The sequence below is a fragment of the Lygodium microphyllum genome, chromosome 29 (genome assembly GCF_053477565.2).
Source record: "Lygodium microphyllum isolate KBCC chromosome 29, Lygodium_microphyllum_v1.1.10, whole genome shotgun sequence".
NCBI lineage: Eukaryota > Viridiplantae > Streptophyta > Polypodiopsida > Schizaeales > Lygodiaceae > Lygodium > Lygodium microphyllum.
In genome coordinates, this window is record NC_141163.1 from 57,727,116 (window position 1) to 57,799,204 (window position 72,089).

The following is a 72,089-nucleotide window of genomic DNA, read 5'->3' on the forward strand; positions in this document are numbered from 1 at the left end:
GGATACAGGGGTCGTGGGGTACACTGACTCCGATTATGCAGGACATGCAAATAGTAGGAAGTCCACTTCTGGCTATGTATTCACCTATGCTGGAGGGGCTGTCTCTTGGATGTCCAGGGGTCAGAAGTGTACGGCTTTGTCTAGCACTGAGGCCGAGTATGTTGTAGCCACTGAGGCTTGCAAGGAGGCCATATGGTTAGGCCGTCTGACCTTGGGATTGATGCTATACCTACATTGCATTCGGATTCTATGAGTGCCATTCAGTTGGCTAAGAATCCGGTCTTCCATGCGAAGACGAAACACATTGAGGTGAGGTATCACTTCATACGTGGTGTTGTGGAGGACAAGCTTGTTGACCTTGTCAAGATCTCCACTGACAAGAATCCTGCAGATCTGCTCACGAAAAGCCTCACTACTGAGCGCTTTGCCTTCCTCAGGAGATTGATGGGGGCATTGGATGAGATGTTGCCTTTCCTCATCCCTTGTACCTATGTACATTTGTACTGTCTTTTCCTTTTTCTTTTCTCTCTCACTAGGGCAGATTCACCTTTAAGTGGGAGGTTGTTGGGGGTAAAGGTGCCTCTGTCGTGCCGCCCCGTGTATTACTACACTAACAATACCCGCCACTACACACTGCAGGTGGCGGGCGCCCGTCACGTCACTTTATTCTTTATTCTTTTAGTGATAGTTTGAATAAATGAAGGCCCGGTCACACATTGTGACCGTTGGAGTTCCCATTTCTTGTCTCTCTCTTTCTTGCTCTTGCTCTCCTGCCATAGCTCGCGTGCAAGCTTCGATCCTTCTCACCTTTCAAGTGAGGTGTGTGGGGAGCTTGTGGAGGGAGAGGCATGCATAGGCCATGTGGTGGCTACCATCATTCTCCCCCCCCCCCCCCCCCCCATCGTTAATCTTCCATTACCCCTCCCTCTTCCACGTAAGCTTCTAACTTAGAAGCATAGAAGCTTCCACAAGGGGCTTCCTTAAGCCCTATTTTTACATGCCCTCCCCAGTTTTAAAAATTGGGCTCGTAAAGCTCCAATTCCTACGCAAGGGAGAAGGTATCGACCTACAGGCAGCCTCGGAGAGCGAGAATAAAGGCTAGAAGGAATCTATGAAGTCCATAAACACACTATGTCTACGATGGCTCCAAAGTCCAAGTCGCAAGGCGTGCCGCACGCATGGAAGATTCGAGCCCAAGTTTACACATGGACATCCCCACGGATCCACAAACCTAGGTTCTTGAAAGCTAATTCCGTGTTGGGCATGTTTAAAAGCTTTAAGAGTTTTGGTTATGGTTGCCACAACACCTTCTCTATGTATTTTTCTCACTTTGAGCTATAGCGATAGAATCTAACAAAGCCCTCTTGGTGGAGTTAGCCTACTATGAGATCTTTAAAATCCCTATGAAAGCCCCTTCAATAAAGCTCACCATAGGAAGTATTAATGGCATATTTTTAAAGTAGAAAAATTTGCACCAAATGTAGAAAAACCTTCAATGTCAGGAGGCATTTCTATCATAACTTTTGATTCTTTGATTGCTATGAAAGACACATATCACCAGGATATTACTTTTCATTCTGACTGGCAAGAAGATACCTCCGAAAATTGCGCGCAGTGAAAACGGCCCCCCCCTCCACGAAATCACGCCGTGCTGTCCTCTTTCTTAAGCTTAATTAGGAAGATTGGAAACACATCACCAAAGAGCGCTAAAGCAATCAAGCTAGGCAAGATTACTTCAAGTCTACAACTTCATTAGACTTAGATAATTTTCTTTAAGCCATTGTATCTATCAAAAGCCCCTATATTAAGCTAATATCATGGGAAAGATTACTTCAAGTCTACAAATTCATCAAACTTAGATGATTTTCTTTAAGCCCTTGTGTCTATCAAAAGTCCATGGAATGTCTACAAGCCAATGGACTCTACTAAGGCAACATGCTAGAATTAAGGGAGGGCTAGTATGCAATGTAAATGAATCAACACAACCTAGCCTTAAAGGGGGGGTGTTGAACCAAGAATAGATTGGCTAGGCATAGGCACTAGCAATTGTCAACATTCACTCAACTTGGGTAGGCATTAAGGATACACACCTTATCAACCTAGCCCACCCAAGTTCTCTCTCCTAATTCTACACCTATATTTGAGTTGTATGATAGGAGAGCATTCACCTTCTACATCTACTTTTGGACACAATTGGATATATTAAGACTTTGACTAGGTTTTTTAGTCTACATGAACATTCCAGTCCATTTGAAGAAGCTAGTGCCCATGTTCATCCTTGATTGAGTAGCTAGATTATACAAGGAAAATGATCTAGACTGTGAGGCGTCTCCTCCAAAAATAGACCTGGAGGAGTCCTCTTAGTAGTCGACCAAAATTCATATCCATGCACATCACCATCCAGTCTCCCCATAGGAAAATTTATAGGGAAGCTATGAATATAAATTGCTTATTCATCTTACGAGCGTAGTTGCATGTTGCCATTTTGGTGCATTTCCAAAGTAATGAGCCTAAACGCATATTGCTTAGGGTAAAATATGAAATTGTTAAGTGCATCCTTGATTGGCCATGAAAGAACAAGTGTATCTTGCATTTAGTCAATAACTTCCTTGTTATGACTCGCATGAGATAATTTATAAATGTCCGTTGCATTGCATGAAAATGAAACCATGGACACTGCATGTTGCATGCAAGGACACTTGTAGAATGGATTAAGGTTGCATGGTACATATTCGTCTTGCATGAATGTCATTAACGATGTTGTATCTAAGGGTTGCATGTTACATATTTGTCATGCGTAAATTTCATTTCATCGAAGTTGCATGTAGAAAAAGGTTGCATATCATATCAAAGCATGAAATTCAATGGCATTAAACGAAAGGATGTAGGCATAGTTCCTTGATATAAATCCTCGTAGGTTTCATGCAAGTTATTCTCCAAATTATCATTCATCATGACTTTAGCAAGAAAGGAAAAGGGTGATTGCAAACCTTATAGAACATGGAGGTAACAAATCGCCTACTTGCACGAAATGTGATATCTAGCAACTACTTACACCATTAGAACAAGTTTAACATCTCTAAGAAGAACCATTTCTTGTCGCAAAACAAGTAGACCGATTTGATTAAACCCCTTGTAATGTTATAACCCTCAAGGGGTTCATAAAATCATAATTTAGTTGATACGATAAGCACCTCAAGTGCTAGCTAGGGTTTAGCACGTTAGAAAATTTGCCTAGTATCGAACTTGGTCGCCAAGTCGAGACCCTTAAACCCAAAGGTCCTACCCACATTCATTGAATGTTTGGGATTAATTTGGACGTCCATGCAAACATCAATCTAGGGTTTCTACCTTAAGGATCGATCGACCTAATGCTAAAACTCAGATTGAGTTTGGAAACCCTAGGAGCGAACGTCGTCGGCCTAGTACAAATAAGGTTGGGTTGGGTAAGAAGACACCCCAAACCCTACATCTTGACTAAGCATACTCCTTGTTAAGAAATGCCGTTGATGGGTGAAATGATCCCATGAGTTAGATGCGACACTTATGCAATAAGTTGCAACGTCACATGGCTTTGTGGTTTAACCACAGGATAATTTTGCCACTCCTTGGAATAAGGTTGGCAGGTTCTAGCGCAAGTCTAACTTGTAAGAGGATGACTAGACATCCTGTTACATCACCTTTCTTGGGCTAATTTGCCAAGTTAAGGGAAGTTATGTATTTGCCTAGTAAGCAAAGGATCAAGCAAGTTAGAGCGACGAGGTTGCCAGGATTCATTGTCTTAACTTAAGAAACCTAAGGTGTTGGTTAATTTGGGTTGATAGGGTATGACCCTAACCCAAGGATAAAAGGGTAAACAAACAGACCCTTGGGGATCTTGCCAAGTTGCAATTGATCCCGGATCGAATGCTCGATGCATTCGGAAAGAAGGATTCACTCCTTAGTAGGTGGCCAATTAAACGACCACTGGATTGATTGTGTTTGTATAGTTTAGGAGCACTGTTTGCATTGTTTGCTCAAGGAACAAAAGATGGAAAGATAATTAATGCTTCAGGTTGAAGGCCTGAAGGGAGAGACAGCATCAGTTACCCTCGACTGTCTGCTTGACCCTAACCAAGGGGGTTGTTAGCCGCGCCAAGGACGTGGACCGAACCCATTGCGTGAGGTCTCTCCGTTAGGCACTACTTGGAGTAGGAGGACACTTGGGTGCCAGGGGGGCTCTGGTTGTAAATCCCTTGCATTCCGGGCCCTGCACAAGAGGCCAATATGACTCGGGATTGGATCTCAAGTCCCGTATACTAGTCTACAGGCGGAATCTTGGATTAGTAATCCCTGTGGATTGCTGGATAGCCTTTGGGCAGATTATGGATTTCCTTCGGGTAGATTATGGATTGGCCTATGGGCTGGATTATATGGATGTATTCCAAAGATAAATAAGATAACCTGTTGAAAAGGAACTTGTTTGACACTGTTTTTCTATGTCAAGTGCTAAGATTACGTGAAGAAACCGGTGTCTAACTGGTTAATTAAGGAAGTTGTTTTATGCGTGTCCAACTAAATGTGGTAGGTAATTAGAAAACTAAAGCAACCCTGAGGAAAGTGCGGTGGATGTGGCCATGGGTCCGTCCTACAGATGGGTGGTCCCGGTTGGCCGAGAACTTTTCTCAAATGAAATCGACAGCAGGGAACTCTTCTCGAAGGAAATGAACGGCAAGGGCGTTGACCTAGAGTCTAGGTTACTAGAATCCCGATTTATGCTGTTTTAGGGGAACGGAATGGGACTATGCCTTATGAGCGGAGAGGTCGAGCTTTGCATCCCTCTTGTTTCCCATTCTCCTTGAACCAAGTGCAGCATGAATCCGCTTCGACCCTAACGATTCTGCGTAAAGTAGTTCGCATGGGGTTCGATGCTAGTCATCTCTAGGAATTTGACCACTAGAGGAATCCATGATTCAGGTCGGCGGTCCTAAGTGGGAACGACCGGAATACGTCTGCTACGTGGCAGACTTGGAAAGACCTAGATTGCAAACCCCGTAACATTCCATGGGAGTGCTGGGCGGAGCTTTCTAGACCCTCTTCTTGATGGGCTGCTAAGACGTGTCCTGCAAGCGAACAGGTGGACACGTTACAAAAAGACGCTCACAATTTTTTGTTTTGCACTTGAATAAGGAGGTTGAAGATTAGTCAAAAAATTCAACAAATCATTCAGCTTTGAAAGCTCTTCTTGAGGATTATAGAGATTTTTTTGAAGTACTTACTTCATTGCCTCCTAAGATAGCAGTAGATTACTGTATTGATTTGGAGCCCAACTCAAAGCCAATTAATAAGCCACCTTACTGATTATCCAAGCGTGAGTGTGAAGAAGTAGCTAAGCAAATCAATGAGCTTCTTGAAATGGGAACCTAGTTTTTCACCTTATGCATCTCTAGTCTTGTTAGTGAAGAAGAAATATGGATCCTTTAGGATGTGTATTGACTATAGGGATCTAAACAAGATCACAATGAAGAACATGTACCTAATATCCATAATTGATGATCTACTTGATGAGCTCAAGGGGGCTAGATTCTTTACAAAGATTGACTTGAGGTTAGGGTATCATCAAATCCATATCCGAGAGGGTGATGAAATCAAGATTACCTTTAGGACTAATTGAGGGCTATATCATTTTCTAGTGATGCCATTTGGGCTTGTAATGCTCAGCTACCTTCTAGTGTTTGATGAGCAAGATTTTACAGCCTTTTTCTTTGTCCTGGTCTTCTTTGATGACATTTTGATTTACATCAAGACTCTTTAGGATCATTTATCACATATGAAGAAGGTTTTTGATGTATTGAGGCATTACATACTCTTTGCTAAGGAGAAGAAATGCTCTTTCATGCAAGATGAGATGGCGTACTTGGGACATATTGTCAATGAAAAAGGGATTAGGGCTGACCTTAAGAAGGTGGAGTGTGTTAAAGATTGGCCAACACCTACTACCACTACTTTGCTCAGAGGGATTCTTGGTCTATCCTCATTTTATCGCCAATTTATTAAGCATTATGCGGCCATTGCAGCTCCTTTGATTGACATATTGAAGAAGGGAGCTTTCTTTTAGGATGCACTTGTAGATAGTAGCTTCAACTAGTTAAAGAAACACCTTACATCTACTTCTATTCACTCAAATTTTTCGAAGGAGTTCACCATATGGTGTGATACTAGTGGCCGAGACATAGGGGTTATTTTATTATAGGAGCATGGAGTGATTGCCCTTGACAATCTCACAAGCTTACAGATAAAGAAATGGCTATGAATGTCTATGACCAAGAGATGTTGGCTATCTTACGTGCGATAAAGAAATGGCACCATTATCTGTATGTTAGCCGATTTAGAGTTCAAAGTGATCACAATGTCTTTAAGTATTCCCTTACTCAGTCCACCAATCTTACCTCTAAGCAGCATAGGTTGGTAGCTATACTACAAGATTATTATATTGGCATCACTCATACGAGGGGCAAAGACAATGTAGTGGTGGTTGATTCTCTTTCTCGTATGTGGGCATGTAAAGTTCCCATGACTAAGCTACATAGTGATTGGATTGAAGAATTACATGAAGCCTATCTTTTGGATGAAGAGCTCAGCTATGTTCTTCAGAAATTATAGCAAGGTCTTGTGAAGGAAAACTCACATTATCATCTAAAAAATGGCATAATCTGGTTAAATGGCAATATTGTTATTCCTTCTACTTCTTCTTTCATATGGAAATTATGGAGGAGTTGCATTCTGTGCCTTTAGCTGGACACCTTGGAATTTTTAAAACCTATGATAAGATCAACAAAAGCTTTTATTGGAAAGGACTGTGGAAAGACGTTAAAGATTTTGTCATGAAGTGCATGCCTTGTCAGCAAAATAAGGACATCACCCATAAGTGAGGTGGTTTGTTGCAGCCATTACCTATTCCTACGGGCAAATGGACACACATTATCATGGAATACATTACTGGCTTGCCTATATACCAAAAATGGATGAAATAGTATATATGTGATGTTGGATAGACTAACCAAGGTAGCCCGTTTCATTCCAACCAAGACTCGATTTACTGCTTCACAGGTGGCTCGTCAGTCTATGGAGTAGACTTTTAGATTACATGGATTACTGTAGGTGATTGTTCATGACAGAGATTCAAAGTTCATAAGTAACTTTTGGCATGCGGTATTTTCATCCATGGACACTAAATTGGCTCATTCTATAGGCTATCATCCACAAATTGATGGATAGACAGAAATGGTAAATAAGTGGTTAGAGACTTATCTTCGCCATTTCTATCATGATGTGCAGATTTCATGGGATTCTTGGTTGCACTTGGTTGAGTTTGCCCATAATAACTCCACTCATGCTAGTATTGGAGTTTCACCCTTTGAAGCTATGTATGGTTATAAGGTGCCCTTAACCATAGTCATTTTCAATGAGAAAATCAATCCTTGTAGGAAAGAAGAATTGAAAAGAATGCAAACCCTTCTTCAGCAGTGTAAGATGAATTTTAAGAAGACCCAAGTTCAGAGGATGATATATGCATATAAGAAGAGGCGACCATTAGAGTTTCAAGAATGAGATTTAGTTTTGCTGAAAGTGCTTAAGTCTCATTGTTCTACCTTGAAGGATAGATCCAGTAACAAGCTTGCTCACAGGTTTTATGGACCCTATAGGACCTTGAAGCACATTGGAGACTTGGCATATAGATTGGAACTACCCTCATCCACTAAGATTTATAATGTATTCCATGTTAGTCAGCCCAAGCCTTTCTATGGTACTCCTATTGATACAATTGATGAGTTGCCACACCTATAGATGATGAAGGTCTTATTTGATACATCTCCAAGGAGGTTGTCATAGGATAGCGTGATAAGAAGCTTTGCTCTTGCTCTATTATTGAATATTTGATTAGATGGAGAGGTTTGCCACTTGAAGAAGCTTCTTGGAGGCCCAATCTATATTAGATGAGTTTCCTTACCTACGGGACACATTGGTGGAGGTTGAAGCATAATTATTGTGGAGCCAGTTATTGAGCAGACACAATCATAAGAGCAGTCTGTTTTAGAATAGTTTCTATTTTGTCAAAATTGTAGAATTATACCACTTACATAGCATCAAAGTAGTCTTGAAGAGCTACATTTTGACACATGGCATGCTTTGTTTGGACACTTCTATCAGAAGTTATGGTAGATTTGGTTCAACAGGGTTTGTTTTTACAACAAACTGTCTTCTTCATTTTAAGTTTCTTTCTTGAAGACTTTAATGCTCCAAACTCTTTTGAAGAACTCATGATCATGTATATAGTTGAGGCTTACTTTCATTTTTTCATTTTCAATCTTTCATTCTTTTCCCTACTTTGTATAACTGAAAATAGAGTAGTATTTTGTTTTATATATCCTTTCCAATTTTTGTAAGTTTGTTTTTCAGGACAAACACCTTTGGGACGGGATGGATTGTAAGAAGCTAGGAAGAAGATATGTTTAGTGTAGAAATAGTAATAATACCTTGTCACACTAACATAGATATAAAAGGGAGAGATGTAAATTTTCATATCTTTTTGGAACATTAATACATTATTGTCTCTTACCTCACCTCCTTGTTTATAGCTTTTATGGCTTCTTTTCTTTTTCTATCTTTCTCTTTCCTATTTTAGTCTTTCTCTCTTCTCGTCGCTCTCTTTCTCTCTCTCTGTCTCTCTCCAGTCCTCTCCTTGACATATTAATCCTCATGGAAATGAGAAATTGGAAAGAATACATGCCCTTCTTCAACAATGTAAGATGAATCTTAGAAAAGCTCAAGATTAGATGAATGTGTATGCTGATGAGAAGAGGTGACCTTTAGAGTTCTAGGAGGGAGGGTTAGTTCTCTTGAAAATACCCAAGTTTTGATATTCTACTCCAAAAGGCGACTCTAGCAACAAACTTGCTCACAGGTTCTATGGGCCCTACAAGATCTTGAAGCGTATTGGAGACTGCATATCAATTAGAACTTCTCTCTTCCACTAAGATTCATAATGTCTTTCATCCTAGTCAGCTCAAACCCTTTTATGGTACTTAGGTAGAAATAGTTGATGACCTACCTCTTATGTATGAAGAATGACTTATTCATTATATTCTTGAGGAGGTCATAGATCAGCATGAAAAGAAGCTTCATTCTTACTCCATGATCAAGTATTTGATTGATTGGAATAGTTTACCACTTGAGGAAGCTTCTTGGAGGCTGGATTTCATCTTGGATGAGTTTTTGTACCTATGGGATGCATTGTTGGCTGACATAGTCATATGGGAGCCAATTGCACTCTAAACAAGGTCTGGACAACAATTTATTTTAGAACAGATTTTGCTTTGCCTAATTTTCAAAACTCAACTACCTATATAGAGTCAAAGTACTCTTCAATAGCTAGGTTTTGATATGTGACATGCTCTATTTGGATACTTTCATTTAAAGTTATGGTAGTTTTCTTCCGCGTGTCCTGTTTTATATAACGAGTTGTCTACTCTTTACAGAAGTTATTTCTTGAAGATTTGAAGGCTCCGATTCTTTTTGAAGACATTAAAATTATGTATCTCACAAAGGGTTTCCTTAATGTCTTCCTTTAGACAACTAACTCTTCACTATTTGATTTCCATCACATCTTTTGTATAACTAAAATCAGAGTAGTACTTTTTTTCGTTTGTCCTTCTTTTCCATTCTAACTTTGTTTTTGTGGGCAAGGATGGATTGTAAAAAGCTAGAAATACATGTGTTAGTGAGAGAGGCTTATTAATAATACATTGTCACATTGATATAGGTATAAAAGGTGCGAGACATGTAATTTTTGAGATCTTTGATGATAATACAATTATTGTCTCTCATCTCACCTCCTTGTTCATAAATTTCATGGCTTCTCTCTCTTTCTCGTATTTCTCTCTCCTCGCTACTCTTTCTCTCTCCTTTATTCTCTCCCTTCTACTCTTATTTCTCTCACCTCTCAGTCCTCTCCTTGATATTATAATTAACTTGTAATTAATATTTTTTCACATTATTCTCTCTCCTTCAAAAGTAAAGAGGACGCTCTCTCTCTCTCTCTCTCTCTCTCTCACACACACACTCTCTCTCTAAGTTAATACTTATTCCTTTTTTCTCGATAGTTCTTCGTAGGTGGGAAGGAGGAGGGTCCCTCTCTCTCTCTCTCTCTCTCTCTCTCTCTCTCTGTGTATGTTTGTGTGTGTGCGATACTATACTATTATTATAATTAAATATTGTTATGTAAATTATACTTGACATATAAATAATACATATGATTGTAAATATAATAATAATAATATACATGATGTAACTATATATTAATTTAATAATATAAGTATTAATTATAATTATTAATATAATTGTAATATGCATATTATAATTACAAGTACTTAAATGTACTTGATTATGTATATAATAACTAATATGTATAATGCTATAATAATATAATAAATTAATTATTAATATATTAATTAATTATCAATAAAAGATAATATTTGTATTTCAATTAACATATTGTACATATATAATTACGTATATATATGATCATTTATTGAGAGAGAGAGAAAGGAGAAGAAAAAGAAGAAGAATTAATTCTCAATATAGGTTATGAGGTGTAAAATTTACATAATGTTTTAGGCTCAATGTGAATAGAGATCACCATTGAATGTGTTTGTTTTTGAGAGATTTTGAGAAATGATCATAAGGGCTATTTGGTGAGTGCCACATCCACATATATCGCATTTTTGTGCATTCAACATTGTATTAGTCTAAGTTGCCAAAGCATTTGAAGTTTGGATTATGTTCCTTATATCGACTTTCTGCGAACCCTCTCGTAACACGAAATATATTTTCAAACCATGGGAGAACATTGGCATGAAGCGATGGGAGAATAAGGCACCTAAGACTATAGAGTAAGGGTGCATTTTATTATTTGATACCTAAGACTATAGTGTAAGGGTGCATTTTATTATTTGATACATGTTGCAATGAGGAAACCAATGTTTGATCTAATGGAAGCCTGCTAGGCCTACACTCGGAAAGGTTTAAGCCCTAGGGAGTTCTTACGCTTCTGAAGGTCCAAGCTTGGCAAGTTCTGCAGAACTTTTACAGTCTGGGATTGATCTGCCGCACGTTACAGGTGTGACATGGGGACCAGCTCTAGCAAGAAGACTCCCGCGTATGCAGAACCTCACGAAGGTGAGCATCGCCTGCACCAGCTCGTCCTCTAGTTAGGAGCTTCGAAGCAAAATGGTCTCAGGCAAAGGTGCGCAGAAGGTAAACCATTTTCTCACGCCGAAAGCTTTGCTGGTTTGGCTCTTCTCATTTTTCTACTTCTCATCATTTGTTTTCTCCGCGTTTGTTTTTATCACAGCACGTTAACTCTCCATCTCCTCCATCTTCGTCTTCTCCCAATCCTGGCACTAGCAAGGAACTTCTCCAACTTGAACATCTCGAGTCCTCTTCGCCAGGTACAGTTTTCATTTCGTTGCTTTTCGGCTGGGATCATGCTTTCTTCCAAATCTTCAGCAGATAGATTTCTGGTATGTTGCGGAATTTTTTGTAGCAGCAAGCCTTCTCACAATTTGCAGTTCGAAAAATGCTGATGTTCATCGATGCAAAAGCTCTCCTTTAACTTCACCAGTACAGCCTCCTAGCGGTATTTTAATGCTTCTCTGTCACATTTTCCCTTCTTGGCTGCATCAGCAAATGTAATTTATCTTACAAATCTAGATACATTGCTTCACTTTCAAATCTATGGGTTGATTTCATTAGTTATTTTGAATCTATAGGTAAATGTTGTTAGTTCAATCATTGTCGTTTTTCTCGGTTCTTGCTCGGAAGCTCAATAATACTGCAATTTATAGTATCATCCCGAGCTCACAGTTTCATAGTTTGTGTTTGTATCACAAGTGCATGCTACGCAATCATCTCACCTAAAATGCCAATGAATTGGTGCCAAATACTTTATGCCTTGGATTGAACGACAAATGAGCTTGCAACTTTTTACAGCTGGGCACAAGAAGTCAAAAGGTTATTAGTTTACATTTGCAATTGTAGGGTTTTCATTGGATGGAGTGGGTTTGGAATCCTTTGAGTAGAGATATAGGGAAGGATTGGACATGTTTACTCAGTTTGAACTTGTGCCTAGGTTTACACTTGTGATATCAAGGACATTTTTCCTTGCAAAGCCAACTCATAATGTTAAAGGTGGCATTCTTTACAAATAAAGTGCGAGAGAGGAAAAATCCATCTATCTTCATGGTTGTTAAGTAGTACATTTTTGTCACGATCCCACAAAGAAGCTGAGAGCCATATCCACCACGTACAAGGCATAGGGACATTGATGCTATTGCTCAGGTAGTTGAGCATTTCTTTTATTTCTTTTGAAATGCTACGTATCAGATCATAAGACAAAATAGAAATAATATTTTTCGCTTGATGTTTGTTCCTACAAATTATAATGCATATTTCCATTGGCAAGGCATCATTTGAGATTATCGAAGGGGGAAATAAAGTTTTGCCCATTTTGCATACTAAGGGCAGTATCTTTAAGGCAAGCATGTTTGCAGAGATTTTGCATACTAAGGGCAGTATCTTTAAGGCAAGCATGTTTGCAGAGAATTTAGATGATGTCTACAAGTGTGTTAAGTGAGCTCTCCACAAGATTCGAGTGAAACAAAAGAAAGCAGCGGATTGTCACCTTAGGGCCATAGAGCTTGTAGAGGGTGATTGGGTTCTTTTGTAGTTTGAAAGGTTAGGTTAAGGAAAAGAAAAAATGAGGAAAGTTTGTTCCCTAAGTTAAGATGTTCCTTTTGTTGAGCTAAAGTTGCATTGGGTTCTTTAAAACAGCCCCAATCTTAATTAATGAATTTTGCCAACCTTTATTAAAAGAAATGCAGTCCTAAAGAGTTTGTGTTTCACATGCAAACCCTAATTTGGGAGGCCCAAAACTTTCTATAAATAGATAGGTTGTCTCCATTTAGCCCAATCTCGATTTTGTAGATTGTTGGTGCTAGAAGCTTTGTTGTCCACACCCTGTTTGCAAAGCAGATCTTAGTTGGATCTGCCCACCATTATTGTCCACCAATTGGTATGTGCTGTCCAGCCTTCTCTCACCATTTCTCTCTTTCCAGCCATTCTCTTACTATTATACATCAAGGCGATTACTGCCTACTGCTGTGCCAGGTGCCTCCAGCCCCAGACGGCTCGTGTTTACTGCTGTTTGCCCCTATGCAATCTGCGTTTACGGTAGAGCAGTCTGTGTTTGGTGTTGATGTTACCTGCCAATTCAGCATTTTGCTGTTTTTGGCTCCCCACCAGTGTTGCCGTGTCATCACCACATTTTTGTTTTGCTGATTCAGCCATAAGTCAGCCCGAATCCAATCATACTTGAGTTGCATTTGCTGTTGACAGACACTTTTGAGGTTGGTTGTTGCATTTTGGGATTCATCTGGAGTATGACACACTCTCTAGCTCATTATCTTTGCCTTGGTCCCTAAGACATAGAAGTTTGAGGTTTGATATTCATCATTGCATAGTGCGTTTGTTGCGTTGAGCATCATATTTTATTCAGATTTATTCATTTCATTATTCATAGTCTTCATTGTCTTTGAGTTACCCTAACCCTAACTGTGTTTTATTATCAATTTGTGCTTTGTCGTATGATTGTATTTGGGTTTCTATGTCAAGGCATTTCTTTACACCTTTTTAGGTGTAGCAAAAGATCAATGAGGTGACAGGTTGAGGCATTCTAATCGTTGGAAGGTTCACAATGCATTTCATTGGACTGTAATGAAAGCTTTCCGTGGGGATGTGCTTGTGAATGCTATTGATGAGGGTTATCCAAAAGTTGAGAAAAAAAAAGAGTTAAAAGTGAAGTTTCCTGTCATTATCTAATGGTGTTTTGGAGCCAACCTTTGTTGTAGCTTTATCAAGCTCAAAGTGCAGATTTGGAGCATTGTGTTTGGAGCCAGCCTTTTTTGTAGCTTCATCAAGCTTAGAGTGTAGATTCAGAGCATTGTGTGTTGCTCAAAAGGGGATGGCACTTCCACTCCTTTTGGTCAGATATGTTGAAATATTTAGTTATTGCTTGGTGTACTTTATGTTCATCCAAGGTATTATATGTTTATACCATATATGCTTTGGGGTCTATTATGATTAGTATTCTAGATATTGTGTATGTTGTTTTTGGGAAGAATAGCAACTAGTGATGGAGGAGAGAGAAACAATAAAATAGACAGTGTCAATGTGCAAGCTAAATGAGAGTGTATTTGCTTCCATAATTGAAAGATAGGTAAAAGTACGACTAAGGTTTAGGTTGAAGGTTGACCTAACTCCACTTTCACCAACTAACTAGAGTTAGATTTATTTACTCTAGAGCCTAGTATCACTACTTTAATGTCCTAAGACACTAGGTGTACACACCTTACATTGACACTTTAATAAGTGTCCACACCACACAATTTACATTGGGCATTGCCTAGAATTGACAGATTCTAATATCCCTTGCAGTGCCAAAATGATGAAGTACAAGGAAGATCAATCGCCCAAGGGTAGTAAGTTTAAGGACTTTCAAAAAGCCTCAAACTTCTCACGTGATAATGCTTTGGTAAAAATGTTTGAAACATTGTTTTGTGTAGGAACATACATCAAGCTGATCTCTTTTGCATAACATCTTTCTTTGACATAATGATAGTGAAGCTCAAAATTTCGTGCTATTGCAATAGCACTCTAGCTTTAAAAAAATTTCGGTATAGGACCCTTCAATGAGATCTGTAGATCAGCCAATAATTTGCGCAACCATACACATTCAATTGTTACTGTGAAAGTTGTCATGTACTTAGTCTCACAAGACGAGGTAGCCACTGTAGGTTGTTTCTTGCTAAGCCATGAAATGCATGAAGGGCCTAGGAAGAAATAGTATCCACTAGTAGACTACCAAGTGTTTGAGTTACTAGCCCAATTTGAATTGTTGAAGCTTGTAGTTGCAAGTCTTCTCCCCAGAGTAATGCATATGTCCGAGTATCTTGTAAATAGCAAAAGATCCACTTAACAGCTTGCCAATGTGCTTTACGTGGGCTATGCATAAACCTGCTCACTTGAGATATTGCAAATTGCATGTCAGGGCGTGTTGCAAAGATAAATAAGATAGGCAACAACCTAGCTGTAAATTGCGGCATCAGACATCTCACTATCATCATGCACAGAAAGCTTCAACCCTAGCTCCATTGGAGTGCTCATAGGTTTACAATCTTGTATGTTGAACCTATGCAAAAGCTTGTGTTGTGAGTGTGACATGATGATACCATGCTGATTTTGTGTGAATCGAATCCCCAAATAATAGTGTAAGTAGCCCATTTTTGACATAGCAAAAGCATGTTTCAAATTAGTCTTAAAATTTGCAAATTTATCCTCCCTAGGTCTAGTGAGAAGCATATCATCCTTATAAAGAATGATAACGAGCAAGTCCCTCCCCCTTCATTCTTAATATAGAGAGCGAGAGTAGTTGGGATATTTTTGAACTAAATGCTGGCCAAAGAATCATCAATTTTGAATACCATGTAGCTAGTTTCAATACATAAAGAGCCTTATGCAATTTGCAAACGAAGTGCTCTTTCCCTTCCACCCCAAATCCTAGAGTTTGTGAGATATAGACATCCTCATGAAGGTTACCATTTAAGAATGTTGACATTATGTTCAATTGATGCACTTTCCAACCATAATGTGTAGCCATAGGCTATAGCAATAACACATCTTGTTGTACTCATGTAGGATGTAGGAGCAAATGTCTCCTCATAATCTATGCCTTTCTTTTGGGCATACCCTTTTGCTACCAAACGTGCCTTATACCTGTTAATGGTGCCATCAACCTTAGGACAAGATTTAAAGAGGCATTTTAAACAACTCATCATTTTAGTGGTTACTTGAAAGCTTTTACAATGAAACAATAAAAATGCATAAAGAGAAGTTGTTACCTCCATTACACAAAAGGTTTTTGTCTTGGGATGCCATTAGGCCCAATGGTCTACCGCATCTTTTGATGCCCTAATCACATGCATGTTTTAACTTCTTTCTTCAAGAAATGTAGGGAATATCTGGATGCATGGATGGGATTCACTTATCATATGTACTTTTAAAATCTTACTTCAATATCATTTTTAGATTTCTTTCATTTGTTAGGTTAAGATGTTGATTGCCATTGTTAGAGAAACACGAAATTTTGAGACGTTTTACTCTTGCTGGCAACATTTGATTAGGTTACTAATCAAATGTGTAACGTTGTTTAGCACATGTGATGCATATGGCAGTTATTGCCAAAGACCATGAGGATACAGTGGAGGTGTAAAAGGGAAAAGTTATGATAAGTTATGCTAGTTGGACTTTGGTGGTCAATTGATGTTAGTTTTGACCCTAGGACAATTGTTTGGCTGATAAGTGTCAGTGGTGACAATCTAAGGGTCAATAGAGGTTGGGGACCACTCCAAATTATAAATGGCCTAGCCAATTTAAATATGGATGGGCACATTTAAATTTGGGCAAGGTCAAATGGATTGAAATTAATTATAAAAATTATTTAAATTTAAATATTAATGTAATGGCTGGATAATACTGAAAATTGGGTTTAGAAGATTGCCACTTGGCGAAAATACCCATACAAACTGAGAAAACGTTTTTGGGGCTTGGTCTCAGCCATTTAGATCAGTTTTCAGCTGGAGGAGAGGAGAGAAAAGGTTGTTGGTTTATTTTCTCAGCAGGAAACAATAGATTATAATAGGTGATAGCCATCTAGAGCCATCAAAAGGCAGGTTACAGTAGAAGGTCCATCAGGGGTTGATATCATCATCAGTTGGCTGTTGACAACAATTCTAGTGCTCTTGGGTTGTAGGCGATTGCTTTTCTTGTTGGTTGATATAGGTAGCATGTAGATTGGAGGGTTTCTCCATGAAAAATCTTTGAATTTTCTCTTTGTGGCATTCTCTCATCTACTTCGGTCAATTCTTAGAAGATCTTAGCTTATCTCAGCCATTTGGAGTAGATCTTGGTTAGATTTGGTGGACAACTGAGGAAATTCTGCCGTAAACCCTAAATTTCTATAGAAATTAGGTTTTAACAACTACCTTAAGACCCGTGTCATGAGTAGAAGCTATTGTACATTGAATTCAGCACTTGAAAATTGTGGAATTATTAGGGAATTTAGATGCTAGCCCATCCATTGTAAATTTGAATAGCATTTGGCGAGTTGGGGTCCAATTAAAGCAAGTCTTGGGTGAAAGTCATGGTGCAATTGGCCCATTTTTGGTGCTAATTGTAGCTACAGCAAGGGGCTTTTGGATCAGCCAAGGAGATTGTGGAATCTCAAATTGTATTCCAATTCATTAGTCAATAAAGTTAAAGAAATACTAAAAGGGGCGCTAGTTTTGGGGCCAACAAGGTGTCTACTGTCCAAGAATTTTAAGGTAAATTGTGAATTCTTAGCTTATGTTTATTTATTGATTGCTGTAATTAAGTGCTTGATCAAGAAAATACGACCCTATTCGAAAAGGAAGGTTGGTTTCATGGTTGTATTGTCGGGATACCACTTAATCCCTTGGTTTGTTGTGTCGGAGGCATCTAATTGCAAGCCAAAACTTTATGTTAGTGTTGATTTTTATGCTCAGTTGAGAAATTACAGCAAGATGTCTTCATATAGTGAGATGGAATCAAGTGGTCATGATGCCGCTCAATATGAATATTCACATAGGAATGAAGGAAATGCAATGCTTGATCTTGGACAAGGCTTAGACCACAGACAACAAGCTGAAAATGTTTCTGTTGGATAAGATGTAGGGCCTTTTAAGGCATAATGAGGTTGTTGACCAACATAGTGAAGAGGAATTTGATGACTAGTTCAAGAATTGGATGAGGACAATAGCAAACCTCTTTGCTGAATTGGCAAAGTATCCTTAGTTCACTTGATTTTTGAATGCTTCAAAGAAGGAAAGCAAGGGCAAAAAGAAGAAGTCATATTCTACACCTTTGCAGCAGCAAGGTGCATTGAAGGTAATGCCAAAGCTTTCTCTTGAAGCTCCCAAAGAGGCCAATGAAGCAAAATAGTTGGTACCTATGGGGCAAGGAATGCAAATGCAAGGCCAACATGGCAGCGCCAATCCACTGGATTTTGGACAATTGGGCATGCGTGCTATGATGGGGCAACTAAGATACTTTGGTGGTAGCACGATTTTTCATGCTATGGTTGTATAGGACCGCATACGGGAATGTATGACACAAATCTGTGTGGTATGTAACAACCAATGCATGGTGTGCAAGGCCCAATGTATTTAGGTATGGATGGAAATGTGCAAAACCCTATATATGGCAATGTTGGCTTGATGCCTGGAGCACAAACTAGCATGTTTGGTAATGCATCTGTACCTTTGAATGTTTACGGGGCTCAAAATGAGTGCTGGTCATGTAAATGCTATGTTTGGTGTTGGTTTTGATGTAAACTCAGCAAATGCATCCTTTTTGCAGCAGCCAATGTATGACAACTTGACACCCAAAGGGACAACAAAAGACTATGATGAGGGTGGAAGAGAGTGATATTTGAGTTCTTAGGTGGTGCAGAAGATATGTTGAAAGCTTTGACTTTCATTTAGGAGTTTGATATAGCCTATTTAGGGGGAAACTTCATTGAATCCTCAAAGATTTGAAAGGCAGCCACTTTCTTGAAGGGGAATGCATTGCAGTGGTGGTTCACACTCTTGATGCAAGGTAGAGCATTGCCAACATGGATACAATTTAAGCAAATATTTGAATCAAAGTGATTGACAAGTATCTTTAAGGTGGACATCATGACAGTTTGGAACAAGCTGGATGCTAAGGAGTGCAAAAATTTGGAGCAATACAATAAGAAGTTTTGGGATACATTGCTACCTGATACTTCTTATCGCTCCGTATCCCTTCATAAGCAAGTAAAAAAATATGTTTGTGGGTTGGCTAAAGGAAGTAGGGATTTTTGCATAAAATCCACCGTATCTAGTGTGAAGATATGCTAGGGTTTGCACTGAAGAAACATAGCATGTAGGACCGAGACTGAAACACAAAACTCAAACAGAGACAAGTAAAACTCAAACCCTAAACGCAAAATGCAAAAACTCAAAACTTAGATATAGAGACAAGCACAGAGAGAATAAACTCTGAAGTGAATGAATGTAAGAGTGTACAGAATGTCAAAGGGTAGAGTAATGTAGTGTCGGAGAGCGACGTTTACTAGAGACGAATCCCAAATGCAGTGACTACCAATCGGAGTGCAAGAAGTATCAAACACCCATCACCAAAGCATTAGGGAACTGAGGCGACAATAGGAGAGGTGCTTGCTGATGTCGATGGCCTGTTGGATAGCAAAAACGCAGGTATTGCGGTAGTCGCCTGGCGGGAGAGATGGCAGTAGCTTGTCACTTGGCACCAAATATTGAAAATGAAAGCTAATTAAGTGCTATGATGACGCAGTAAATGGAGATCTGTTAATAGCAATGTGATGGTTGAAAATAGATTGCCTAGTGTTGGATAGTCATGGGCTATAGTCGGTGATGGTTGGATAGCAAGTGGTTGATGGCTGAAATCTGCACAGTAGAGTGAGAAGCTTGTATAAAAGAATAAGGCTGAATGGTAGGTAGCATGTCTATTTATAGATATTGAAGGGTGTCCAAAAAATTTAGGGTTTTGGGGGACCACTAAAACTCTCTCGAACTGCTCATCAAATTTATGTTTTTCATTAATTAAGTGTGTTTTGGGCTGTTTTAGCTCAGCACCCTCTCTTAGGTCTAAATCTGAGCCTAAAAGGGAAGACCGACAATGTTTAGTCCAAGGCATCTCATCTAAAGCAGCCAGGGTATCGGACAAAGGGTGCACATCGGTTTCTTAATGGCCTAATAAGACTACAAAGGCGATGGTTATCTTACCAAGGGGAGTCAAAGTAGTCACCCAAAGAGGACAGGGCATCGGACAAAGGATGCTCATCGGTTTCCCAGTGGCCTACCAAGCCCTACAAGGGTAGATGGAACCATATTGGACTCTTTTTTTTTTTTTTTGGGTGTTAGAAAGTTAATTTTGGGAGTGGCAGCCGATTAAGTAACAATGATCGAGAAAATGGAAGTAGGGATGCTACACCCAACAAAACAATACAAGCTTACTCAACCGCTCGAGAATGTTGATGACAAGGGAAGGGTGATGAAGTATCATGGGAAGAAGGATGATGGTGTAATCCGTCGGTGGAAACAACTTAAGATTCGTCGAGTGATGCTTTGTACAATGAGATGTATAGTATGCTACATGCTAAAGAATGCTCATGTAGCAAGTGCCACTTGGATAGCGTCCCTTGTGGGAAAATTGTTCATTTGCCCAAGTGCCCTAATACAAAGATGATGAAATCATGCAAGGTATAGGGGAAGGTACAAAAGGGGAGCAAAGGCCGATGCCAAAGACAAGTGTTGAAATCTGTAGAATATTAAGAAAAATAGGAACCCCCTCTCAACTTGAATGTCGATGCTGAAGAAGGAAGAGAAGCCTGAGGATGTTGGTCTTCATGTGGTGCCAAGAACCATGTGGATGAAGATGATGAAGTAACCTATTGAAAGAGCAAGGATAGAAGACACTGCAACAATAGCATCAAGAGTAATGCTGCATGATTCGCCTCAGGAGGGGAAGCCTCCATGTTGGTAGAAGAGTAAAACTCCAAGTAAATGGGACCATGAAAGGAACATGTATCTCCTCTCTCTAGCTCAAGAAGAATTGGTGCAAGCTTGCATGTTAGCCCTACGTTGAAATACAAAACCTTGTAAAAGAGAGAAAAAAATTGCAAACATAGAGGTGAGTAGCGAGGTGCTCCCAAAAAAAAAATTGAAAATAAAATAAAAAAAAGCAAAGCTAAGTGCAATGTAATGAGTATGTAAGTATGCAATAGAAGTCTAAAAAGGAAAAGGCCACGTGTGTGGCAATTATCATGTATTGTGAGGTGGAAAAGTGATCCAAGAAGGTGTAGTGGGTGCCCTAGGAATGGATGTATAGAGTACAATAGGTAAGTCACTAGAAGACCGATCAACCAATCCTTCAGGAGTAGTGAAGATAGGCTGTTGAGGTTGTGTGTGTGCCACATATCTAGTAGCTGCTAGGATAGATGGAACATATGGTGCAATAGTGGAAGGTGTAGCCCCACTAGATTGGCCAATTGGAGTGGAGCAATTGCAACAGGTTGTGGTGGTTTTCTAGGAGGAAGATATTGGGCCTTAGTACAATACTCCTTGTCTATATGGCCCGACCTCTAGCAACGTATGAAAAATCTATTTTTCTTAGGAATTTGCTGTCAAAGGAGTCGTGTTTCTTTGGTTCCGTTGGGACTAAGTGTTGTCACCTTTGTTCTGGCTTGTCTTTGCATCTTGTGAGCTCTTACTATTGTTGCCTTTCCCTCTTGAAGAAGAGGCAACCAATCCTCATCGCCCCTCTGAATGGATGTGTGGAGAATTTCTTGTGGACTTGGATGTGTAGCCTTGTTTAATGCATGAACTGGCACTCAAACTTGTACAAGGTCAGCAATATAGGTAGTGAGATAATGTGCTCGATAAAAGGGAAGTATTTGTTGGGCACCTTGTTCAAGAAAAACGTAACTTGATCGTCATTTGACTATGGGGAGCAAGTAGTGGTAAACTTGGCTAGTAAACACTGATATTCGGCCAGCTTGACTTTTAGATTATCCTTTTTCTCAATGGAAAACTCCTGAAGCTTGAGATTGAGATGTTGAGTGTGATCTTGAGTTGCATAGTGGTTAATGAGATGACTCCAATGCTCGGATGTGAGGAGAAAATGCTGTAATGGAGCTTGGAATTCAGGAAGCAACCCTTGCATTAACTCAACATTGATTGTGGCATTGCAGGCTCTCCATTGATGGATCTAATCAGGGTGAGCTAATGAAGGGTTCCACCTACCAACGATAAGGTCCCAAAGTCCTTGAGATTCAAGTATTTGCTGTATGAAGTTCGACAAAGCGGTTAAATTCAACCCGTTAAAATGTGTCTTATCTGTGAAGGTATTTTTGGTTGTTGCAACAGGAGTGGTAGTACTAGGAGATGGAGATGTGTAATGGAGGTAGGATGGATAGAAAAGTGGAGTTTACACTTGAGAAGTAATCTCAGAGTGCCTACCATGCATATGAGAAGTGTGCATAGCAGATCTAAATGTGGACAAGGGCGGTGGACTGGGTATGGACATGGTAATCGCATGAGGGACATAGGGTCAAGGGATAGAGAAACATGGAGCAGAGGATGGAAATTCGTGCGTAGGAGTGACCCAAGGGATATGTGACGACAGTCCATGAGTAGAGGATGAATATCCTTGCGTCTGAAAGGTCGTGTGGGGGGTTTGTGAGTGTTCGGGGGATGCCCATCACAATTGTCCCACAGTGAAAAGATGTGGTAAAGTGGGGGCATATGGAAGGTATAGTGTTAAAGGTGGCATTCCCCCTAACGATGCACCAAGAGGTGGAGGGAATGGAGGGTAAGTAGATTGTGGGATGGAGAGTGAGAAAGTGTTAGGAGTGGAGATGAAAGATCTAACCCCTAGTGTGCTTTGAGCAGAAGTGAAATGTAATCCAAGATTTTGGAATGAAGATGCGAGTATATAAAAATGTGGAGAAGATCATAGTGAAATGGGAGGGAATTGAGAAGTGTGGTTTACTTGCTCAAATGAAACGGAGGGTAGAGATATACTTGATGAAGGGTATCTGCTTTGAGAGCCTCCTCTATAAGGTTAACATACTGAAATTCATTGAGATCATGCACAACAAAAAAAGAAACAGGAGAGGGTTTTGTCTCATATGACTCAAAGGATTATATGAATGTGACACAAGGTTTGGCGAAGATAAAGGAGATGGATTGTCACATGTTGTTGGTTGTAAAGTCCCTTCATCTCTGTATATATAGTCATACGGGTGTGAACACACCCTTATTGTACCCTAACGTATAAATACATTCTTTTATTCTTTGTGTACCATCACAATCTGGTACACCTATCTTTGTGTTCACTCTCTCTAACTCTCAACTTTGTTGCTTGCGCCTCTATCTCGCACTCCATTGCGCACTCTCCCCCCTTCAAATTGGTATTAGAGCTGCAACTAAGGTGTGCACACTTCCTGGAGCTTGTGCGAGACATCGCCAATGCTTTGCTCGCGAGAAATCAGCAAGTCATCATCTTTGTTGGTCAGATGGGAGCACGCGCAAGACAGGCGACAGTGCTTCAAGCTCGTTTTTGCTCAGACAGGTCACGCACAGCCTTTGCAGTCCAATATAGGTTAGGTTGTCATTGTTTTGACACACGTGTGTTGCTAGGATAGATAGTTGATAGTTCCCAGCCAGACGACAACACGTGCAAGCGACAACTGATTCTGGTTAGCGCAACAGTTTTTGGCACTTCAAGCAGGTCAGCGACAGCAGGTGACAGCTCACGAGGATAGGCATACGCAGATTCATCAGGCAACAGGCACGCGGGACGGGTGGTTGGTCAACGGCTGGTGTTTCGTCACATTATCAGCAATTTTTGTCAAATTTTCATTAATTTTTTGCAAGCATGCCCCTTGCTCACTGACAGGTGTTTGCGTGCTCAAGCACAGTGCTCAGATTTGTGCAGATTTATGCCCAGAAATTTGGGGCTTTTCCAGATTTAGTGCTGTTCATGCATAATTGAGGCATTTGTGTTAGAAATTGCAGACATTGTGTGCGTTTAAATTGGGGATTTCGCCAAATTTAGTGAATTTTTGCTCATTTGAGTAAAATTTCTCAACATTGGACCCATAAAATTTGGGGCTTTTGCTGTATTGGTGAAATTTTGTTCAGCTGAGTCAGATTGGCTGACATTCGTGCACACTTGGACTCGAAAATTTTGGGCCTTTTGCAAAATTTTGTGAAATTTTGCTAAATTTGTCTGTTTTACGCTCTCGTGAACATGTATGAATGCAATTGGGGCAGATTTGATAGTGAAATTTTGGGGCTTTTGCTGAAATCTGTGGATTTTGGCAAAGTTGATGCAGGAAATGTACTTTGGGAATATTGCTGAAGAAATCTTGTTGCCATAAGTTGAGTGATTTGAGCATTTTCTATCTCCCGCTTGTGCGATTTTGGAGAAATTGCAGAGATTTCTTGGTGTCTTGTGTATCAGAAGTTGATACGAACACATATGTATGCAGTACACATGTTGGGCAGCTCCCATTGAGTTGATGTATTGCTGATAATTCATGTTGCAGCAGTCTTAGTGATCCTTTGCAGATCTGGGATTGTTGCAGATGTATTTTTGGTGATATTGCTGAAGTGGGGGTTACCTGGCAATGATGTATGCATTTAATGTATGCTGAAATTGCAGTCATATTGCTGAAAGTCATTCGTTCTATTGCTGTACATGTACTTAGACTCAATCTTGCTATTATTTGCTGAAATCATAAATTGCAGCATTGAATTTTTGGTGTATTGCTGAAAAATGGCTGCAAATGCTTCTAGCAGTAGTGACACTAAATCCCTCTTTGAAATCAAGAGGTTTGAAAGCATTGGCTTTGACTTGTGGAATGATAGGATGCAAGGCATTTTGTTTCTCAAGGACTGTGAAGATGCTCTCTTGGAGACTAAGTCGGCAGCTATGACAGATGTGGATTGGGCTAGACTTAACAAGAAGGCCATTGCATACATTAAGATGGCAGTGTCTGATGATGTACTTACAGACATCAAGCGTCTTGATACAGTTATGCTATATGGAAAAAGCTTAAGGACACTTATGAAAATACAACTCCTGTGAATCAAGTGCATCTTATGTGTAAACTTGTGAACAGGGAGTTGGATGAGTCTAAGCCAACATCTGAGCATTTGAGTGCTTTCATAGGGGTTTTGAGTTAGTTGCAGGACTCTGGTTTGGCGGCTTTCGATGATAAATTGAAATCTATTTTCTTATTGATGACTTTGCGTGACAGCTGTGAATCTTTGGTTGTGTCACTTAGCAACAACCCCGCTTTAACTTTTGATGGTGTTAAGAGGCTCAATTCTTAATGAAGAAATCAGAAGAAAGTTTGGTGGTAAAAGCAATGGCTCAGCTTACCATGTAAAAGGTAGGTCTGAAAAGAGGGATAATGCAACCAGTAAAGGCAAAAGGAGAAGCAAAAGTAACGACAAACAACAGGATGTCACATGCTATCAGTGTGGGTGTAAAGGGCATAAAAAGCCCGATTGCCGGTACTTCAAGAAAGAGCAAGAAAGAAACAGCAAGGTAAATAAAGGAAGGATGATAAGAAAGATGATAACAACTCTTCCTTAAAAAAAGTTGCAAAGGCAAATGTTGCATCTAGTGTGGTTATTGAAGAGCTTCCTGACACTGAAGAGGTACTTGTTGGAGCCTAATGGCTGATGTAAATGTTATGGCAGTTAGCAGGTGATATGCATATCACTAAAAAGGATGTAATCGATGCTTTGCTTTCAGCTCATGATGGGCTATCACAATCATGGATAGTGGACAGCGGTGCCTCTTTTCATGTTACCCCCTCTTTGGAGTCATTTTTTGAATACACTGCAGGTTGCCTAGGCAAGGTTTACTTGGGTAATAACTATGCATGTGAGATAAAGGGTGTTGGCACCATTCAGTTGGCCCTTGAAAATGGCCAAGAGCTGATTTTTCGAGATGTCAGATTTGTACTTGGTATAAAGAAAAGTCTACTATCAGTTAGGTAGCTTGATGCTAGAGGGTATTTTACTACCGTTGGTGGTGGATCTTGGAAGGTCCATAAGGGCTCTATGCTGATTGTTGAAGGCAGCAAAAGGGGGACTTTATATTACTTGCATTGTAGAGCATTACGTGGCAAGTTCTTGGCTGTGGCTGAAGTCCATTCACAGATGGAGCTTTGGCACAAAAGACTTGGTCATATGAGCCAAAAAGGCCTTCAGGTTCTCTCCTCTTTGGGGAGATTTGACGTAAAAGGCTTTGGTATTGAATTTTGTAATGATTGCTTATATGGAAAACATGTGAAGTCTCCTTATTACTGTTATGCCGTTAAGAAGTCTAATGCTCTTGACTTAGTACACTCCGATGTGTGCACTATGCCTGTTAATTTGTATGGGGGTGCACGGTACTTTGTTACTTTCATTGATGATTTCAGTAGAAAGTCATGGGTGTATATACTCAAGAGCAAAAAGGAAGTGTTGGATGCTTTAAAAAAGTTTTATGCTTTTGTTACCACACAGAAAGGGCTTAAGTTGAAAGCCATAAGAATAGATAATGGGGGTGAGTATGTCTCAAATGAATTTAACAAGTTTTGCGAGATGCATGGCATTAAGAGGGAGTTGACAACCCCTTATAATCGTGCATCAAATGGCGTGGTTGAAAGATATAATCGCACACTTTGTGAGAGAGTCAGATGCATGCTGTCCACAACTAATCTCCCGCAACAGTTTTGGGGAGAGGCTCTTAAAACTACAGTTCATGTATGCAATTGCTCTCCCAATTGTGCATTGGAAAATGACGTTCCTAAAGAGGTTTGTTCTAGCAAACCTGCTTCATATGACCATTTGCGTGTCTTTGGTTGTGATGCCTTTGTGCATGTACTTGTAGAACAGAGGACCAAACTAGACATGAAATCCATCAAGGGCATCTTCATGGGATATGGAGATGAGGGAGAGATGGGTTATAGAGTTTGGCTTCCTCAAGGCAGGAAGATAGTACGCAGCCGAGACGTAGTATTTAATGAGGCAAAGTTGCTGAAAAATGCTACACATGGTGATCTTAACAAAAAGAAGGTCAAAATTCAGCATGAACAGCCGGCCATTCAGGAGCCATTAGCTGAAAGTTCTGTCCCTTTTGATGCTGAAAATGAGCAGCAACCTATTGTGCTACAATCGGAAGATCATGGACAACACATGGATGCACAGGATGAAATAGGACATCAAGAAGAACATGCTGAAAACAGATTACAACAGCAAGAAAATGCTGAAAATCAGCCACTTGGTGATTGTGTGCACATTCCTTAGGATGTAGGTCCACTGCCTGATAATATAGATCACTGGGTAAGAAGGTCTACAATGTCAGAAGGCAACCACAAAGATTTCAGCCATCTTTGGATTGCATTTTGTTGACTAATGAGGGTGAGCCTCTGACATTTAAAGAGGCATAGTCATGTGAAAACAATAGAAAGTGGGAGCTTGCTATGCAGGAAGAGATGAAGTCTCTATATGCAAATAACACATGGGAGCTTGTACCTTTGCCCAAGGATAGGAAAGCTATTCCTAATAAATGGGTTTACAAAGTGAAATGTATTGATGGGAAGCCCAAGTACAAGGCACGGCTGGTTGCTAAGGGCTATACACAGAAGGAAGGCATAGACTTCCAAGAGGTCTTTTCACCAATGGTGAAGATGACTACGCTTTGTGTTTTGTTTGCTCTCACTGCATCCTTGGATTTAGAGTTGGATCAGATGGATGTGAAGACTGCTTTTCTTTATGGTGACTTGGATGAAGAGTTGTACATGAAGCAGTCAGAAGGATTTGCTATTCCAAGAAAAGAGCATTTGGTTTGTAAGCTGAAACGCAGTTTATATGGGTTGAAACAAGCCCCTAGACAATGGTACAAAAAATTTGATACCTTTATGCTCAACCATGGATTTAAACGTAGTTATGTAGATCACTGCTTATACACTAAAAAGGCTGATGATGGAAGCTTTATTGTGCTGGTTTTATATATGGATGACATGCTGATTGCAGGACAAAATAAGAGTACTTTGAATGCTCTTAAAAGGCAGCTGAGTTCAGCCTTCTTCATGAAAGATTTGGGGACAACTGAACACATTTTGGACATGCGTATTAAAAGAGACAGAGGGCAGTGTTTGTTGTTTCTCTCATAGGATAAATACATTGGCAAAGTACTTGACATGTTTAATATGGTTGATGCTAAGCCTCTTGGTGTGCCTCTACTGCCACATACAAAGCTTAGTAAAGCTGATTGCCCTAAGGATGATGCAGCTGCTAGTGCCATGAAGGGTATACCTTATGTATCAACTTGTGGATCTTTGATGTATGCGATGGTTGCAACTTGCCCTGACATTGCTCATGGAGTGGGAGTTGTTAGTAGATTCATGTCTAACCCAGGCAAGCCACATTGGGAAGCAATGAAATGGATTTTCAGATACTTGAAAGATACACAAGAAAAGTGTATATGCTATGGAAAGGGTACACTAGAGTTGCAGGGATTTTGTGATTCGGACATGGCAAGAGATCTTGACACTAGGAAATCTACCAGTGGGTATGTTTTTACTTTGGCTGGTGGGGCTATCTCTTGGTGTTCAAGATTGCAAAAATTTGTGGCATTGACTACTACAGAAGCTAAATATATTTCAGCCACAAAAGCTTCTAAGGAAGTTATTTGGCTTGGCCGTTTGGTCAAGGATTTTGGTCTTTCTTCATGTACTCTAGTGCTTGGTTGTGATAGCCAAAGTATAGTATGTTTGGCTAAGAATGCCATGTTCCATGCACGTACGAAACACATAGATGTTCGGTATCACTTTATCCGATAGGTCTTGGATGATGGTCTTGTCACACTAACTAAGGTCAAAACTCAAGATAACCTTGCAGATGTTCTCACTAAGTGTCTTGCAAAGGCTCAACATAAGCATTGCATTTGTGTAGCGGGAGTTGATTAGCTTAAAGGTACCACTTCGGGCCTTTAAGTGGGAGGTTGTTGGATGTAAAGTCCCTTCGTCCTCGTATATATAGTCATACAGGTGTGAACACACCCTTATTGTACCCCAACATATAAATACATTCTTTCATTCTTTGTGTACCATCACAGTCTGGTACACCTATCTTTGCGTTCACTCTCTCTAACTCTCAACTCTCTTGCTCTCACCTCTATCTCGCACTCCATTGCACACTCTCTCCCCTTCACATGTACCAAACATCATAATCCCTCTAAGATCAGAGAGATGGCCAGTCTCACCGATTAGTCTAGACGGAGTAGTAGCACTCCTTGGAGAAGTGTAAACTGAACTGTACGCGATGTGCAAGTACTCCTGAAACTCTTCATCTGTAATATTACCAAAACGAGAAGAAGAAGATGGTAAAGGTGAAGGTGTATCTACCTTCTTCTCAAGACCATAATGCCTTCTCAGAGTATCCAATGATGGAGAAGCCTGATAGGGAGTCATAGGATCCAAAGGAGGTGGTGCTTGAGACATTATAAGTCTATTCACACTTCTATCTTTAATTCACTCATATATATATATATATATTCACTCATAAGATGTTTCTGTTAGACTAGTTGCTCACTTTTGTTGGTATTTAGCTTTTATGCATTAGCGCGTTGCACCTACATACAAGGAAGTCTATCTCTTCTCTTCTTATCAATCCTAATGAGGATGTACTGCGAGTCGAGATGGATGTGTTGATTCATTGCTTTTTCTTTTTTTGTCGAATAGAAATTGAAGAGAAATTTTGAAAAAGATTTAAATGCATGGGAAAAGGGGCTAATTGAAGAATTATGGCCATTCCTCTTTAAGAAAGCTCACTCGTTCTACCATTATGAGCCAAGGTTAGGTAGCTTTAGATTTGGGAAGCGCTGTTTCACATTCTTTCTACGTCCGATTATGTAGTGAAGTGGGAGAGAAAATAATATGAGCTTTTTTCATGGAGTCGTGTTTGAGTCTCGTACAAAGACTAGCCTCCACAATTATCAAAGGATACTCTTTAAAAGAGTACCGGTTGTGATTACCATGTGGAGATATGCTAGGGTTTGCATTGAGGAAACACAGGATGTGTGACCAAAACTAAAACACAAAGACTCAAACAAGCAAAACTCAAACCCTAAATCCTAAACGCAAAATGCAAAGACTCAAAAGAACATTTAGTATGTCTCAACTCACAGAGATTGTTGCTATAGTAGATGCTTTGCTGTGTGGAAAGGATTCTAGTTTCCCAGAGAGTGGAGAGAAGTCAAATAAAAAGTTGTTTAAGGCTGAGAAAAGGGGTAGATCTGAAAATCAACTTGGAAAGAGGCCAAAACAGTAAAGAAAGGGCTCGAAAACATTGACACAATGTAGGGAATCAATGGTTGCAAATAAATGTTTTATTTGTGAATAAGAGGGTCACATTGCAAGGGACTGTCCCAATAGGTAGCAAGTTGAAAAATCACAAAATTGGGATGATCCTAAGGGAAAGGAGCCCAAAACATCAATGGGATCAACCCAATGATGATGCTACTGAGTTGTATAGAGCACGGGGTAAAATTAGGGTCAACATGTATTTATATTCTTTGATAATGGTGTACAAGTCAACTTCATCTCTAGTAGAAACAATTGATAACATCACTTAGATTTACTATTCAAAGAAGACAAATCTTTATTTACTTTCTCAATCACCCATCTTTTATCCTTGACCATCTTTTGATAAACTTGATTGGTTGCTTGTGTCAAGCAATCATCTGTGCATACGAAAACCAAATCCAACAATGGGGATGAAGGTTGAAATGCAAGCAAAAGAGAATGTCCCCAAAGCTGTTCCTCCAAGCTAGTCCAAATTAGGCTGTAACTATGAGGAACCCAACAAGATTGAGAGAGAGGATGAAATAATAAATCCGAGACTCACTAGTGATTATAGCATCCTGTATAGTCCATAAACCCAATCATGCCATCCTATTAAATTTATTGCATTCCATGTGCTTATCAGGTGAGTCATGCAACTCAGATGTGACCAGAACCTCATGCAGAGTCTATCATACCACTCATTGAAAAGCTTCAGTCGTATATTCAAGGATATGTGGATAGTGAAGAGTTTGTCCTTGCTCCACTTGAGGGTTGTGATGTGTTGCTTGGTATGCCATGGTATCACCGTATGCATACAGTGGTTGATTTACGTGTAAAAGAAATCACTATTTAGCATAGGGAAAAGACACTCACACTTGATATAAAGTTGAAAGGAGAAATTTTCCTTGTATCTACAGATGCTATTTCTAAAGTAATGAAAAACATCTTTTAACGTACTTGGTTTTTACTAAGAATAAAGATGATAGTGAGGATGTTGGAAATATGTCTAAGTTAAAGAAAGATCGCATGTCATTTCTAAGAATGTATGCTGATTGCTTCTCTCAGTCATTTTTAGAGGAGCTATTGTATGAAGTTTTTATTCCTAGAAGTAGCCCACATAATAATTCACTCTACAGAGTCAGTGTAGCCCAGTAGAAGGAGATTATGAGTCAGATGAATGAGCTATTAGAAAAAGATTTAATCAGCCTAGCTCATCCTTCTTTTTGTTTTGAAGTGTTTTTGATGCAAAAAAATGATGGTTCATGGTATATGTGCATCGACTATCGTGCTTCGAACAAAATTACAATAAAGAATCAATTTTGATTCCTTGGATTGATAATGTTATGGATAGATTACAGGGGGTAGCTATATTTAGCCATATAGATTTGAAAAGTGGATATTATCAGATACGCATTAGACCGGAGGATATACCTAAGAAATCTTTTAGAATGTATGAGTTTTTTATTATGCCTTTTGGATTTGTGAATGCACTTGTTACTTTCAATTGGGCGATGGATCATATCTTCAAGCCACATAGAGCATTTATGGATACTTTCTTTGATTACATGATTGTCTATTCAAAAGTATTCAATGAGCTGCATTAGCATAGATTGGTTATCAATGACAAGAAAAGTAAAATATTTTTTACATAAAATTCATTTTTTGGGGCATATTATATTGGTTGATGATATTTGCATGGACCTTGTAAAGGTTGAGGCAATGCTTGTATGACATCTTTGAAGAATGTACATGAGATCCATAGCTTTTTGGATTTATGTTCTTACAGATTAAATTAACTTTCAGAATTAACATTTTGAAAAATAATTTAATAAGTTAGATAATGATAGCAAATGAGATTAGAAGACTTGCCCATACAAGTGAAAAAAACGTTTTTAGTGACTGATGAAAGTCTATTCTAGCCATTGTAAGAGAGAAGAAGGTTGTTAGAAAGCAAAAAGAGGCTATTGATGTGATCTGTAGCCACCAAAGGATTAGTTCTACAGCATCATGTGACAACAGTTTGGAGCCCTCCAGGAGCAAGTGATAGTATCCGAAGGTCCTTTTGGTGCAGATGATAGCATATAGGATGGGGCAACAGTTTGTTTGGTGGTCCTAAGTTGTAGTTGACAGCTTCCATGGCTGTTTGAGTAGGGCAGCAGTAGTTTTTAAGTGTTTCTAGCGATGAAACTTTGAAATTTCTCTCTCTATAGCATTCTCTCTTATCCCCTAGCTCTCTCTTAAGTTATCTTAGCATTTTCCACAGTTTGAGCCATTAGAGGAAGAGATTTCAGTTAATCTCTAATGTAAATCCTAATTTACAACAAAAATTAGGGTTTGATAGCCACCTCGAGATGTGTGCTTAGAATTGAGAGGCTAAGACTTGAATATCAGTAGTTGAAATTGAGGAATTTTGGAGAGATTCAGGAGACTAGCCAACCAATATCGGATTTGGGGGTGAATTTGTCTTTGAAGGAGTAGGGTGAAGACCAAAACCAAGGGGCAAATTGGTTTGGAGGCTTGTTGGTCAATTTTGATAGCCAGAGGTACTTGGATTAGCAGAGGAGATCAGAGGATCTTAGTTGTACTCTTATCATTTGCAATATAAGATAGAGAAATACCGCAAGGAGCGCCAGAATTAGGGCCAAGATTAAAGTGGTTAAGTATGTATTTTCAGTTTATGTGAATTTTATGTTTGTTGTAATTAGTACTTAAGCAAGGAATTACCACCCTTTCCAAGAAGGAAAGCTAGTTTCATTTGGTGGTTAATTGATGTCAGTTTTGACCCTAGGACAACTATTTGGCCAATAAGTGTTAGTGGTGATACTAAGGATTAGCATTAATTAATTAATTAATGCCAGTCTAAGGGTCAAGTGAGGTTGGGTCCACTTTAGGTTGCAAATGGCCCAACCAATTTAATTATGGATGGGCACATTTAACTTTGGGCAAGTTCAAGAGGGTTGAAATTAATTTTTAGAATTATTTAATTCTAAAAATTAGTGTAATGGTTGGATATGTCAGAGTGCAGCGGTGCGGAAGCGTAGGACTGAGAGAGAGAGAACGCAGAGAGAAAAGGGAGAGAAAGAGACAGTGTACAATGAAGATCTGCTGTATAAAGAATGCTGAATACAAAGATATACACGGGCGCAGTGCGCTGGACTGCGTGTCTCCACCTCGACGATGCGACCTGTTGTCCACCTCGAAGTCTGCTGCAGTCTGTACTGTTTGCTGTCTGAAATCTGTGAATAGAGACAGAAATCTGCACGGCACCGGTCTGTAATCTGCGACAGAGAATAGTGGCCAGATTGCTGAAAACGTCAGCAATAAATAGGCGAAAAATCACCTAGAACGGGGCTCAAAAATGGGGCGCAGCCTGGAATAAAATGGCTGCAGGCAGTCGGACTGCCACGTGGCAGTCGGACTGCTGCAGGTCCGACTGCAGCAGTCCGACTGGATTGCACCTGCCTGGCTGTGATCATCTCTAACACCCCCTCTCAGAGCCTGGGCAGGGCAGAAGCCTGAGGGATCTGGAATGTTGCCGAAGTAGAGCCTGAGGAAGCGCCTTCGTAAACAAATCCGCAAGATTGTCCTCCGTCTTGCAATACTCCACAGTGATGGTCTCGTCCAGAAGCTTTTCTCGGATGAAGTGGTACTGGATCTCAATGTGCTTCGTCCGGGCATGAAAAATAGGGTTCCTTGCCAAGGCAATGCAACTCTCATTGTCACATCGCAGCAATGTAGGACGAGTCTGGGGGCACCCAAGCTCCTCCAACAATCTCCGAAGCCACACAACCTCGCATGTGGTGGAAGATGCGGCCCGATACTCCGCCTCAGTAGACGAACGGGCTACCGTGGGCTGCTTCTTGCTACTCCATGAAATAACACCTGCACCCAAAGTAAAGCAGTAACCTGTTGTAGACCGCCTGTGGTCCACGTCATCGGCCCAATCCGAGTCGCTCCAACCTGCAAGTACAAGATCTGACCCATCTGTCCCTGCGGGGTAATGAATCCCCAAATCAGACGTCCCCCTCAGATACCGAAGTATCCTCTGAGCAGCCTGCCAATGCACCATCTTAGGTTCACTCATGAACCCTGCCAAGAGCCCAACAGCAAAACATAGATCAACCCTGGTGTTGAGAAGCCAAATCAAAGACCCTATCAACTGTCGATAGCGGGAAGCATCCGCCAAAGGAGAAGCTGAGTGGGAAGTGGCCTTCCAGTTCGGATCCATAGGAGTAGAGAGGGCCCGACAATCTTCCATCTCAAAAGACACCAAGAGCTCCTGTACATATCTCTGTTGGGAGAGAAAGATCCCCCTCTGAGACTGAAAAATCTCATGTCCTAAAAAGAAATGGAGTAGCCCCAAATCCGTCATCTCGAACGTCCGATGTAAAGCTGACTTTGTCTCCTGGACCTGCTGTGCATCATCACCTGTGACAATCAAGTCATCAACATATAATACAAACAGCACACAACCTTCCCCGGAAGTGTGAACATACAGCTGCGGATCGGCCTTGGACCGCCGATATCCCAACTGAGTCTGGAGGAACGAATCAATCTTCTCGTTCCAAGCTCGCGGGGCCTGCTTGAGACCATACAGGGCCTTCTTCAACCTGTAGACTTTCCCATCTGAAGAACCAAAGCCAGGAGGCTGCTCAACGTAGATCTCCTCCTTCAAATCACCATTCAGGAAGGCCGACTTCACATCCAGCTGATAAACAGGCCATCTCCTATGGCCAGCCAAAGCAAGAACAGCTCTAATGGTTGCCATACGAGCTGTAGGGGCAAAGGTGTCATGACAGTCAATCCTTGGGCGCTGGGCAAAACCCTTAGCAACAAGGCGAGCCTTGTGCTTATCCAAAGTACCATCACTGAGATATTTGGTCTTGAAGACCCACTTGACTCCAATCACCTTCTTCTTCGGGGGGCGTGGCACAAGTGACCAAGTGCCATTCCTCTCAATAGCCTCCAACTCAGCTTCCATAGCTTTCTTCCATGGGGCGGACTGTAAAGCCTCCTTCACGGAGGTGGGTTCTCGATCCTGCATAACTCGAGACATCAAACAATAATTGGAGCACACAAGCTCCGAAGAATGCGCCTGGTGCCTCCGTGACCGCCGCGGACCATCCTGCGGTCCCCACTCCTCAAGAACCCCCTCGATCCCTGAATCACGGAGTGTGTCACGGGCCCAGCGAGGAGGAGGCCGAACCTCCCCTCGTCGTTCTCCATCAGTAGAAGACTCTGGAATGTCCACCGGTGGTAACTCCTCAGAAGGATCCGGTGGAACAGTAGACTCTGTGTCAGAAACAGAATCATAATCAAACGGCACAGGCTCCAGTGGTACTGTAGAAGGAGCCAAACTCTCCCCTGGATCTCCAAGAACAGGATGCTCCTCACCCGTTGAAGAAGCCGGAACCTCCACAAACCGCACATCACGGCTAGTATGCTTGACGGGATCATACAGTCGGTAGCCTTGGGACTGGGAGCTGCAGCCAACAAATACCTGTTTTCGGGAAGCCGCTTCAAATTTGTCACGGTGAGCCTTGGGAATGTGAACATAGGCATCACACCCAAAGACCCGAAAGTAAGAAACATCTGGCTTCGTCCCAAAATAAGCCTCAAATGGAGTCACCCCTTCCACGGCCGAAGTAGGGGATCGATTAAGAATGTGGACTGCAGTAGCCACAGCCTCGGCCCACAGAACCTGAGGGGTCTGTCGGTGCTCCATCATGGTGCGCGCCATCTCGATCACACTGCGGTTCTTCCGTTCTAGAATACCATTTTCTTGAGGAGTATTGGTATTGGCAAACTCCTGGTGAATTCCTCTATCTGCACAAAACCGAGCAAATTCATTAGACACAAATTCACCTCCCTTGTCGGATCGCAAGGTCTTCAACTTCCGGCCTGATCGGTTCTCCTCAAAGAGAAGCCAATCCTTGAAGTGTGAGAAAGCTTCTGACTTTAGTGCCAAAAAATAGGCCCATGTCATCCTGCTGTAGTCATCCACGATCAGCATGAAGTACGAGCTCCCACGCAGGGACTCATTCCTCATAGGGCCACATAGATCCGTAGATACTAGCTCCATTGGTGAAGTAGACCGCCGCGAAGCTGTGTGGGGAATGGCATCCCGATGCTGCTTCCCCCGTATGCAGGAGACACATGGCTGCTGGCTCACCACTATATCCGGCAACCCTCGAACAAGCTGTCCACGTGACGCCTTCCGAAGATAGTCATAGTTTAGGTGACCAAACCGAGCATGCCATAATTCAGACTGTGACTGTGAGGTAAGAAGAAGAGTAGAGAGGGCAGTGGAAGACTTCAGTTTGTAAATGCCGTTCTCCTCATATCCAGATGATAGAACCTTCCTCGATTCATGATCAAGGACTCGCACTGTAGAACTGTCAAACTCCACCAGAAGACCAAGGGAGCAAATCTTATGAACTGAAAGGAGATGGTACCCCAATCCTGGTACATGCAAAACCTCTGAGGTATGGGTGCCATCTCGTCCATCTGGAATAAGCTGCATCTTACCCCGACCTGCAATAGAAACTGAAGAGCTGTCTCCAATGAGAACTTGCCCACGCGAAGGTCGCAGCTGGGCAACACCATCTGATGAAGGAGTCATGTGCCGTGAGGCACCACTATCAATAATCCACTCTCGAGATTGGGAAGCCGCCATCGCAGCATCAGAAGCATTCGGTGAAGCGTCCTCAATGACAACTAAATGTAGAAATGCAGCTGATGAGGGTGCAGCCACCACTCCAGAATCCTTGGTTTCCTTCTTCTTGGTGTCCTTCGAGTCTTTGTCAGGGCAATCCTTCTTCCAATGACCAGTCTTTCCACAAATATGGCACGTGGAGTCTTTGTCCTTGTCCTTCTCCTTGTCCTTCTTGGACTTGTTATCCCCCTTCTTCTTCTTTTGGTCTTTCCCCTTCTTCTGAGAGGCTTGACCTGTCAACGCCTCCGTCTTGGAAGCATTCTGTCCCTTTAGCTGTTCCTCTTGGTCCAAGACCATAGGAACCAACTCTTCCCACCGAAGAGTAGACTCTCGCCCCGAAGCAATAAGGGCAGAGTAAAATGTACCGAATCGTGGCGGCAACTGGGACAAGAGTGTAATTGCCATGTCTTCGGAGGAAATTGGCTTCCCCGCATTCTGAACCTGCATCTGTAGCTGCCTTAGCTTGTTAATGTGTTCCCTTAGCGAAGAAGACTTATTGACGGACAAGGTCCGCATCTGTACCTCCAAAGAAACCCTCTTCATCAGGGTCATCCGATTGTACATTTGATCAAGCTCTAGCCATATCTCACGAGCCACCGTCAAGTGCTCGATGTGAGCGATCACGGCTGTAGTGCATGATAGAAAGAGAAAGGATCGAATCCTGGCATTCAGTTTGTCCCAATGAGACTGGGCCCTGGCCAACTCCGCACGAGCATCGGAAGAGAGTTTGGACTCATCTCTTACCGAAGGCCAGTCAATATCTTCCTGTACCAACTCTGCCAAATCATAGGACTCCAGAATGGCCAACATCATAACGCGCCAAATGCGGTAGTTGTCGCCGTCGAGCTTCTGATCTGTAGGAAGAGCCGGTAGGACAGGCACCTTCCGGTCCATACTCGCTTGGAACTCCAAGTCCATCTCTGTAGACATCTTCACCTGCAATGCCTTCTCAAACGCAAAAGCAGCCCCCTCTGACTGGGTAAACTCAGCCTGCTAAGGCTCTTCCGCGTCTCGAAGCTTCTTCACCCGCCGGAGGCGATGAAAAAGCAAAACCTGCACTTTTAGGTTGAAAACTCAAACTTTCTCCGCGTCAAACAGCAGTAAACAGCAGCAAATCCACCACATGTACTCCTTTCCTGTGCGCCCACACTCGTTTCAGCCTTGTTCCAAGGCGCAGCCCTCCTGTCTTCCCTTAAACGCAAAAAACGCAAATTTGTGTCGCGATGGAAACTCCTCTTCAGGTTGATTCTGCGCTCAGTCAGCCCTCAAACACTGCTTTGATACCATGTCAGAGTGCAGCGGTGCGGAAGCGTAGGACTGAGAGAGAGAGAACGCAGAGAGAAAAGGGAGAGAAAGAGACAGTGTACAATGAAGATCTGCTGTATAAAGAATGCTGAATACAAAGATATACACGGGCGCAGTGCGCTGGACTGCGTGTCTCCACCTCGACGATGCAACCTGCTGTCCACCTCGAAGTCTGCTGCAGTCTGCACTGTTTGCTGTCTGAAATCTGTGAACAGAGACAGAAATCTGCACGGCACCGGTCTGTAATCTGCAACAGAGAATAGTGGTCAGACTGCTGAAAACGTCAGCAATAAATAGGCGAAAAATCACCTAGAACGGGGCTCAAAAATGGGGCGCAGCCTGGAATAAAATGGCTGCAGGCAGTCGGACTGCCACGTGGCAGTCGGACTGCTGCAGGTCCGACTGCAGCAGTCTGACTGGATTGCACCTGCCTGGCTGTGATCATCTCTAACAGGATAATGCTGGAAATTGGGTTTAGAAGGCTGTCACTTGGCAAAGATACCCATGCAAACTGAGAAAACGTTTTTGGGCTTGATCTCAACCATTCAGATCAGTTTTTGGTCCATTTTTTGAACAGGAAATAGCACATTACAGCACTCAACAGCCATTTGGAGCCATTGACAAGCAGGCCACAGTAGGAGAAGGCCCATTAGGGGCTAGCGACATCATCCGCTAGTTGGCGACAACAATTCTGGTGCTCCGAGGTTGTAGGCAATTGCTTTTCTTGCTGGTCGATACAGATAGCGGGCAGATTGGAGGTTTCTCTACGAGAAATCTCTGAATTTTTTCTCTTTGGCATTCTTTCATCTCCTTTAGTCAATTCTCGGAAGATCTCAGCTTATCTCAGCCAGATTTGGTGGACAGTAGAGGGAACTCTGTTGTAAACGGTACATTTTTGCAAAATTAGGGTTTAGCAACCACCTTGGGTCCCATGCCATCAGTAGAAGGCATTGTACATTGAATTCAACACCTGAAATTTGTGAAATTATCAAGGGCTTTAGATGCCAACGTATCCATTGTGAATTTGGGGTAGTATTTTTTTAGTTGGGGTCCAATTAAAGCAAGTCTTGGGTGAAATTTAAAGGGCAATTGGTCCATTTTGTGTGCTGATTGCAGCTATAGCAAGGGGCTTTTGGATCAGTCAAGGAGATTGTAGAATCTCAGCTTGTACCCAATCCAATAGTCAATAAAGTTAAAGCAATACCGAAAGGGGCACTAGTTTTGGGGCAAATAGGGTGTTTATTGTCCAAGTATTTTAATAAGGTAAATTGTGCATTCTCAGCTTATGTTTGTTTACTGATTAGTGCTTGATCAGGAACTACCACCCTATCTGAAAAGGACGGCTGGTTTCGGCTACCCATGTAATAGTTTAGTCACTTAATTTTTTCATAGAAGAATTCAGGGTAAATGTCTATGACTCACAATGGGTTTAGATATAAAATATTCAGGAAAAAAACTTTTTTAGAAATAAAGTGGGTTACAATTTTCCCACGCCACCCTATATCTTCCTTAGGCTTTGGCTTCTCTTTATTGGGAGTCTCTAGATAGTTGTGCTAAATGATTTTAAAATGGAGTTGATTTAATCCCCACTTATAGTAAATAGGCTCAATTCCAAGTTTGCCCAAAACTCGAAGTGGTGCAAGGGTGTGATTTTGCTTGGTGGCTCAAAGTGACATCTAGCTTAGCCCAGGTGCACCACAAACAAAGTTGTGGCTTAACCAGATCTTTGCTATTGTTGACTTATCTATTTGTGCTCACATGGCCCAAGTCCTAGTGGGTACACCTGACAGATGTCCAGTGGCATTCAGTCGCTTTGCCAGCAGGTATATGTGACAAATATGTCCAATCACATTTAGTTGCTTTTTCATGTTTAAATTCTTTGCGTAGCATCAGGAAACCATTCACAATGTTGGTTCATTTATCTTATTAGTATGACCTTGCTCAACCTGTTTTCATGTGCTGCATAGAAGACCCCAACTCCTATTGCACAAGTTATGCTCTTGTGTATTTACTTAAAGTGAAGAATTCAATATGCTAGGGAAGGTCACGTTGGAGCTTATCATGTGTTAAACACTTCTGGTGTATGTGTTCTTGAAGAAGTGAGAGAGGCTTGCAGTTTCTCATCTGAAATGCTACCAAAACTTTGCTAGTATGTTAGTGCAAAGAAATGGCATTCAATACATGTTTTGAACGATAAATGCTATGGATAGAAAGAAATATGCATCAAGACTGCGTGTCACCACCACACTTTTGAGGGTGAAAGCACTGCTTATACTCCAGTGGAGCACTTGGAGGGAATTGATAAAGGCTCTTTCTTTTCACAGCCTTCACAGGACAGTAGTTTATGGTTTTGCAAGTTGCCACTTTCCTTTACATCCATTTCTTAGATGATGGCCAGCTTTCAGCAATTGCTTTAATGAAGTTTTGTTCCTTTACTCTAAACCTGGTAGATAGTGCCAGTGTATATTACACGCTTATAGGAACATTATATATTTTATGTGATGCTGTTGACAAAACAGACCTGTGTAATTACCTGACCAGGCTTATTTGCAGTGCTCAGCAGGGTGAAGGCTTTTCTTCCAGTTCTAAGTGAGGCGAATCGCAAGCTCTCTTCAGCTATTAAGGTGAAAATGTTGAAATGTTTTAATTGAAATAACCTAGGGGAAAGCCTCGGATGAACTAAACCCTGAAGGAAACTTATGCAGGAAAGGGGAGCTGAAGAGTTTGATATAGAGGTACTTAATGATTGTGCAGGAGCATCTTATGTGCAGATGGTAAGTTTTTTTACCTCTTTCTGTCCCCTCTTTTTAGAACTCTTGCTTCTAGGCATGTGCACATTTAAAACAGCTTAGGGTATTGTTGTTGGTAAAAATAGACCAGTGTCGTAGTATAGCACTTCTTAATTTCTTATCTGACATATCCATCACATATATTCAAGTAGAAGTGTGCAGTTTTTTCTGATTTGTAAAGTAATTTTCTTTTAACATGCAAGATTGTCATTAAGATCAGTCACCTTGATGCAGTTCTTCAAAAATTTTGGTCTTCTGTTTAACATTGATCTCTGCCATAAATTATGTAAACATCACAGGTGATGGTCTCTTAACATCACGTAGACTGCAAAGCATGATATTGCTGAAGGGTTTTTAGCTAGCAGTGTTAGAAAGTTGACATGTAGTTTTTAACAGAGTGAGATTTTGGCTCCATGATACACCTGGAAGTATTGCTGTTTACAGGAAATGTCTATGCTCCACATCTTCCTATGTCTTTATTCTATTGTTTGCTTTTACAGGATTTGGCCCTTGGAATTGCAGATCTTTATACTTCTGAAGCTGTTGATGCAGCTGAGCGGCTGGTTAGTGGTCGGGTCTTGCCTCTTAGGTACCACAAGAAACACGTGGGAAATGAGGATAGTGAAGATGAGGGCAACAGGGATATAGATACGGATAACGATGCGGGTGGTGAGGATGATGACAAGTCCCCTGAACAAGATGAAAATGCTAGTGAAGGGGATTGCCAATCACGAGACTACAACCATGGACCGATCAAGAGAAAGAAGCGACCAAAAATCGAGTTGATATAAGAGCACGTCGTGTATTCATGTCAGCCCATGCAATTGAGCTAAAGGGTTTTTGCCACTCTATTTATGTGTTAAATGAGTTTTAGTAGGTTTCTCCTTACATTTTTGGCTTGTCATAGGTTGGCCTTAGCGTTTGCCATTCAAGGGCAAGGCTATTGTAATTACCAGCAGGGTGTAGGCTGATTGGTAACAAGGGGGTGCGAGTTTCATGAGGTTTTGAGTCCAAGCCCGAGGGGCAGCTCAAGGCTGGCTGGCCTCCTGCATGGGGTGCTGTGTGGTACCTTAATCATGCAAGAACACATACGTCAAAAAACAAAAGACTGCTGTAAATGGTTGTGGTGTTGTGGCTGCTAGATTTATTGGTGCCATGGCCCATTAGGTTTTTTGAATCACCATGAGATGACTAGAGTTTTGCTAGACACATGATGGAAAAGTTGGGGTGTTCTGTTGTAAATTTGCCCAATCTTGATGTCAAATGGCAAGGATTGTTCTCTTAGTGTATATGGTTCCCTTCATTTTTAAATTTCTGTTCCATCATCCACATGCATGAGATCCTAACTAGAGGTGGAAGCCAAAATGTGTCATGACACATTTTGTAATTTGAGGTAGGCAACAAAACGTGATGTAGCTTGTAAGGCCATTTGATCCTGAGTTTTAGTTAATCTTGTAAAACCATTCCATTCCCAACAGATGTTTCAACATACAAGAATTGTTACTTTTACCAATGCCAATGATAACTTTTTGGACCAAGTTTACTGAGTCTCATCTTGATAAGGATTATGTGTGTGTAGGGAGCATGCTTGTTTCTTTTTGGGATGTGCGCATGTGAAGCCTATCAGAGGGAGATCTTTGTGTGAAGGCTTTTGGAGGGAGATCTTTGGAGTATCATAGGAAGCTCGTGTGGATAGTGCATGATAGTGGGTTAATTTATGATGGATTCTACTCAGCAGTGTCTCTAGAATTGATTAGTGTAGAGATTTAAATAGAGCACATATTGATGATCATATGGCTGAGCTGATATTAGAGGGAAAGTTGTGCTCTTCTATGCAATCATCAATACTATATTCTATAGTAATTAAGAGAGCCTGGGAGGTGGAAAGCAAGGTCAACATTCTTGAATACATCCAAGCAAAGAAAAGAGACTAAGAAGTTGGAGGGGTGTGTAGTGCTTTTGATCAAGCAAAGAAAGAGAACGAGAGAAGATTGAGCAAGTCAATTACTTAGGAAAGTGTTGATGGTCAAGGCTTCTGCTTTTAGGGAAATGAGTTTATCTATGCTCAATTCCCAATGCTAGTCTTTGTCAATGCTACCTTCAGCAAGTAAATATTGGAATCCATTGTTTCCATGACTTGTTTGCTTCTCTTTTTTTGCACAAGCACCTTTGTGTTATATTTGAATTGGGCTTATTGTTGAACTTATTGTTGCTAAAAAGCTTGCAATTATTCATGGCTTGCCATTGTGTACTAATAAGAAGTCTTGCTATCATGAAGACTTCATGAGGTATTCTACTTAACAAACAAAAAGATAAATTGTTAACATCTTAAACTTGCCAAGAATAGCACACTATTCAAATTTTTAGTGTTCACCAAAGGAACAAAAGTAGACTTATTGTTTGAGCATTTCGAATTTTAGGGAAAAATACTTGTATTATATATTGTCCATTTTGATCAAGAGAGCAGTGAAATATTTGGTTAGGTCCCTTGTAAGAAGCCATTAGGTTTGAGTAACATAGTTTGATGAGAGATGGATAAAAACTTAATTGACCAATAAAGAGTTGCCACGAGCACTTAAGTTTGCAACTAGGGGTTTTGGTTAAAAGCCACTTTATTTGAGTATACTTGAGGATTTTCTACCTAGAAGACCTTTATTTATAGGGTTTCCTTTCCATTCCAAAGAGAGGTTATGGAAAGTTAGGTATGTGGCAAGTGCTATAAGAGCATGCCATTGGTTGACAAAAATGGAGTGAAGATAAAAAGTTGAGTGAAGGTATACACAATAGTACTTAAATGATACATTGTCTTAGTTAAAAAAATCCATTTGTATACAAAAAAGAAAAGATTAATTTAAATTGCGTACATTGATTCTTCAATCTAAGATAGAACATGGTGGTTGAAAGTGCCAAACTACTATCCAAAAAGGAGTTTCCAAGCTCAAAACTTGCTTTCAAGTGGGATCATTGGATGATTCACAAGAAAGCTCACACTTTTTCTTTTTATAGCTCATGGATTCTAGTTTTGAGCTTGGAAACTCCTTTTTGGATGGCAGAAAAGAAAAGATCAATTTAAATTGCGTATACCAATTCTTCAATCTAAGATAGAACATGGTGATTGCAAGTGCCAAATTGATATCCAAAAAGGAGTTTCCAAGCTCAAAACGTGCTTTCAAGTGGGATCATTGGAGAATTCACAAGAAAACTCACACTTTTTCTTTTTATAGCTCATGGATTCTAGTTTTGATGTTAAGGATACCAAAACTTGGTATGAGCAGTTTAGTGGGCCATCTTGAGCTAAACATTCATAGTCATGCATAATCTTAGTTACATTTTTTTTGTGAACTAATTGATTTATCATACTTCAAAGGCCACTTACAACAAACTTAATCGTCCTTTTATTACCTACATATAAAAACCCACTTAGCATGTATCATACTCCAAAACTTGTAAGAACTTGAACCTCTTAGCTCTACACTAAAATATATTGTAACTAAAGTGTATGGTTAATAATCATATAAATCTTTGGTCGATTTCAAAGAAATATCTTATGAAAAATCTATAGATATATCCTATTCAAGAAAAAAAAGATTTCCTAGATGATATATTAGACATTTTGATATAACTTATCCATTTATCATTGATTACTTTAGTAATTAAGATAATAACTTTACAGTATACCATAATATTAGGTACAATTTCTAGTGGCTTTTAATTTGACAAGTTAAAAGCAATATTTTAACCCTTTTATGAACATTAATTAAGTGATCTACTAGTTAGACAACAACTTTAATTATGTTATCCTAAATGATTATTTGACATTATTGTTATAGCTTAACATTGATTTATTAACTAATTTAACTTGTTGCTTAACTAACATCTAGTTACACAATAGCTTTAGCTACAATGCAATCTTTTAGTTAGATAATGAACTTAGGTACAATGTTTAGTGGCTTTTAATTAAATAGTTAAAATAAATATTTAAAGATTTTTTATGTTGATTAATTACATTAGATTATAATTTTCATAACTACTAGTTAAATAACAACTTTAGTCACAATACATTATTTTAATTACATAATAGCCTTAGGCTTAATTCATGGTTGAAATCTTGGTGTGAAAGGGAATCTCGCGGAGGGAAACTTCCCTCACATGAAAGGTGAGAAAGATGTCCCCACATGAAAGGTAAGAAATAAGCCGTTGATGCATTGCCTAATGCTTTGAATTTGTGTGTGTGTGTGTGTGTGTGTGTGTGATAGTCAGTTGACATTGAACATGCTTAAAGCATCATGGTGCCTTCATTGAACCCCTTCTTGGCTTACCATCTTAAACCACTCCAAATGGAAATTTATTGCCTCCTAAAGAACATTAAAGAATCTACCATGATTCTCTTTTTTTCATTCTCAGAACATGCAACCTCACTCCTATGAACTAAAAGATCTTTAACATGTCTTCTATCTTCTCAATTTACATCCTCTAACACTTATAATGGCCATGCACCTTGGGAGATAAACCCAATTCCATGGAATGATGTTGCTTTATGATTTTTGTCTTCATTCATTGACATTCTCAATGTGTATCCTCACAATTCTAGCGGCAATTTTGTTAAATCTTTCAATACACTTTGAGAGAAAGACAATGTTGCACTTTGCAAATCACTATAGCTTCTCTTGCTTCAAATTAGGTACCATCTACATCTACATGGTGGGAAGGGGATGACAATTGATGTGGTCCCCTAATGCCCTCAACTCATTAATGCATCTTAGTCCTTACTAATTCTTGCTATTGGTTGGCTTATAGGTAAAAAGACTACCTTTTCATCATGTGTTTGGTAGTTTTGTTCTTAAAAATTAGCATTCAAGTTCCTACATGATTCCTATGTATCACTTTAAACAAATTAGTCCACTTGATGGTTCAATCCTAAGTGTATAATCTATCCTCATTTCAACAATAAAAGGATAAGCACATTTATTTATTCCCCTATCTAATTCATGATTGTTTCTTGAGCTTAGCAATCTATCCCTTTATAGTGAAATTTATTTTCTTTAAATTCCTCTTGATAACACATGCGTGCACGCACACACACACGCACATGCACACACATGCACACCCACACACAAAAATCCTTTGGTATCTTCTTTTGGTGGCAATTACTAATATTGGAAACTTTGCCCCATATTTATTTACATAGACATTATGTTTGCTTTCATAATCACATAAGAAGATTTCCAATACTTTAAAATTAAAAGTTGATACATGGCATTAATTTTGTTAACAAGAATCCTCATTGTTAGTTTGATGCCTTGGCTAGAAAACATGCATGCTATGTGGAACGTTCCTTAAAAAAAAAGGGGAGAAATAAGGAGTTACTTTTAAAACATGGGACCTTTTTTTTTAAAGAAGAGAAAACAATTCTATTAATTAGATCATCTTGGGACCAAGGCAAAATACAAAGTACATAGTAGTCCTCTAAGCGATTTCTATACAAAAAGATTATATACAATAAAGGCAAGTCTGTTACATGGCATGAAGGAATAAGCAGTCATTGTGGGAGGTCTATATTGCTAGACCATATGGGACTAACCAATGGAAGAAAGTGCTAGAATTTCAGGTTTTGAGAAAAGCATCTCTCCTCATAGTCTTTGAACTTCTTTGTATTCTCTCTCGTCTACCATTGAGAGTTTGAAAAATCTCTATCCAAATTCAATAGAGTCTCTAAAGTGGATATGTATAATAAATATATAGCATGGCTACATTTGGTGTCCCATATGTACCAAGCAATATGTGATCTCCCATATGTGGTGGTGCCTTTGGGTCTCCACAGTATCTACGAGAAATTAAATACCATGGTTCTCCATTGGCAAGGACAAGGGTCTCTAATCTCCATAGTAGTAAATTCCTCCACTTCTCCTCATGTTGAAGAAGGCCCCTCACAATAAGCTTCACCATCAATGCTTTATCTAGATTGTTTAGATCACCAATCCCTAATCACCCTTAGATTTGGGTTGAATATTGACATTGTAGGTGGTTTCTGGTAGATGGAAGATCTGCATGATCTTAGTCCTCATAAGTCTACCATTTGCACTTGACCAAATGAAATTCTTGATGAGCCTCTTCACTTAGCTAACGTATGACCTAGGGAAGGCCCAATAGGTTGGTGGCATGTGAAACCTGGTTAGCCACAACCACCCTCCTTGCAAGTTATAATCTCATTTTGATCCAATATAATAGCTTTTGTCTTATGCTCAAGAGTAAGGGTGCCAACTACTAGTCAATGACATCAATGTCCATATGATAGCTAAGATATCTCACTCAGGTAATGTTGGGAACCTTAATAAAATTCTATTGTGCCTCTAATCTAGTTAGTGAGTGTCGCAAATCCAAATCCATAGGAGTTGTGCCAATCGATAAGAGCTTCAAGCTCTATGAAAAACCTCCATCACAACTGCAAAGGCCATGGAATTTGTCCTCATCTCCATCTAAGTAGACAATTGTGTCATTTGCAACCTCTGCATCTAACAAGTCAACCTTTGGGATGGGAGTCTAATGCACCTTGGATGCTCGTAGATATATGCCTAAAAAAAGAGCTCATGGACTAAGCAAAAGGAAGAGAAGAGGTACAAGAGGGCATCCTTGTCTCATCAACTTAATTTGTCACCTCTACCATCACTCATAAGAACTTGGCTATAAGATGAGGAATAAAGAAACACTAACCTTTAATCCATTGCTTTGGCACCCTCTACGAACTCCCAATTAGCTCTATTGTAAGCCTTCTCAAAATTTAGAAGTAAGACAATGAGGTTTGTCACTTGAATTGTGTAAGAGCTATGGATTTCCAAAAGATAAAAATGTTATCTAAGATACTGTAGTCTTGAATAAAACCTGCTTGTCTAGGATGGATGGGGTTTGATATCAAAATAGCTAGTATTGGATTGATCACTTTATTAAAGATTCTATATGATGTACAAACAAAAGGGATTAGTCTCCACTAAGTAATTCTAATGTCTCTTTGTTTTATTTTGGAATGAGGTGAATCAATCCCTAAGTTAGCCTTTCTAGCAAATTTCTTGATGCCATACTCTATTGAAATGCTATAAGAAGTCTTGTGATAACTATGCCCTAGTAACTCAAGAAGAAGGCAATATACAATCCATCATCCTTGAGGTACTTTCTTAGAGAAATTCTAGTAAATCCTCCACCAATTCCTCCTTTGAAGAAGGAGCTATCAAGTGTCTAGTTATGCTCTCTCTAGCTACCCTCCTTGTACTCTATAACACACACTCTCTATCTGCCTCAAAATTTGGAGGCCTACTTGTTGTGCCATTATAATTTGTGGCCACTTGCCCAACCTCCTCCAGCCCTTGGGTAGAAATCCATCTCCTCTTCTATCTAGAGTGTTTAGTACTTAGAGTGTAAAAAGAGCAATATGCTACTTTGTGGGTACTTACCCAACCTCATGTAGCACAAGCCTGGGCAAGAGATCCATTTTCTCACATAAGTCTCCTAATATCCTATCTAGAGTGTCTAGTAACATTTATTTTTGAGTTGGAAAACTCCTAGTGTAGAATATAGATCCCACTTGCCCAATTTTAAACATGGGTATGTTCCTTTTATGCAAATCCTTCTTCTATGATATTTCTGGCTTATACTAGACTTACAATTTAACAAGGTGACAAGGATAGCAATTGAATAGTGCTATTGACAATTACAACACGATTCGGTTTTATTAATTCTCATTAATAATCAACTTATTTGAGTTTGTACACGACATGCATAATCCCTCATATTCTTGTAAGGTTATCCATTTGATAATGGATATTAAGAATGAGCTAATGCTAATGCTTAATTAGTTCTACTATTGCAATATAACTAGATTGTGTAGAAAGAAAGAGCTGTTAATATCTTGGAAGTTTACATGCTTAGCTCTCATTATGGGAACTTGTAAATGTCTCTTGCTAACACTCACTCGTGAAAATGGTGTGAAATGTAGCCATATTGTGTTACTAAATTTTTCTGTGAGGCTATTCTATATATTTGCACCTAGATTTGGTGTCACTAGGATACATGGAGTGTATACCCCCTTTCTACATCTTTATACAAGGTCTATGATGCTTTGCTCAAAATAGTTTCGTCAAACACTCATTAAGCTTGATACTAGACTCTAAGGGGCTAACCTTTCTCCAACTTGATACTACTAAAATGGATTGAAAGGCTACCATATTTCTCTCAATAATTTGATGGTGGATATCTCTAAGCTTAAAATGTTCATGGGAAATCTTGAAAGCCTAATCGAAGAAGATGAAATGAACTTGAGCAATTGGCTAGATTCTTTAAGAACTACAATCAATAATCTTTTTCTCACACTAGTGTTCTTTTTGAAGAGAAAAACCGTAAGCCCTATGGATGGGTATAAATAAAGGCCCTTATTCCAGTCAACTTCATGGATAAATAATAAAAATTCTTAAATTCCAATCAACTTAAAAGGACCTTGTTCTAATTAACTTCATGGATAATGAATAAAATTTCTTAAATGCCACATAGGAGACAACAAGTAAGAGCAAGGATTATATATAGATGCATCCACACCCCTAAGAAATCTTTAGATATACTTACAAGCTTCTCGATTTTAAGCTTGGTCATATGGAGTATTTACCCTACTTGCCCCTGTTTCTACAAAGATGTGGCTACTACTTGTTGGAGAGGATGACATTAGCTTGGTTGAAAATGCATTTTTTCCCTTAGCACATGATGGTACACACTGTATTGTTAATGTTGCCTTGCTACTACACCCCCCCACATGCGCACACACACACACACACACACACACACACACACACACACACACACACACACACACACACACACACACACACACACACACACGCACGCACGCACGCACGCACGCACGCACGCACGCACGCACGCACGCACGCACGCACGCACGCACCCCCCCCCCCCCCCCCCCCCCCCCCCCCCCCCCCCCACCCAAAACTTTTTTACGGCCTCTTCAATTTTCTTCACCATTGTGACATTGTTGGTCATCAAATAAAATGCAAAAGTAACACAATTCTATGGTTTGATCATACGGTATGGTTTAATATGCATAATGTGGATGTTGAATTTGTACAGTATTCATGGTTCCATGCTATTTTTCTTCAAATGGGTAGCCAATGAAGCCCATGAGGCCATAAAACCCTCATTGGTCTTTTACTACTTCAAAGAGATGGTACTTATGGTAGTAACACATCTTATGAATTCTAAAAATAGTTCTAACCTTATTGGACAATATCAAAAGTAATGAGGTGGAACTTATAGAAAGATACTTTAACATAAAGGGACTGATGATGAAGCAATTAGCTATCTCGATATGAATCTAACAATCCCACTAGAGGAAATAGAAGTCCAAAGCACATAATGCTCATAATAAATCACATAATCTTAAAAGAAAAGGAGTAGTTCTTGATGACTACAACTAGAAAGGTAAAATGTTGCAAAGCATATATAATGCACAAGCATGTTCACATATCTCATTTTGAGATTCTCCTCATATGACCTATATTGCAATGGATTATTAGACAAGATTAACCCCAATAAATACTTATTTGAGGAGGTTGTTTTTGGATGGAAGTTCCTACCCTCTCTTAGAGCTATGGTACATAAAATCTATGAGACTTTTATAATAGGACATATATCTTGTAATTTCTATAAATATAAAAGGAGATTAGATTGCAAAGCTTATGATCATATTGGTACCCCTTACATTAACATAATAATTGATAAAGCATTATGTGATTCGTAATAGTGTAAATTATATACAATTTAGACCCTTTAATGTGGATGATGCTATGTATGCCTTTATGGATGGGTTTGATGACATCTTGAGAATCCTAAACTTGGACAAGCCCACTCTCACTTATATAGCTTAGAAACTTGTAAAGGTGATGTTAAGTATTGATAAGCAACTAATAGAGCAAACTTGATGATTTCCATATAGTTGGAATTGAGAAAAAACCTAATAACCCTCCTATATTTTGTAAAAAATGTTCATGCTAATTGCATTGGAAAGATTTAATGGTAAAGGCTTCAAACATATGCATCTCAATATTGAGGAATTTCAAATACATATTCAAGGCTTAAAAAGTAACAATGCTATATCCATACTTGGATGTAATGAGCTTCTTAAAAGTAACAATGCTATGCTGATACTTGGATGTAATGAGTTTTCGTTTCTAATGAGAACCTTGAAAGCACACAAAAATGAATTTCATTGGCTTACCAATGTTGCCATTGTGTATCTTTGAATACACACTATTGTTACTTAATGGATATGTAAGAAAGTCATGAGGGAGATGAGTAGTAACCTTAACAATTAGACATGTCTATTTTTAGGAGTTAAAATATAATATTATTGGATGGTTGAATTTGTATAACAAACCTTTATTAATCTCCCAAATACCATTCTATAGAATATACTCTATCGATGTAACAACAAAGTATGAAAATATTCTGCATTGTGGGGACACTAGACTAATTTTAGTAATAGGAAAAGTGATTAGCTAGAAATTTTTCTTCAAAAAATGCAAATTTCTCTCATTTTCCAACCATAATAGCAGTGGGACTTGGTCCAACAATAATAGGCATAGGTTTTGCTAACTATCATTGGATGAATGTCTTAAATGTAACTCATGGATCATAGATATCATGCTAATAAAAACACATGGTTAAAAAAATGGGAAATGCATTGGCTTCCCATGGTATTTGGTTGTTCACGAATTTAGTGCAATCTATGTGTCCTCTTCTTTGAATACAATGTTTGTCAGCCACTTGAGGTGAACATTCTAAGACACTTCTCTCATACATTTAGATACTATGATGACATACTTATGGGGGACTTGTGGTCAATGTTCAAAAATTGAGTATATTTTTGGTTATAAGGAATGCTACTCCGAAGGAAGTACATACCTTTCTGTCATCTATAGGGTACTTACTACCGGAGGTTCATAAATGCCCTGACAGCTTTATTAGCTTGAACATTCCTTTGAAATTTTTCTCAAAAAACCTATTCTTCTTCATGAATAGTAAACATTTCATTTCACAAGACACAATTGACATTGAATTGTCAAGTAAGCCTAGCATGCTTGTTAATCTATCTTTTAACAAGAAAGAGAGCCTCCCTTTCATATGCATCAAATGTGTACATAGGGTAACAATTGAAAATCAAGTTAGGTAGACAAAGTCATACTCTCTCAAATTGGATCAATTTGATATTTCAATAATCAATACAACATTGCTACTACTCACATTCATACCCCAATACTAGGCTTCACTAATAATGGGTTTGAAAAGCATTGTTGAGGTAAAGGCCAATGGCCAATACCCAAACGAGCATCTCTTGTATAATGCACATGATATATTCATATATAAGTGAAGATAACAAAGAATAAGGGTACCATTCATTATATATACAAAACTCTCTTGTGTGGTCCTCTCTTTCACCAAAGACTCATCCAATCATCATTGTCTTTCTTGCACTTGTCCAAAAATAGTAGGAAGGATGAAGTGAATCCTAATTATTAACTTCAATAGAGGAACTACTTATCATTGATTCAATTGCCCATTGCACATTTTCCTCAAGGTTGATTTCATTTGTGTTGATAGCCATGCACTCAACACCTTTGCATGTACAATTTTAACAATGACTCCCATATATCTAGGAAGTAAACCTTGCAAAATCATGTCTACTAAAGAAGACCTTCTTCCATGCATTTATTATCCTTAAAAAGGGTGACATGATCTTACCTTTTGAAAATTATTATTACCTCTGTTGATGTTTGCTAAATGTTAGGATGTTTCTTGCTAAATTGTATACCATAAATAATTAAGGATAATATTAAATTTGGGTTTTGTATAGTTCCACAAAGATAGATTTCCTCTTGCGCTATATAGCTTTTACATCACATTCCACCATTGCTTCCCTATCAACTAGTATCAAAGTAGTGTACACGAGAGCTCGTGCTTGGAGAGAGGAGCAAGAGGAGTGAAGCTTTGTTGTGAAGATTGAGGAATCGGGATATTCTTGTGACATTTATGCTTGCTATTTGCATAAGGTGTTTCAACTTAAGGAGTCACTGAGGCACAATTTTGGGAAATTTGGGCATCCATTAGTGATTGGGTTTCATGTCAAATAGCTTGGTTTTGGATATTCAAAGACATTGAACATCATTGAAGCTTTCCAATAGAAGATGGATCATAATTCTTTTATGCTTTCCTCCTCTTAAATGTATGTGCGACATAGGTGAAAGTAGGAATATCTTTTAATCATTTAGTTTGGAAGCCATTCTATCCATTTGAGTAAATGAATAGTATCCTACAGAAGTTTGGATAGCTATGGAAGTTTGACACCATTGTTTGGCTTTGTGGAGCACTTAGATTATAATCAATTTTGTCGCTTTTGATTTGAGGTTGAGCATACTTTGGGTATTTTGGTATGCATTGTTTGGCTTTGTGAAGCACTTAGATTGCAATTAGTTTGGTTGCTTTTTATTTGAGATTGACCATAATTTAGGTATTTTGGTGCACAACATATATTCTAGCCATTATAGCATCTTCATATACTTTTGAAAATGCATTATTTATATCAAAAAATTGGATGGCACTAGCTAGGATACAAGAGTTGTGGGTTACACTTAAATTACTGAAGACATGCAATAGTAAGAAGTCCCTCTTTAGGTGCATCTATAATGCATTGGTCCAAAGAAGCAAGTAAAGCCATTGAAATGCAAAGGTGTTAAGCTTGAGGTCATAGATACTTATGTATGGGAAGAAATGGGCCAGTTGGCACATTCCACTACCATATTGACACCCTCAAACTTGATGTGTTTTAATGTTAAAGACACAAAAGGTGGTGCATTTTGTATGGAAAAATCTTGATGTTCTATATGAGAAAGAAATTATAGTTTTGATGGTTTATTGGTTGAAAATACTCATTGATATCTGTATGGAAGAGGGGGCATCTATGTCCACACCATCTCAATGAGTTTAATAGTAGTTCTAGACAATTAACAACCATGATTCGATTAAGACTATGTTCTTGTTGGTGACCTTGCTTGAGAATTAGGATACTCTTAGGATATCCATTAGTAACTTTGTACTTGCAGGTGGTTTTACGAGTGCTAATGTCGAGAGTAGTTTGTTCATTAAGGAGCTGAATAGAAATAACAATATAGGGTCAAAGAGCTTTAGTGCAATCATTGTGATAGGAAGGACAAGTGCCAGGGAAAACTCTCATGAGAGAAGCAAATCAAGGAGTAAACCGTGTAGCAGGAATGATGTGGAACACCTATTTTGTACTAAGAAGAGACATATAAAAATGGTTTTGTATAAGTGGAAGAATAAATAAAAGGGCGAAAGAAAAATAAAGATGATGGCAAAAAGAAAGAGAAGGGCAATGCAAAGATAGAGGAGATGAATGCATGTAGCAATCATGATAGAGATGTCTTGGATGTATCCTCTTTTGGTGATGCATTAGTCATTGGCTAATGGAATTTCCTTTGTTTTATGGAATATATGACATGTTCTAGAGCTTACTAAGAGTTTGATTAGTACAAAATAGCTTGGTTATAAGGTGATCTTTGGAGATTGTGAATGAGAAATTTGCAAAGGGTCTCTTGTTGTTACCAAAGGGCCTACATATGATACTTTGTATTGTTTGCATGTTTTTGTGGTGAAAGACTATGTTGTAGTTGCCATTGAATAGCCACCATCGATTTCTTTGTATCGCTATTTGGGGTACATATCAATACTATTTGAATTATCCTCCATGTTTGAACTTTTTTTATTTTGGTTTTTGTGAGTATTGTCTTTTTGACAAACAAACTAAATTGTCACATAAGAGATATGATGGTACTAGAAGATAATAGTGTTTAGACTTGCTTCATAGTGATTTGTGTGGGCCTATGCTCATGGTCTTGTTGGATGGAGCTTTGTATTTTGTCATGTTCATAGATGATGCCACAAAGAAGGTTTAGGTTTATCCTCTTTGTAAGAAAAGAGTGACGTGCTAGGTGCATTTCAAAAGTTAGTGGCATTTGTAAAGAATCAGTTGGGCAAAAAACTTAAGTGCTTAAGAACTTGATAATGGTGGTAAATACAATTCTCATGCTTTTATGAACTTTTGTGCTAGCTGTGGTATCAAAAGAGAGTTGATAGCTCTCGAGAATCTTGCTCAAAATGGTGTAGATGAGAAGATAAATAGGAGTATTCACAGGAAAGAATCCATAGTATGCTGTTTAATGCTAGTCTCACTAATTGGTTTTGGGTTTAAGATGTATAAAGAAAATAGTGCATTTGATCAATAGTTCTCTTAGCAAGCCATTGGATGGAAAATTTCTAGAGGAGCTATAGTCTAGAAAGAGATCTAGTTATGATGACTTGGATGTCTTTGTCTATGAGACACTTATGCATGTACCTAGGGATAAGTAGAGTAAGCTTGATCCGAAGTCCAAGAAATGTACCTTTCTAGGATATAGAGATTCATGAGAAACGGGCTATTGCATATATAAGAGGGTGGTTTGCAACCATGATGCCACTTTTAATGAGGATAGTATGCTTAGGTAGGCCGTTAAAATTGTCAAGATGCAGACGTTAGTATTCTAGGAGGATGAATAGCCAGCCAATGTCAAGCTGGGAGTGCTATAGATAGATGCCATACAAATGGGTCCACAAGTTCAAGGTATCTCCATTTGATGCATTGTCTAAGTACAAAGGCAAGATTGGTGGCCAAAGGATTCAAGAAAGAGAAGGGGATTGACTTTAATGAGATATTCTTACTAGTAGCCAAGATGACTACCCATTGTATGGTACTTGTAATGGTTGCCAAAGAGGATGGGTATAAAGATATCTTTCTTGCATGGAGAGGCAAAAGGCAATCACTGTTGCATTGCCTCTATATTTAAAATGTAGCCAAGAGGAGAAGATGAGCATACGTATGAAATACCCAAGGTTTCTTATGAATATGTGATTGGTAACTTGATGTACACCATGGTTGCTACACGTCTAGACATTGTCTTACAAAGTATATGCATATGCTTAAGAATGAAAGATACATATGTTCTTGGATATGTAGATGTTGATTTCACTAGGAGTATAGACTCTAGGAGGTCTACTATAGGTCTACTATAGGGAGCATGCATTTGTTCTTGGATATGTAGAGGATTTTTCTAGGAGTATAGACTCTAAGAGGTCTATTGTAGGTTTTTCTTTACTTTCATATGTGGTATAGTCTTTTTGATCTCTCGATTGCAATCATATATGGTATTATCTACCAATGAGGCTAAGCATATTGAAACTATTAAGGCTTGTAAGGAAGCTGTATGGCTTACTCATCTAGTGGGAGACTAGGGGATTGCAGAGGAGAGGTACCTACGTTACACTATGATAGTTAAAGTGCCATTCAATTTTGGCACAAAACCCTATCTTTCATGAAAATGCAAAGTAGATTGATATGAAGTATCACTTTAATAGGGGGTGCATGACAATAAGTACACCAAGCTTATGAAGGTCCATACAAGTGATAACCTTATAAATCTTCTCACAAAGAGTTTACCTTCTAAGCACTTAGAATGCAACACAAAGTGCTAAAGGGCATTGGAAAATATCTTCATTTTCTTCTTATACTTCCATCAAGGTGTGTTTCCCTTTAAGTGGGAGGTTGCTAGGGTAAAGGCCAATGGCCAATAGTTGAGCATGAACCCCTTGTATAGATAAACACTATACATTCATTTATAAGTGAAGTAATAAAGAAAAAGGTTACCATTCCTTGAACCTAGAAAGATGTCTTTTATACTTCTCTCTCTCAACCCTCTTGCATTCCATAGCTTCTAGATCGCATCTCATTATTGTTTCACTCTCAAGAACAACTATGGTCGCTTGTCCCTTTAACATTAGATGTCCATTTGTTACTTAAAGTAGAACTTTATGAATTACAACCTCCACTCTGCAAACATGCTTGGTGTATATGCAAGAATTATACCTACGATGATGGGTGGTAGTCCCTTTGTGATACAACACAATCATAAATCCATGGATATGGGTTGTAGAGGTAGATCATTCCTAGTGTGGTACACAATTATCCTTTGTCGTACCCTTTTGTTGGCAACTACTAGTAGTTAAACTTTGCCCCACATTTTTAGACCAATAGTTTGAGGTGCTTGTGTACCTTGTGTACCTTGCATAAGAAGACTTTCAATGAATTCTCTATTACAAGTGAATACATTGCATTTTATTAAAAATAATATTTGCATTTCCAATTTAAAAACTTGGCTAGAAAATGTGCATATAATGTGGAGTCTTCTTTAAAAAGAAAATGGGGGAAAATGTAATTTGTCAAGAAAAGGAGGGGAGATTCATCTCATAAATTATTGGGAAAAAAGGGGATGTTTCTATCCATGGATACCCTTAGGGTTTAACACCCTAGCTTTTATATATTGACAACGTGCCAAAGGCAAACAATTATAGGGCATGATGAAGGAAGGTATGACACCTTGCAACTACATGAGGGTTGGCTTTCATGGTTGCCGCATTGCCTAACCTAAGCCTATGGTCCTCACAACCATTGTGTCTCACAAATGGATTGTTAAATATATCCCCATTTTCCTAGTTTGTGTATTGGTCACATAGAGCTCATGTATAGTAGAATGGGATATGGCCCAAAAATGATATGCACACGATGTTAGGCTACATTATGCTTGTATGTGGCTCTATTGTGTGTCAACATCCCTACACTTACACTTATATTCTTTGCATATATATTTGTAACCTTCATGTTCTTGCTTGATAGAGTAAGCTAGATCCTTATCCTAATGCTATCCTCATAGGACTACATGGAATGGGCTCTCAACAACACAAAGATTTCTATGCAAAGAATCCTTATCATATTGCTATTGTTGGGGTAAAAGGCCTCTGGGCCTACCTGTGTATACTATGAATGCCCATTCTTTATTCATATATAATATGATAGTGCAACAAGGCTGTTAGTTCAGTTGGACAACACCTACATTGTGTGCTCTTCTCTCCCGCATCTTCCTCTTCTCCTTCTCCACTGCCATTGCATCCCCTTCAACTGGTATCAGAGCGGGTCTTCAAGAGCTCATCCTTGCCTTCCACACGAGGTATGAGATCTTCATTCTCACTCAGTTTTAAGCTCAACAGGGTTTTCACAGGTTGTAGGCAGCCATAGCTCACACCTCTTGGAGCTTCCTTCACCTGGATCTTGCTTCCAGCCTATCAAGGCTTGCTGAGGCTTGGTGTAGGCCTTCTTTGGCTCCCCATTTGTGCCCCCTTTGGGCCCCATTGTTGACACATGGGACAATAGACCCCCCAACCAACTCACGTTTTTTTTGCGCATGTTTCAAAATCTGGCTCAAGAATCACTCTTTTTGTCATATCTCTGGCATTTGAAACTCAATTCAGGCAAGGTAAGAGTCTAAGTTGGGGTTTTGGCACGCTCCGAACGCAATGGTGATGTCAGATTTTCCCAATTCTGATGACAGAATATTTTGCAATAGATTTCAGGTCTAAGATAGCTTGTATGTGTATACCTATGACTTATGTGATGCTTCTATTGATGTCTATTGATACTGGATCACTTGTGGATGTTATGCCCCTTATGTGAGATGCATTTGGAGCTGATTTACCTCAACCATTGACTGTTTTGAACAATTCCAGATCTGTCCAAAACAGGGCAGCCACCTGTTACTTCAATTTTATGCTTACAAGTCTTGGCATTTGATGCTAGATTATGCCCGGTTGGTGCTTAAACATACAGGAATGTATGCCTATGGTTTGCCTATGGATTTGATCTTGGATTGAGCACCGATTTGCTCAGTTTACAGAGCTTATATGCTACTGGAAACTTTAGGGCTGAAGCTATTTATGCTACAGTTGGGTTATGCCTATTGGTTACGGGGTGCTCCCGACTACTCGGTATGATGTCATGATGTATTTGGACTATGCCACATGTCTTGTTTATGCTCTAGAATGCTTTTGAGCTGAGATTAGAGCTCGATTTGGGTTTGACTGTCACTTTTTTGCAGCTAGCATTTCATCTATGACATGGTTTATGCCTAGGCTACCCAGTACTATAGGTTATGATGTCTTGGTGAATGCTTTATGCTTTGGCTGTGGATGGCAGTTGTTTGAGCTCGTCTCGACCTTCATTTGATTATTCCCTTGAGCAATTGGACATTAACTTGGATTTTTCCGTTACGACTTGGCTTTTTTCGTTACGATCTTGGATGCTATATGGGATTTGATGCTCCGATTATGGATCTTGGCTATTACTTGGATGCACTTACAGGTATTGAGCAGTGAACCGCTCCCTTGTTTTGGCATTTGCCTATTGAGCTGTTATTGCTCGTTTGCATTTGATATGCGGGATACTTACTGATCAGTGGACTTGGATAGTGCTTGGGATTTACAGTTATGGCTTTCTTACTCCTCTATTGTCTAGCTTCTATGCTAGTTGGGATCCTGTTGCCCGTCCATGTTAGAGAGCAGATGCTATGTATGCTTACGCGTCTATGCACATGGTCTATTGTTGTATACTTTACAGAGCCACTTATTTGGATGTTGTTGTATAGATGTTTGGGCTTCACCTGGAGCTTGACTCTTGCAGGATGCTTTGCCACTTGTCGGTCTTTACTTGACTTGGATGTTCCTTGGTGGCATGATGTACTACAAAGCTATGCATATGCATATGGTTATGGGCTGATTTCATGGCTGAATATCATATGCTCTTATGACAGATGTCTTATGCTTTACTGTACTATGGTTGGTTATGTCATGCAGTTGGCTACGACTCTTCTTTATGTGGGAGCTTTTGCATCCTTGATTGATGCCTTTATGTCCTCCCATCCATTGAGGTTTCATGAGCATTTGCAAGATGCTTCTACCACTAATGTACTAGTAGATGATTGTCTTTATGAGCAGGTTTCTTATGTTGGGACATCCCTCGACTACTTGAGCTCTGTGGATGCTATGGATAGCCCTATTCATGATGACTTGGATTCCTTGTCATCTTCTACAGGTTCTTCTACTTCAGATGTTGTTTGCTTCCATTGTGGGAAGCTTGAGCATGTTCAAAGAAAATGCTTTAGACAGATTAGAGAGCAACAGAGACAGAGACAGACTCGACATGAGCAGAGAGTCAATGATGTAGCAGGTATTACCACTCTTTCTAGTGGTGAGGTACATGCAGTTACCCATGACGATGCAGTTGAGCATGTCCTCCTGTCATCTAGTTTCCCTACAGCTTACTTGCTCAATGATCATGCCCATGCCTTTGATTGGCTTTTCGACTCTATGGCATCTTGTTATATTACCCCTCATAGAGCATGATTCTCTTCTTATAGGGAGGTTGATGGATGTATTGATCTCGGCCTTGAGCAGACTTATGCTATTGTTGGTACAGGGAACATATACCTAGCTTTGCCTAATGGGACTTCTCTTATGCTCAGGGATGTTCTACATGTTCCCATGGTCAGTAAGAGCATGATTTCTGTCGGTCAGTTGCATGATGCAGGTTACTCTATTTCTCTTCAGGATAGGTCATGGAAGATCTGTCATGGTTGCTTGGTTTTGGCCAGAGGTTCTCGAGTTGGTTCTCATTACCCAGTGCATGTCTCTCATGTGGGAGATTCTATTGTTGCAGTTATTCGGATACCACATGCATTGTTATGGCATTATCACCTAGGCCATATGCACCACAGAGAGATGGAGATCTTGTCTCGTTTAGACTAATTGCTGCCTCCTATGTCACTTACAGATCTTGATGCTTGCCCTGGTTGTACTCTTGGTCCTTGCAAAGCCCCCTTGGCTTATGGCGATCATATGAGGCATGCTCCTCTAGATCTTGTCGATTGTGCAGTATATGGAAATATGCCTTCCTAGTCACTTGGTGGAGTGTCATACTTTGTGACCTTTGTTGATCATGCTACCCATCGTGTTTTGGCTTTTCCCTTGGTGCAAATTGAGGATGCTGCAGTTATGCTTGACAGGTTTATGGATTCTGCTGGTAGCAGGCCTAGGTGCTTGCAGATGGATTATGAGAGTCATGCTCTCTCTCCCAGCTTTCAGACCTCTTGTCAACACCATGGCATTGATTTCTTGTGCCCACGGTATTATGGGATTGCTCATGGCATGTGCCTGACCTTACAGGCAAAGGTTGCTTCTATGCTTACCACAGCTGGGTTGTTTTATGGCTTTTGGGATGAGGCCCTTATGACAGTAGTCTATTTGGTTAACAGGATGCCGTGCTTGACCTTGGATGGTATTACAGCACATAAGGCATGGAGTGGCATGCAACCCTCCTATGATTACTTGAGGATGTTTGGTTGCCAAGCATCTATACGTATGGCACATGAGCCTATGTCACGTAGATGTATCCTCCTTGGTTATGGAGATGGTGACTTTAAGGCCTGCAGATTATGGGATTCGGATGCCCAGTAGGTCATAGTAGCCGTCATGTTGTCTTCTGTGAGACACAGACACCTCTTAGCCCTCTTGATGAGAGTTCAGTATGCTTTATGACTGATTTTACAGTAGCTACAATGCCATTACAACAAGCTATCTATGCTGAAAATGAGGCACTTATTGGCCTAGATGACATAGCTATGCATAGTAATCAGAGTCAAGATGTTGGTGGTCAATTGCTAGACCCCTTGCAGGCTCATGAGAACCTTTTTCTTGTAGTTTTGCGGGCTAGACAGCCAGCCATATGTCAGTCTTCTGCTTCGTTAAGGCCACATGTAGTCTTGAGACCCCGTTGGACGAGTGTCCGTGATGTTGGCGCTCTTTCAGTGATTGACTCTAGAGAGTTTGACTGCTCTCCGCTGTCTTATATGCACCACACTGATGCTATGCATGACTCAGATGCTTTACAGCCATGCACTAATGAGTTGTGCTTGCTTCATGAGAAGCATTCTTGGATTGCTCTGTTGTATGGAGCTGCAGGATCGCTTATCTCTTGGATGTCATGGACTCACGGATGCTTGAAACTTCTTCTGCAGAGGTTCCTGACACTTCTTGCACAGCTCGCTTTCCGATTGGGCGTTGGGTGAGATATGATTCCTCACCTTGTCTTTTTCTTTTCTTTTCTTTGTTTCCACTCCCTAGCCACATTGGCCTTTTAGTGGGAGGTTGTTGGGGTAAAAGGCCTCTGGGCCTACCCGTGTATACTATGATCGCCCATTCTTTATTCATATATAATACGATAGTGCAATAAGGCTGTCAGTTCAGTTGGACATCACCTACATTGTGTGTGCTCTTCTCTCCCGTATCTTCCTCTTCTCCTTCTCCACTGCCATTGCATCCCCTTTAGCTATCTTGTTGCTATCCACATATGACTACATGGAATGGGCTCTCAACAACCACACTACACAAAGATTTCAATGTAAAGAATCCTTATCCTATTGTTATCTTATTACTCCACCTAGGACTACATGGGATGGGTTCTCAACAATCACACTATGCAAATATTGCTATGTATTCCACACAATATTGCATACATGATATTAACCATCACATTACTTGCAATGTAGGCCTTTTCACCCACATATGATAGCACTCTATCAATGCAGATGTCTCATGGCACCACGTAATACACATACCTTACTATTATCTCACAAGATGATGACATTTCTAGTTAGATAAGAGCCGCATTTTGACACCATTATGTATCTTATCATGTCTAAAGATATGAGAAAATTGACCGATGATGGTAGAGCTGCAATCATGCAATGAGTAATTCCTTGGTCTTTCTTTTCCTATAAATCTTAATATCTATCACATGTGAAATATAATAACTAAAGTTCATAATCACCATATTGTTTAACAAAAACAATTTCCCCTTAGATATTGTTCTTAATGAGTGTAAATGTACATAGATTGGTGGATCATATGATTACGAAAAGGAGAGAGGCTACATATTAAATCACAATTGAGTTAATGCATCGTGCACTTGCATAATGCCTAATCTAGAATATATACAAATAGACATGCTTGTTGTAAGAAGAGGCATCAAGATGCACATGTCTTGGTGGTGCATGTGGGGCTCACTCTTTGAGAAGCATATGTCTAGGAGGAGCACGATGATTCGAATAGTAAAGGCTATCAAGGCAACTCAATCCACATCATAGTTTCTTATTCATTTTCTCTCTCCACATGTGCTTGTAGCAACCTACTAAATTACATGCAATGCCCTCACAAATGAGGAATACTCCCAGTGGAATGTACACAAGTATATGCTACTCCATCTATAGACAAAATAAAACAAAACAAAACTAATGGAAGTAAACCAACATTTAATCTCAAGAGCATGTCTATAGGTGAATTTATCAACACATATAATTGTAATTTAGTCATGCCTTAAACACATCCTTAGATACGATTCTTAGAATACTTTTAACATAGCATGATAGTAAGTAAAATACTAAGAAATTCTTTGAAAAGAAGAAAAGTAATAAAATGGTAAAACCAAAATTCACCAAAATAGCAAAACAACAATATAGTAACTAAAAACAACACAAAATTTTTGGAAAGAAGAAAGAGGAAAAGAAAAAAACCTCATTTTTCTTTAAGATTGGGTGTGTAGTGTACACTTGTCCCTCTCTTCAACCCATTTCTTGAACTAAAAAAGAAAAAGAAAAGAAAACTTAAGGTTTTTGTTTCTTGAGAATGTGAAGAAGAAGAATAAAGAAGAACAACACAACCATATTTAAGAAAATGACATTTAACAAAAAAGAGGAGAAAGTAAAATAGCTTCTTCTTCTTCAAGCTTGCTTGTCATCACATGGAATGGTACTTCATTTTCCCTCTCTTGAACTCTTCTCTTGTTCTACATAGAAGAAGAAGAAGAAGAGTAGGAGAAGGAGGAGGAGGAGGAGGAAGAAGAAGGAATTAGTCCTTTGTCCTTGACAAGAGAATAAGAGAAAAATAATTTTATTGAGAAGAAGAAGATTGAAAAATATTTCTTGCCTTAAGAAAAACAAGAAAAAAATGTGATTGGTCTTGAGAAGAAGAGAACATTAAAAATGAAAAAAAAAATATTGGAATATTTGAGTGTCTTATCCTCATTTGTGCATTTATAAATGCGCCTATAGGTGTGTCAAAGTTGTAAATTGGACATGTTGATATATGCAAATATAAAAAAACCTATAAAAATCCATCTAAAATGTGTGTCTACACCGGCCTTTTACTATAGTGTTTTGATAAGAGCCTCCCTAGCATAGATAGTTCTAGGAAAGGGAGGATATAGCCATCCTCACAAACTCAAAATACGAGCAAAGAAACACTTAAAAACTCTCTTCTCTTACACACCACCCAACTATGAACAAGTTGCATACAAAAGATTGAAACATACATTACATCCTCTCTCTCTCTCTCATAAGATCAAACTTGAACCATAGGAGAAGATAGAGAGAATGGTGTAGAAGTGAGAGAGAAGAAGATACTTGCAAGGTCAATAAATGAAAAGAAGGGAAGTTACAACTCTATGAACCACATTTTTTCCCAAATTAGATGACCCCTTGTTTTCACATTTTCATATTTCTTTTATATGCTTGTCTTACGTGGTTTTTGAAACTTTATAAGAAGTTTCCTTTATTGAAAACAAAAGAACTTCTCAATCTTTCAAATTTGGAGAAGAAGTACGCATAGCAAGGTCATGATTTAATTATTTGTAGCCATGCCTTTGATAATGCTTCACTAGAGATTTTGCAAGTAGAGCTATAGGAGAAAATGATCAATATGTTAATGATGATCCCATTTTTATGTCTAAATTTGTAGAAATTTGTGGGGTGTCATGTTTGTATTGTGCTCACATCATTAGTCAAATATGCAATAATTGATGCTCGAGCTTATCTACTATTATAAGATACTAGAGTATCCAAATAATGAGATGGAGTAATCGAATTTATATTCATTATACCATTTTCTTCTCTCCCACATTAGCAACATAGTATGCATGATTTTATGTGAATGTATTTTGAGGCACCAATTTTTTGGGTCTACACATACCTCCAAGTCATGTGGTTGAATAACTAGCATTAAATGAAAATAATAATATATCCAATCGTCCTTATCCATCCCTACAAATGTCAAACTTTTACTTTGTATTCAAAATCAATTTGTATGCATATGTGTTTCCCTCTAACAAATACTCTTAATAGAGTCGATTTCAATTCAAATAACCCCCATGGTTCTTTCATGCTGTGAATAGCCGCCCTAAGTACACTAGTTGCTCAATCATGTACTAGGATATCTTATAGAGAAAAATATAATTGTTAACCTTTATCTTCAAATTTCCCAAATTTTAATGTAGAATATATATATCTCACTTGCCCAATTTTAGAACATGGACCTTTATTTATGGAAATATTTATATTGTGATATTGTTAGCATATATTATTACACTTATAGACCAAGAAGGAACACCCTCCACTAACCATAATGGAATCAAACAAGGAAACCTTGTTTGAGAAAGTAAAAAGGACAAAAACTAGATAGTGCTATTGATAACTAAAATACATGTCACTCACTAATGGTTGATTTATTCAATTTTGCATAAGTAACATGCATAACCCTTCCTATTCTTGTAAGAATGAATATATATATATATATATATATATATATATATATATATATATATATATATATATATATATATATATATATATATATATATATATATATATATATATATATATATATATATATATATATATATATATATATATATATATATAGAGAGAGAGAGAGAGAGAGAGAGAGAGAGAGAGAGAGAGAGAGAGAGAGAGAGAGAGAGAGAGAGAGAGAGAGAGAGAGAGAGAGAGAGAGAGAGAGAGAGAGAGAGAGAGAGAGAGAGAGAGAGAGAGAGAGAGAGAGAGAGAGAGAGAGAGAGAGAGAGAGAGAGAGAGAGAGAGAGAGAGAGAGAGAGAGAGAGAGAGAGAGAGAGAGAGAGAGAGGGTGGATGTGTGATTGCTTGTGTAGTTTTATGTGTTTACATCCTCTCATGTGATTGTAAAAAATAACTTTCATGAGGTGTTTCTCCATCAGGGGAAACTTAGGTATAGTGAGAATATAATGGTGTAACCATAAAAAAAGTCACCATATAAAGTGATTGGATGAATGGATGGGTTTCATATATAGACAAGACATAATATATTTACTAAAATAAAGACATTCTTTCCATGGATGTTCCCTTGTATTCAAAGTGTACTCGGGCTCCTAGAACCAGTCCATGAATCCATAGAAATAGAACAAAGTGTAGTGGCAACAATAGTAGGTGACTCAATATTGCCTATATCAAAAGGGACATGCCCACTGAGGTCAAAGGAAAAACCATCCAAAGAGTCATAAAACTAATTTTGATCAAAATCTTCATTTCGAGCATGCATGACATTAGTGGGATCCTCAATTTCTTCTTTCTCATCCTTCATTTTCAACATTATAATCTTGGGCCTTTGAATTTCGTATTTGCACTTTGAAGCATGATCGGCTAAATAAAATTTCCCACATTTAAAGCACAAACCTTTTTCTTTGTGCCCTTTAAAGAGGTCTCTAGGGATGAATCTTTGTGCATCTTGGGCTATAAAATTTTTGGATCTATTTTCAGCTTGTTTATTGTCTACTTTAGGAATGTTTGCTAGTTTGAAATTGCCTTGTGACCTTGATGCATTGAATGGTAAGTAAGTTGGTACTCTAGATGTATTCTTGGGCACATTAATTCCATTATAATTTTCCCCAAACTATCCTTGCTTGTTGATAGTAGTCCATTGCTATCTATAAGATTGCATAAATGATGGCTCTCTTCAATACTTCCTTGAGTACCTTTAGCTAACTCAATAGCCTTGAATTAATTGATAGGAGATTAGGCCATGACATGTGATATCCCGACTTTGATTTAAAATCTTCCTGACTTCTTGCAGAATGAACTTGAAGAACTCTAAAAATCATCAAATAGAGAAGATCTCAAGCAAAAAGACTCAAGGATCGTAACCTAACATTTTCTCGGATTGACAAGGATTGTAGCCACCTGTCATGGAAGTTACCGTGTGAACGAGAGTTATGAGCCATATTAGTCATTAGTGTCAGTGTCTACAGTATGGATGGTGCTAAAGTGTCTAGAACCAAATGCCTACAAGCTGCAACTCCCTAATAACTTGAAAGTACATAATGCATTTCATGTCAGTCTATTGAAAGCATATGTCCCTAATCCAAACCATATACTTAACGACCAAAAAATTGTAATTCCAAGTCAGGGAGTCCTCGAACTTCAACCAAAAAAGATACTTGATATGCGGGAGAAGACTCTAAGAAGCAAAACCCTTAGAGAATATCTTGTCCAATGGAAAGACTACCTAGAAGAGGATACCACTTGGCTTGACCATGAATCACTATGTAACCAATATCCCTAGTTTCATTCGAGATGAGGACATCTTGATTCCTCTAAGGGGGAGAGGATGTGATATCCCGACTTTGATTTAAAATCTTCTTGACTTCTTGCAGAATGGACTTGAGGAACTCTAAAAATCATCAAATAGAGAAGGTCATGAGCAAAAAGATATGAGGATTGTAACTTGACATTTTTCTGGATTGACAAGGACTATAGCTACCGGTCATGGAAGTTACTGCGTGAACGAGAGTTATGAGCCATATTAGTCATTAGTGTCAGCGTCTATAGTATAGATGGCCAAAAAATACTAGATTTTTGGACAAAAATAGCATATTTTTGATATTATTTATTGTAAATATCCTCAAATTTTTAAAAAATTTCTAGTTAGGGTGTCATGCAAAAAAAGGATTGGCAAAATCGCGCACGTTACAATCGTAGTTTACAGCAAGTAGCAAACAACACTCCGAACGAGGAGAAGAAGGATGAGTGATCTAGAAGAATTCTGATAAGGTGTCCTGAATTTTTACCCCCCTTTCAGAGCCAACAAAACTATCAGATTGCATCTTAGAAGCTTCAGATTGCTGATTTTGCCAAGATCCCTTCCATAAAGAGCTCTTCTTCTTAGCCACAACCCTTCTTCTCCAATTTAGCTATAAATACGAGGCATGGGGAGCCCTTGAAGGTAATCGGAGCAAGAGAGGAGAGGCCCTTCTTAGGAATATAGAACAAGAGGGAGTGGGGCAAGAGATGTGTGAGCACGAGAATTTCTCATCAAGAAGACAAGGAGGATACTTTTGAGCTCTCGAATTCAATTAATAGGCAATAGAAGCTGCATGCATAAATTAAGATTTTATTCGATTCTTGCATATAATTTCTTTGAGGAATTCTTAATTGTGAATTCCAAGGGGTAACTTGGGTCTGTACAAGATGAATTTAAGTGAGAACAAGGAAGGTATCATGTCCCTAAAAGATGTAATATTTTTCTTTTTGTGTTGATCAAACAAAATCTTAGATGGGTAATAATGGACTCTAATCCTCGGTATATAAGAGAACTTGAGATGCAATTGCCAAATGACACTGTTCATAATTAAACTAACCAAGATTTTCTTTTATTTTGGGAAAAGACCCACAAAACTCCAAGGGAGTTATCCTTAAGTATGAAATTCTTTCTTAAATTCAATCCAAACTAATCCCCAAGGAAGAGGAAGTCCAGGAAGACTATTGGAAGATATTGCCACTTATACTGATTTGTCTCGAAGTTATTTTGCCACTTATGCTAATTTGCCTTGATGTTATGATTTTTGGAAAGAAAAGATTTTTCTTGGAAATAAACTTGTTAAAAAGTTTATGTATAATGCATTCAAAATAAGATGTTTGTGATTGTAAGCTAGGTACTGATATTTCATAAAATCATCAAGCTAAAAGATGGATGACTGACTATACAAATCACCGATTGAGGTAGTATTTCAGTGAAGATAGATGGCCGAATGAGGTAGTGTTCTTGATGGTGCTAGACCTCTCCAAGGCGAAACGTGAATAAAGCCTACTCCAAGGGGTTTCCTTTTTTTCTTTCACGTCAATGAGTTGATTTTCAAGGAGACAAAAACTTGTACCAAGAGTGTCTTGAAGTCCTCCTAAGTTTCTACAAGTTGATTTTCTTTCTTCATATAATGCCCCTATGTATGTGTGAATCCCTTTAAATGCAAAGTGGAAATTTGAATCTTTTGATCATCCATTCTTAAGACAATATCAAAGTAAGATTCCAATTTGGCTATCCACTCTTCAAGTTTGGATGGCAGTAAGATTGGTCATTATATTTGTGCAACACTATCTTATTTCCATATTTCTACTTATTGTATATAGAGTGCCCATTATAGAGTTGATCACTGTGATTGTCCATAGAGCCAATGTTGCTTAAGTGATTCCTACCATAAGAAGGTTGAGCTCTTAATGCAAGTATGGGTTGTCTTGGAGGAGAAAGATTTCCCCTCTAATGTTGCGAATATGGTTCCCATTCTGTGATATTTCGACTTTATTTTCAATCTTTCTGACTTCTTGTAATTAGATTTAAATAATTCTAGACCATTAAATGGAGGAAGTCTCGAACAAAAATAGTCTAAAGTTCGTAACCCAATACTTTCCGAGGTTGATAGGGACTCTAGCCATCCTTTACAGAAGTCACCACACGAATGCAAGCCATGAGCCATAAGTCATAATTGACCAAACCCATTTAAAACTTAGCAAAGTAAGGCAAGTTTAAATCTTAAAGCTTTATGAAAGAAAGAAGAAGATTAAGAGGAAGATGACGACAAACATGCCGCCCCCACCCCTAAGTCATAATTGACCAAACCCATTTAAAGCTTAGCAAAGTAAGGCAAGTTTAAAGCTTAAAGCTTTATGAAAGAAAGAAGAAGATTAAGAGGAAGATGATGATGAACAGGCCACCCCCCACCCCTCTCCCCCCCAAAAAGAAAAAAAACCGCGCATGATTTCTCTCAAATTTGGAGATCCTGAATGCACAAGAGAAAGCCTAAATTCTCATCCCCAATTATATTAGAAAACTCCAGCAATCTCCTCGAGGCTCTTGTCAGTTCTGATGAGAGGCTTAGATTGAAGCAAGATCATACGAGAGCCAGATGAATCAGTCATGGCATCTTTGACAGCCTCTCTAGACCTCAAACATCAAATCACCAGCATCAGATTGTGACTTGAAAGTTTTCAGATTGCTAATTTGCCAAGATACCCCCCACAAAGAGATCATCTTCTTGGCCACAACCCTTCTTCTTCAATTTAGCTATAAATACGAGGCATGAGGAGCTGTTGGAAGGCAGCCTAAGAGGAGAGGCTCTTCTCAAGAGTATAGAGCAAGAGGGAGTGGGGCAAGAGAAGTGCAAGGATGGGAATTCTCATCACAAAGATAAGGAGGATACTTTGCAAGCTCAGAAAAGGGAAGTGCCAAGGTTGGAGAATATCCTGATCTGGGGCACCAATTAGAAGTGGTTGATAAGGTCAAGGAGTGGGTGAGAGAAGCCCAAGCGCACCTAAAAGTTACAGAACCCATCATGCAAGAGGAGATTGATGAGCTCTCTAGTGTGAGCACACTAGTATTGCCTACTCAGTTTAGATTAAGAGACACATCTGCACCCCATGTAACACCGCATAGATAGAGTTTAGATGCCACAAGTGGGTAGAATGCCCAAGATCATTGGACAAAGAGTGTAGAGCCTAATGAAAAGCAGGCAGTTGGTAACTTGCTCATGACATTGATATTAGCCCATGTGACCCTACCTTTGGAAGAACTTAGTTAGAATTCAAAACTATGGCAAGGGTTGAAGCAATGGGTAGAACGACATGATGAGCTTGGAGTGACTGACTTGCCTGACCACAATGCAGTAATGCACATACCAAGCTTAACCTTAAACTCGATGCCTAAGTCTTTGCACATGAATGCTTTTTGGGAAGGCATAGAGATGCATGCAGTCTTACCTGTCAATGCATTAGGAGATGCTACAAGAAAGGAAATTGTAGACACAAGAGCTAGAGTAAGTGTACTAAGCCATCCGATCGTGCAAGCTTGGGATAATCCACATGTGGAGACTGCAAGGTTTAATATCACGTTGGCTAACGGAATGAAGGTCAGACCATTTGGAGTACTAAAGGATTGGCCCTTGAAGATAGCAGGACTCCAATTCTCAATGAATTTCATAGTCATAAAAAGAGTAGACTACAATGTCCTGCTAGTCCGACCTTGGATGTGAAATGCATGAGTGATAGAAGTTGGGGAAACAATCTCATATTCTTAGGCAATAGATCACATCCTATAAGAGTCAAGATAGATACTTGGAAGACCACTCTGATCAACCTAGATTCCATCTATGCTATGTTGAAAGGAGACTCGCTAGCCAGCAAATCCTATGGGCCATTAACAAAGTATATCCCTTGCCCTAAGGGGACAAGTGAGATTGGATGAACATGCTAGCCATCATTGATCTGCCATTCTTAAATGAAGAGGAGGATTATAAACATGTTGCTAGGGTGGCCCATGAGTCCTAAAAAGTCACATAATCTCAACAACTTCCAAAGAATAGGGTTCCACCATCAGTACCACTCTACATGATGGCTAGGAGATCTAGTAATCGACCAATACCAAGGCACCTACCACACGAGCCTCCAATGCTAGAACCCCTTGTAAATGTAAGATAGCCACTATCACTAAGATTGAGAAAGAGGGTGAGGAAGAAGTGGCACGTTCCTACCTATGCATATCAATGATTGCCCACAAGACACACGTCTTTGACACACTCATTGATGAGGGAGTTGACTGTAATATCCTTATGTACGATCATTGGACCCTCATTGGTCAACCCCAATTGCAGCAACCTACCAACACTAAACTCAACCCATTTGGAGGATTATCCTAGTCACTGCTAGGAAAGTGCAAAATAGTAGTCTCTATCGAGACCGAAAGACTACCTATGATCTTCTATGTGATGCCTAATGCCAAGCCATCGACAAGGAATCATTGCTAGGATGCACATTTAAGAAACAAGCACACTGCAATGTCGACTATGACTCATAGCGCATTCACCTTGCCATTGGCAATGTTTGGATAGTGATAACTTTCAACAAGGGTAGCACAGCTCCATCAAAGCTTGCAATGCCATCAATTGTAAGAAGCTGGGAATAAGGATTTAGTGCAAAAAATAATATTGATATTATGCCATGTCACACTAACATTGGTATAAA

General features: G+C 39.3%; 1 protein-coding gene across 2 annotated transcripts; it reads left to right on the top strand.

The window, feature by feature from the left end:
• The first annotated feature begins 10,999 nt into the window (after positions 1–10,999).
• LOC148010672 (uncharacterized) lies at positions 11,000–42,139 on the top strand. Of its 2 annotated transcripts, none has more exons than XM_087672158.1 (6): positions 11,000–11,295; positions 11,393–11,489; positions 11,585–11,677; positions 40,662–40,732; positions 40,814–40,882; positions 41,398–42,139. In XM_087672158.1, exons 1-6 carry the CDS (start codon positions 11,269–11,271, stop codon positions 41,686–41,688), a joined length of 648 nt encoding a protein of 215 aa, XP_087528284.1. In that variant the 5' UTR covers positions 11,000–11,268; the 3' UTR covers positions 41,689–42,139. The 2 variants fall into 2 exon arrangements, with proteins under 2 accessions (XP_087528284.1, XP_087528285.1); XM_087672159.1 differs by having other exon boundaries at positions 11,002–11,295; positions 11,588–11,677.
• Positions 42,140–72,089: the final 29,950 nt, after the last annotated feature.

Excerpts from the sequence above, each read along its gene's own strand:
- LOC148010672 (XM_087672158.1), top strand. The coding sequence starts at position 11,269 with ATGGTCTCAGGCAAAGGTGCGCAGAAG. Across the intron at positions 11,678-40,661 it reads ACCAGTACAGCCTCCTAGCG|TGCTCAGCAGGGTGAAGGCT; the intron begins GTATTTTAATGC and ends GCTTATTTGCAG. Across the intron at positions 40,733-40,813 it reads AGCTCTCTTCAGCTATTAAG|GAAAGGGGAGCTGAAGAGTT; the intron begins GTGAAAATGTTG and ends AAACTTATGCAG.